This window comes from Sorex fumeus, unplaced genomic scaffold, assembly GCF_029834395.1.
Source record: "Sorex fumeus unplaced genomic scaffold, SorFum_2.1 ptg000044l, whole genome shotgun sequence".
Lineage (NCBI taxonomy): Eukaryota > Metazoa > Chordata > Mammalia > Eulipotyphla > Soricidae > Sorex > Sorex fumeus.
The window spans coordinates 57,996,803-58,068,891 of record NW_026606101.1 but is presented as its reverse complement, the minus strand read 5'-3'; the positions used below and the strand labels follow the sequence as shown (position 1 = coordinate 58,068,891).

At 36.7% G+C, this 72,089-nt stretch overlaps 1 protein-coding gene across 1 annotated transcript; it reads right to left on the bottom strand.

Moving 5' to 3' along the window:
* Positions 1-14,229: 14,229 nt before the first annotated feature.
* Positions 14,230-61,330, bottom strand: OSTN (osteocrin). Its single transcript, XM_056121823.1, has 5 exons — positions 61,132-61,330; positions 48,620-48,718; positions 46,067-46,281; positions 18,971-19,067; positions 14,230-16,585 (listed from the first exon to the last, which is right to left on the bottom strand). The coding sequence occupies exons 2-4, from the start codon at positions 48,716-48,718 to the stop codon at positions 18,983-18,985; spliced, it is 399 nt and encodes a 132-aa protein (XP_055977798.1). The 5' UTR covers positions 61,132-61,330; the 3' UTR covers positions 14,230-16,585; positions 18,971-18,982.
* Between the last annotated feature and the right edge of the window lie 10,759 nt (positions 61,331-72,089).

The following is a 72,089-nucleotide window of genomic DNA, read 5'->3' as shown; positions in this document are numbered from 1 at the left end:
TGTTACTGGTGCCCGCTTGAGCAAATGAATGAACAATGGGAGGAGAATGTACTGATACTTGAATAGATAATAATAGATAATTGGATTGGCACAATGAAGTTTGTGACACCCAGCACTGCTTAGGGCTTATTCCTGACTCTGTGCTCGGGCATGACTCCTGGCAGTGCGTAGGTTACTATATGTGATCTGAATATATTTTAAGATATATATGAATATATATATATATATATATATGAAGCAGTGTTTTAATTAAAAGTACTCTGTGATTCTTTTATCTTTAAGTAAATTGATTCTAACCAACATTGTACTCAATTTTAAATTCATGAATTTCTAATTGTGTTACCCCTTTTTTATTTACATTCCCCATGATTAAAGTTTGGGAATGTGAGTGTTAATATAGAGTAAATCACATAATCTATACACATTTCCAAGTACTTTTGGGGAAAAGGAAAATGAGATTTCCATACAATAAGATTATTAGTGAATTGCTTATTAAATGAGTGGCTCAGAGAACACATTGAAACTTGTACTTCTTCAACAAATTTATGCTAATAAGGTATAAAGGCTTATACTTAGTACTTTCAGGAAGATGATATTAATGCCTATCTTCTCCTTAATTGCATTTACCTGACTTCTAACATATTTACAGTATTAATTTTCAACAATAGCACAGCGGTAGGGCGTTTGCCTTACAAGCGGCCAACATGGCCGACCCGAGTTTGATTCCTCCACCCATCTCAGAGAGCCTGGCAAGCTACTGAGAGTATTTCGTCCGCACGTCAGAGCCTGGCAAGCTACCCGTAACGTATTCGATATGCCAAACACAGTAACAACAAGTCTCATGATGGAGACGTTACTGGGCCTGCTTGAGCAAATCGATGAACAATGGGAGAACCGTGATGATGATGATGAATTTTCAACAAAACAGTTTAGTCTGTGACATCTATAAATAGATATAGTGATAAAACTTGAGGAAATAAGTTTCTGTTCTTATAATATTGTAAATTACATTGACATTTCTTTAAAACATTAAATTTATTTTATAGAAAAATAACTCATAGAATTTCAAGATTAATCCTAAAATTACTGGATCTAGACTTAAATTTGATTGGTTATTTTATTTTTCAATATTTTGTGAAGTATCATTCTCTAATATCCCCATGACCTTGAAATTCTGGTGATATCTGTTACCTAGTTGATCTCTTCATTAGGAAGAAGGAGATATCTTTTTGCATTTGTCTTACATCTTGGGGAACTGACAGAATGTTACAAATTTTGTTTATGTGACATTGGGTCGAAAAAGGATCAAGTTTCTCCCATTGGGATCTAAGTGAAGTTTATTAGACCATGTTGCCTCAGACGCGGTTTTAAAAGTCAATGAAAATTACAGCAGGTTTGTGGCAGTTGAAATAAATTGCACAAACCCTTGTTACTTATTTATGGCAATTTTACATTGAAAACAAATTGTTTCAGGCATCTAAATACAAGCATGTGAATCAAAAATTCTGGATTTTTTCCAGGGGACTGGATAAAAGTTGCTTTTGGTCAGTCAAAATCATTGAATTTGGCAGGCCACTTTTGCTCTTTCTAGGAGAAAAAATAATGCGAATATGTAGCAAAACCATTCACTGAGACTTTGCATAATCCAGACATTAGTTCTTGGTATTTTTTTTTTCTGATTTCATGTGTCAACAAAATACAGAACAATCCATCTTAAAAACACCTTTCTGGATTAATAAAATAAATTTCATTAAATTTATTTATTCCACATGTGATAATATGGGCTAGAGCGATAGCACAGCGGTAGGGCGTTTGCCTTGCACACAGCCAACATGGCCGACATGAGTTTGATTCCTCCACCCCTCTCGGAGAGCCCGGCAAGCTACTGACAGCATATTAAAAAGGTTTAATGCTGAAATGTTCTTACTTAGCTCTCTATTATTTTATGATATAAATTGTGTGACATAGGGTTGATAAAAGCTTACCTCCAGCTACACTTTTTTATCTTGAAATAATGTTTCATAATGAATGCAGAGGATTTGGCTGAATTAAGCAAATAAAAAAGTGTGACATTTTAGTTTTAGAATATATATTTTTCTGCTAACATGAAGTTCAAAGTTGGGGTCATCATTCATCTTATATGTGAAACAATATCTGAGACAAATGGGACAGTCTGCCAACTTTCATTAGTCTGGGGTTATAGACTAACATGGCTAATTGGATAAGCCTGAAATGGCAAATTGCTATCATACACAGTGAAAAAACAAATATGACCAGAAAGACTATGGGAATTTTATTTTTGCTAAAAAAAATTCTTATGTATAAAAGTTTTACATTTGAATGCGACAGAAAAAAACAACTCAAAGATTTAGTATCTCAAGTATTATGAGTCACTATTTTCTGTATATTTGCGAAAATAGTCTCTCTCAAGTTCAAGGATTTACCCAGGTAATCCTTGATGGTGTGTGGGGATCTCCAGAGCTGTATCCTTTGATATTTGGGGGACCATTAGGTGCCGTGGATGGAACCAGAACTGACAGCAAGCAATCCTGTATACCTTTTGGGCCTCATGAAATAATTTTCTATTTATTGGTTATTTCTTACTGTAAAAATTATTAAAACTGCATTTTAAAATTCTTTGACAAAACTCTCTCTCTTTCTTTCCCCCCCATCCTCCGTGATTGTGTGTGTGTGTGTGAGAGAGTCTGCTGAGGATCACAAAGTGTCTCACAGGTCTGAGGCAAATTATCTATCTCTGAGCTATATCCTTGGTTCAAAGAAAACTTTTCTGCACGTTCCTATAAAAGTTGATAGTATTAAAAGTTAGAGATCAGAGTCTCTGGTGGCACCAGAGAGATAGCCAAGGGTCAAGGTGTTTGTCTTGCATAAGGCGGTCCCTGGTTTAATCCCTGCAACACTTGCATTCTCCATCTCCCATCTCCAACATTTCCACTGAGACAGAGTCAAGAATAAGTTCTAAGTACTGCTGGGTGAAGCTCAAACACCTCAAAACCCAACCTCTCCATGAAAAGAAAAAAAGAATCTCAGAGGGCAAAGTACACAAATATAATTACTAAAATAAATAAATAAGAAGATGTAATGAGTTTGTTTTAAAAATGTTTCACTTATGAATGCTGAGGACTTGACTGAACTGAGCAAATAAAAAAAACTTAGATCCCCATTTTCTTTGTTGCCTTCCTTTTAGTCTTATAAAACTCAATAGAAAGAAGGCAATGAATCTGTTTCTCTTATTATAGTTCTCTCTGAAACAAGTATTCATTATCATCCAGACATAAAAATATAGCTTTTGGGGGTAAAACATTTTAATTATTCTAATTAAAATTGTAATAAACTCCAACAATAAATTATATTCTTGCATAAGTGTGTCGAGATTTTCTTGCAAAAGTTTCCCAAAAGATGATCAAGAGGAGGTGAGTGGGGAGTTCACCCATGGCAAGACTTCATCAACCTCGCAGGCAGTTTGGTGCTGGGTCTGGAGGATGCAGCACTACTGCTGTTCAGTTTTCTCCGAACTCAGGACCCACCAACACAACGTTTGTGCAAGAATTTTCCAGGGCCATAGCCAAAAATTCTTGTAAGGTCATACACTCTTAAGATCCTATTTACTCTTTGGTCCTTTGCAAAATTATGCCTTTCTCATTAAATGATTTCTAAGGGTCTTTTTACAATTGATGTTAAACAAAGGTTCATTTCTACTCTATTAAGTTTTGTTATTATTTAAAAGAAAAAAAGATTCTCTCTCCGGAGGGATCCCACGCCCGCCGGGTCGGGGCACAGCAGCTTCAGCAGTGTTTATGGGGGGGCGTTCATGTCCTGCGCGCAGGTCAGTGACTTGAACCTGGGATTTGGCTTTCCCCGTGAACGTGCCCCAGGCGTCCTCTAGGACCCCGAAAAGCTCACCATCCCTGAACCTCTTACTATTCGTCCCCAACACTGTACCGGTCTATATCCAACCCCAGGTTGGACCCCCCCACACACACAGACACTAGGTACCTGTAGGGGGCATGGCATCTATAGAAGTGAGCAGTGGGCATGGCCTAATTTTGGGTTGGTGAAGGCTCACGCAGCCACAGGTAGTTCAACCATACCCAGCAATCTTGTGTAACATCTCAGTGTCCATACCATGACACCAACATGAAGAAACAACGCAAATCCCCACCACAAGGGGAGGACAACAAAAAGAGTCCAGAAGCCTCAGTAGGTGCTACTCACCTACACTCTGAGAAAGAATTCAGATATGAAGTAATGAAGATGTTCAATGAACTCAATGAAACGGTGAGACAGATATCCAGTAAATTAAAGGAGGACATGAGAAAAACAATCAAGAAATTACAGGAAGAAATGAGAGGAGAAATAAAAAAAGCTATGTACAAAATTGTCAAGAATAAAAGATTTGGTAGTTGAAATGAAAAACTCAGTCTGTGCCCTCAACAGTAGAATGGACACAGCTGAAGACAGAATCAGTGAGCTGGAAGATGAGCTGCACCAAGCCTACAGGCAACAACAAACAATGTCAAAGGACCTCAAAATAGCTCTAGAACGAATCAGAGTCCTAGGAGATGATTCCAAGAGGAACTACATTAGGATCAATGGGAAACAATCCAAAGGAAAAAGCCACAGTTAAACAAATCAATGCTGAAAAGTTCCCAGAGCTGGACAATGCAGACATTCAGATTCAAGGAGCCCGAAGGGTGCCAGCTAAAAAAGACCCAAACAAAAACACTCCAAGAAATATCATAGTTAGAATGATGGATGCCGTGGATAGAGACACAATACTGCAAGCAGCAAGGTCAAAGAAGGAAATCACATACAAAGGAACACCCCTTAGATTCACAGCAGACCTATCAGAGAAAACCCTCTAAGTCCGAAAGTAATGGTGGGACATAGTGAAAAAATTCATTGTAATGAACGCTTCACCAAGAATATCTGCCTAAACTTTCACTCAAACTTGAAGGAAAGGTACACTATTTTCTGGATAAACGGCAGTTCAGGAACTTCATAGACTCCAAACCAAACCTAAAAAGAAGGGCTAAAGAGGCTACTATAAGACAAGACAAAACCTACAAGCACAACAAACCCTTACAAAAAGATGACACAAAACCCCATAAAAATAATCTCTCTCAACGTCAATGGCCTAAATTCACCAATTAAGAGACCGAGTGGCAAAATGGATTCAGAGACAGAACCCAACATTTCGCTGCCTACAAGAAACTCATCTCAACCATCAGAGAAAACACAGACTCAAAGTTAAAGAATGGAAAACAATCTTGAAAACAAACAGCTCCCTCAAAAAAGCTGGGGTGGCCATACTAGAATACGACAACATAAATTTCAGGTTGAAAAAGATTAGAAGACCACTTTCTATTCATCAAGGGATATGTACAACAGCAAGAAATTATACTCTCAAATGTATATGCATCTAATGAGGGAGCAGCTAAATACTTAAAACAACTGCTAACATATTTTAAGGAGGACATTGCTAGCAACACAATAGTAGCCTAAGACTTCAACATCACCTTATCACCACTGGATAGATTAACAAGAACAAAACTCAGCAAGAAAACATTGGCTTTGAAGGAAGAAATAGAAGACGGAGAGCTTATAGACCTATACAGGGTTTTACACCCCATAAAAGAAAGAATGCACATTCTTCTCCAGTGCACACAGAACATTTTCAAAAATAGACCATGTGTTAGGCCACAAAACATGCCTCAATTGAATCAGGAAGATAGAAATATTATCACAATCTTTTTAGACCATGATGCGAAGAAGATAGAAGTGAATCACACATGGCACAGAGAATCAAATCAAACACCTGGAAATTAAACAACTCAATGTTGAACAATGAGTGGGAAGAAAGTCAAGGACGAAATCAAAAGATTCCTGGAAATAAATGAGAATGAAGACACCAGCTACCAGAACCTATGGGATGAAGCTAAAGCTGTGTTAAGGGGAAAATTTATAGCTCTGCAAGCATTTATCAGGAAGGAAGAAAGGGCCCACATAAACAACTTGACTTCACAGCTCAAGATCTTAGAAAAGGATCAACAAAAGGAACCCAAATCGGGCAGAAGAAAAAAGATCATAAAACTTAGAGCAGATATCAATGACATGGAAACCAAAAAAAAAAAAGAAATCCAACAGATCAATGAAACCAAGAGATGGTTCTTTGAGAAAATAAACAAGATAGATAAACCACTAGCAAGACTCACAAAGAAAGAGAGAGAGAGAGAGAACCGTAATAAACCGAATCAGAAATGAGAAGGGGGATATCACAACAGAAACCAAAGAAATCCAAAAGATCATCAGAGACTACTTTGAAAGTCTGTATGCCACAAAACAAGAGAACCTAGAAGAAATGGATAAATTCCTGGATTCTTATCATCTCCCATGACTGAATTAAGAAGATATAGAGTACCTGAATAGACCTATTAACATCAAGGAAATTGAGACTGTAATCAAAAGTCTTCCCAAAAACAAAAGCCCAGGTCCAGATAGATTCACTAGCGAATTTTTTTCAAACATTTAAACTTCCTACTGCCAGTTCTTCTCAAGCTTTTTCAGGAAATTGAAAAAACAGAAACTCTCCCAAACAGTTTCTATGAAGCCCATATCTCTCTAATACCAAAAGGAAACAAAGACACCACAAGAAAAGAAAACTACAGGCCAATATCCCTGATGAACACGGATGCGAAGATTCTCAACAAAATACTAGCAAATAGAATTCAACTACTCATCAAAAAGATCATACAGCATGACCAAGTGGGATTCATCCCAGGGATGCAAGGATGGTTTAACACTTGAAAATCAATCAACATAATTCGTCATATCAACAAAAGAAAAGATAAAAATCATACAATCATATCAATAGATGCAGAGAAAGCATTTGACAAGATCCAATATCCAATACCCATTATGATGAAAACCCTCACCAAAATGGGTATAGAGAAGACTTTACTCTATATAGATAAAGCCATCTACCACAAGCCTACAGCAAGCATCATCCCAAATGGGAAAAAATGGAGAGACTTCCCTCTAAAATCAGGGACGAAACAAGGATACACACTCTCTCCACTGCTGTTCAATATAATACTGAAAGTACTTGCAATAGTGGTTAGGCAAGAAAAAGATATTAAGGGCATTCCAGTAGGAAAGGAAGAAATAAAGTTCTCACTATTCACAAATGATATGATACTATACTTAGAGAACCCTAAAACCTCTACCAAGAAACTCTTAGAAACAATAGACTTGTATAGTAAAGTTGCATGGCTTTCCTATACACAAATAGTAAGAGAGAGGAAAGTGACATGAAAAAACAATCCCATTCACAATTGTGCCCCAGAAAATCAAGTACCTTGGAATCAGCTTAACTAAGGAAGTAAAGGACCTGTACAAATAAAACTACAAAACGCTACTTTAGGAAGTAAAAGTGGACACGAGAAAATGGAAAAATGTCCCCTGCTCATGGATTGGGAGAATTAACATTGTCAAAATGGCAATACTTCCCAAAGCACTGTACAAATTCAATGTGATCTCTTATGTTACACATTCTTCAAAGAAATGGAGCAAACACTCCTTAAATTCTTATGGAACAATAAGCCGCCACGAATAGCTAAAGCAATTCTTGGGAAAAAGAAAATGGGAGGAATCAACCTTCCTAACTTCAAACTCTACTACAAAGCAGTAATAATTAAAGCAGCGTGGTACTGGAACAAAGGCAGAACTGCAGACCAATGGAACAAGGTTGAATATACTGACATCTCCCCCCAAGCATATGATCATCTAATCTTTGATAAGGGAGCAAGAAATGTGAAGTGGAGCAAGGAAAGCCTCTTTAACAAATTGTGCTGGCAAAACTGGATGGCTACATGCAAAAAAATATGGCTCAGATCTCTGCCTAACATCATGTACAAAAGTAAGATCAAAATGGATTAAAGACCTCAACATCAGACCGGAATCTATAAGGTACATTGAAGACAAGGTTGGCAAAACCCTCCACGACATTGAATCTTACGGTATCTTCAAAGATGACACGCCACTGGCCAAGCAATTGAAAACAAAGATGGACAAATGGAACTATCTTAAACTAAGAAGCTTGTGCACCTCAAAAGAAACAGTGACCAAAATACAAGACAGTCTACAGAATGGGAAAGAATATTTGTCAATACCCATCTGAGAAGGGATTGATATCAAAGATATACAAAGTACGGTTGAATTCCACAGGAAGAAAACTTCCAACCCCATCAAAAAATGGGGTGACGAAATGAATAGAAATTTTCTCACAGAAGAAATCCGAATGGCTAAAAGGCACAAGAGAAAATGCTCTACATCACTAATCATCAGGGAGATGCAAATCAAAGCAACAATGAGATATCATCTCACACCACATAGACTGACCCACATCCAAAAGAACAAAATCAACTGGTGTTGGCGTGGATACGGCGAGATAGGGACCCTCCTTCATTGCTGGTGGGAATGCCGACTGGTTTAGTCCTTTTGGAAAACAGTAGGGATGATTCTCAAAAAATTAGAAATTGAACCCCCCTTTGACCCAGCAATACCACTTCTGGGAATATGTCCCAGAGAGGCAAAAAAGTATAGTTGAAGTGACATCTGCACTTGTTTGTTCATTGCAGCACTGTTTACAATAGCCAGAATCTGGAAAAAACCAAGTGCCCCAGAACAGATGACTGGTTAAATAAACTTTGGTACATCTACATAATGGAGTACTATGTAGCTGTTAGAAAGAAGTAATGAAATTTATGTACAATTGGCACTACATGGAAAGTATCATGCTAAGTGAAATGACTCACAAAGAAAGGGACAGACATAGAAAGGTTGCATTCATCTGGGGAATATAAAGTAACAAAATAAGAGACTAACACCCTAGAATAGCTGATTAAGTACCCGGATGTTCACTCCATGGCTTGGAGGCTACCTGCATATGCTAGGGGAAAAGGCAGCTCAGATTGAGAAGGGAGTACCAAGTAAAGGGTTTAGGGAGGATCCTCCCAGGATGGGAGATGCATGCTGAAAGTAGACTATAGACCGAACATGATTGACACTCAATGCCTCTTTTGCAAACCAAAAGGAGGGAGAGAACAAAAGGGAATGCCCTGCCAAGGAGGTGGGGTGGTATGTTTGGGTGGGAGGGATACTGGGATCATTGGTGGTGGAGAATGGGCACTGATGCAGGGATGGGTACTCGATCATTGTATAACTGAAACCCAAGCACAAAAACTTGTAAGTCCACAACTGTACCTCATGGTGTTTCACTAATAAAAAGTAAAAAAAAGAAAAAATAAAATTAAAAAATTGCCCTAAAAATCAAAGATTATTTCTATGTCTATAAAGTAAATGAAACGAACAATTGAGCAATATTTACTTTTTTCCCTCACAGCCAGAATTTCTTTTTGTCGTTAGCCACTTAATTGACTTTATCAATTTGTTTTCGGTCACAGGGAGAGATTCTGTTGAAAAGAAGGTTCTAATTATGTCCATTTATGTTTTTCTCCACTGGAAATCAGGATATTCTCACTTTCAAACTTCAGAGTGATTAATATTGCCTGTCCACGTTGTATTTTGTTAGTACAAGAAGAATAGGAGAGGAAGGGATGATCCTATAAAATTATATGACAAGAGCTTAATTCTAATTCTTCTCAAAATCGTACTTAGCTTATAATGTATTAGTTATTATTTTCATCCCACTGTTTGATAAGATGCTTCTGTTGAATCTCCATGTTTTATTTTCTGAGTAGCCTACTGTTTTGATTTCTAGCTCAACATCAAATTACTTTGAAAACTTGTGCAAAATTTCTGTGTTTAAAGTGATGAGAGTGTAGGGTTCCTAGTTAATGAGTAAGTTGTAGGGAAATTTTATAAAGTAGAAAAAACGTCAATATAAAAAGAGTAGAAAACATTTCACCTCTTACAAAGATTTCTTTTTATGGTTTGAAGACAATTTCTACGAAAAATAGTAACGATTCCTCTTAAAATGTGTATATGAATGGAAATCTCCATATAAAATCATTTTCTTTTACAAATAGCTTTGAATATACATGCCATGTTTAAAACATAGAAGAAAACTGAATACACACAGTTGACAAAAGAAATAAATAAATTTAATTTCCATTGCCCAGTGAAAATTTATACTCTCTGTATTTTCCTCTCTCCACAATCTTTGAGCATTTTCTACATTCAGATAAAATAAATCGCACATCTCGATTGAATTATACAAGTCTATACCCCATTTTTTGGTGAATAGACATATACACTGAATAACCTATAAACCTGATTTAATTAGAAATACTTTCAGTGACACAACTTAAAAGTGGAGGTTTTATTACACAGAGTTTATCATTGCAGAAAATAAAATATTTCTGGACTAAGATGATGCCTCTCTTGAAGCACTGCTACAGACTCTACTGAACACATTTTTCTCTAACATTGCTGAATAAAGAAAAAGAACAGACTCATTTATAAAAATAATAGAAACTGTTCTTTCTTTGCTAAATGTTAATTTATAGTCACTGTCACTGTCATTGTCCTCCCGTTGTTCATCGATTTGCTCGAGTAGGCCCAGTAACGTCTCCATTGTGACAATTGTTACTGTGTTTGGTGTATCGAATACATCACGGGGAGCTTGCCAGGCTTTGCCCAGCGGGTGAGATATTCTTGGTAGCTTGCCAGGCTCTCCGAGAGGGGCGGAGCAATCGAACTTGGGTTGGCCATGTTGGCCACTTGCAAGGCAAACAGCCTACCACTATGCTATCGCTCCAGTAGATGAAACAATAATTATTCCATTCTGTAGTACAATGGAATTGAAAGAGCTATGCTTGGAATATCACGTTTCACTCAAATGAGAGAAAGAATGCGGAGTTCCAACATCCGTCGACGATCAAGAAACAGGGATGCTGTCTCGTTTGCCAAGGTGTCAAAAATCAGATGGGCTGGTCACGTAATGAGATTTAAAGACGATTGCTGGACTAGAGCTGTTACCGACTGGATCCCACGGGATGTCAAAAGACCGCGTGGCCGCCCACCTACCAGATGGTCAGACTTCTTCATCAAGATTATGAACGATGGGTTTGAGGCTCTTCATGTTCCCAGAGCGAACAGATGCCATTGGGCTACACTGGCACGCGACAGGGAAAAATGGAGATGTTACTGGTGCCCACTTGAACAAATCGACGACTAACGGGAAGTTAAGTGATTAAGTGATTAAGTGTAGTACACAGTTTAGTATTATTCTTATTTTATATCTATGTTACAAGTAATGTAATAATTAAAATATCATTTCTTTGGTTAGATTAGTGGGTTCTAAGGAAAGTGCCTCCCATAGAGGGAGACTGGGGGTAGGGGTTGGGAAGTTGAAGGATGATAGTGGGGAAACGGGTGACATTGGTGGTGGGATGGAAGGAGGAGCGCTAAATCATTGTATGACTGAAACCCAATTATGAGCAGATTTATAATGGTCTACCTCACAGATACCCAAATAAAAAAATTAGAAAAAAATGTGGAGTTCATGCCCAATTCAATCAGCTTAAGCAATGGCTGATTAAGTAGCAATACTCCTACACTAAAAAAAAATAGTGAGCTCTACTGGGATTTCTAAATATGTGTGTAAGTATATACATAACATACTATAACAAACAAACACTGTCCTCCCATTGTTCATCGATTTGCTCGAGCGAGCCCAGTAACGCCTCCATTTTTTGAGACTTGTTGCTACTGTGTTTGACATATTGAATACGTCACGGGTAGCTTGCCAGGCTTTGCTGTGCAGGTGAGATACTCTCCATAGCTTGCCGGACTCTCTGAAAGGGGTGGAGGAATTGAACCCAGCTCGGATGGGCTGGCTGCGTGCAAGGCAAATACCCTACCACTGTGCTATTGCTCCTTATAATTTACTTATTGTAGTTTGGGTCCCATGATTTCCTTAGCGTTGGGTCTAGTGGTTTAATATTATAAATTGCAGTACCTTAATACATTTTATATGTATCAATGTATTATATGTATATGTATATTTATGCGTGTATATGAATATGAAAAAGTCCTTCCTTTTTTTTACATGTAGGGAAATACTTTCTATATAATATTCAAATGGATGCTCTAAAGTAAATTTAATATTACTTGCAGTATATATTTTCATATGTCAAATATGCCTGAACTGGCTAGTAAATTGGAAGAACTTAAATTGAGGAAAGTCAACCAGCTGAGGATGGGAATTACTTATCAATGAATCATTTAAGACAATTTCTTTTGAGAAATTTTAAAAATCAAAACTAGAATGCAAAACACTTATCTTGCTAGAAAAATAGTGAAGTAATTCACTAGGAAAAAATATTCAAATTATATTAAAAAGTGTAAATGAAACCAGATCAAATCTATTGCTTGAGTGATACTTAAGAAATAAGAGGTTGAATTTTTGGGTTGGAGTGATAGCACAGCGGGTAGGGCGTTTGTCTTGCACGCGGCAGACATGGTCGACTCAAATGGTCCCTCTTGGAGAGCCTGGCAAGCTACCAAGATTATCCTGCCCACATGCCAAAGCCTGGCTAGCTACCCATGATGTATTCGATATGATGAAGACAGTAACAAGTCTCACAATGCTACTGGGCCTGCTCGAGCAAAATTGATAAATCGATGAACAGGAGTACAGAGACAGTGACAGTGAATTTTTTGGTATACATCTTATCATTTCAAAATACTTTTATAAGGAAGGGCAGCCAGAAAGGACAAATATTCCAGGAAATCAAAACATTAAAATAATTCCTTTGATGGGCAGGGTGGGTGCCTTGCATTCTGTTTGTTCCCACCCTCCCCCTACCTGTGCGGCAGATGATTCCCACCTCACTCTGTTTCTACCCTGATTACATTCAATATTTTGACACCAGACCCCCCATTATTATTCGGGATTTTACACCAACACTCAGATCTGCTGAAAAGCCAACAGTAGACAATTTGTTTTCTATTTCTAGTTACGAATAACATATGATGTCGTGTGGCTGCAGCAGTGGCCACTTGATTTTGAAATTCGGAAATTTTAACAACTAAATCTGGAGGGATATCTGCCCAAACCTGCTGAGTTCCAAGATTTGTTCCTGAGTCTCTTGGATCATGGCTGTTAAGCAGCTTGCTCAGGAGCCAGAAAGGCCATTCGTGGGTGGTGACTTGGGGTCTTGTTGGGTTGGGGAGGAAAGGGCCGACTCCATGCCCATCCTGTGAGGCCCTGCGTGTCTCATCACTGAGGGCCCAAGCTTGACTGTCCAATGGCCTCTAGCAAATGGTGGCCACATAGCCGCCAAGGGGGAGCAGGTGGAAGGACAGCACTGTTTCCTCCCTGGGGTGGCCTGGCGACAGTAACCTACTGCGGGGTCCGGTCGCATTTCTGCCAAAAGCCGCTGGGTTTTGAGATTTGTTTCTGAGTCTTTGGGACCATGGCCGTTTAGCAGTACAATTAGGAACCAGAGAGGCTATGCCTCCAAATTATATAGCTGAGCCGGAAGTGATTTGTGGGTGTGTCTCTGTGTCTCCCACATACCTAACTTTCAGCAATTTACTTTTCTTGGTAAAACTTTGCACCAAGTTTTTGGGATCTTGCCAAAGGCAGAGAAGCAATTTTGGAGTTTCTGGAAGTCAGAAGGCACCATCAGGCTGCTGATGCACTTGCCTCACAGGTAAAGATTGACCTGCTGATGGCACCATACCCTCTAGAAAAATGTTTCTTTAGATGTTTTTTGTTTGTTTGTTTCTTTTACAACATCAGAAGTAATTTGAGACCCTCATCAGTAAAATTAGACCCAGTGTTGTTAAAAACAACAAAACTAAACAAAACATAGTCTTATTGGCTTTTCCTTCATCCATGCCTCTAGTCCCAATACATGCATCAAACTGCTCTGATTTTCATCTGATTTACATCTGAATAAGCTAATTTCATTAACTCAAACCTTGCCCTTGAAGTTGTTTTTTTTTTTCTGTCACCTATGGTGACAGAAATATAGTCAATGAAGCCTTATAAATAAACTAGGATAATGAAGGGGATCAGGTAAGTCTATTTACATTCCTTTATTTTACAATAATAAGAATATGGCTTATTCATCTAGAATTAATTTTATTACCTTTAAAGAAAACATATTTTATAGAATGAACAATTTTGCTTAAAATAGAAAAGTTAAGAAGATACATAAAATTGAGTAATAGGCTTACAGTGTTCTCTGGCTCTTGAAGAAGTTCTCCCACACATAATTGTTTGTAAACACACGTATAACATTATCATAAAGGAAGACAAAATCTATTATTTTCATCATCTCATATTTATTAACTTTGAAACAGTTGATCAATATTTAAGCATTTTAAATCTTAGGAAAAGGGATGAAGGTCACTAAAAAACCAACAAACAACTTGATACTTGATTCTTGAAGACTATACTATCTATTGATAATTTTGATAAATTTAATTTGCTAAAACTGTGTAGATTAAAGGCATTTATTGCTAGACAATTATAGTAGAATTAAGATTTAAGATGTATCCAATATGACCCCTTATGAAATACCACTTAGTTGCAAACAGAACTCAGAAATTCATATTATTATTTGGCATATGAAGCTTCACGTAGGAGCAAAAGAAATAGACAATTTAATTTTGATTTTGAAACTAATTTAAAAGTAACATCAACTTGATAACTCCTCAATAAAATATAGTTGAATGAAATAATGTACAATGAATTGAGCAAATAAATGAGATGATTCATCATATTCTTAACAGTCATTATGTCTTAATTTATAGCTATGTAAAAAGAACGTCCTACTTTAAGCTAGTATATTGATAACTTATTTTATATTCTATATAAGTTGTGGTGAAATTGAAATATGAAATGAAGTAATTATTAGTGGATAAATATTTTCTTCATGGAAACCTTACATAATATTATCTTATGGAACAAATGAATTACTCAATATATTATTTCTTAATTGAAATAAATGTCATACCATAATTTTGAATTTAAAACAATAAAAATTTTATGAAAATTTGCTTTTATAAATATTTGTCATGATAAATTTTATGCTAAATTATGTTAAAATATTTTTAACCAAAACTTAAAGCAGTGACTACTAGTGGAATTAGAAACTAAGATTAAGTACAACTCATTCATTTACTCTTATTATAATAAGAATATTCCATCTCATAACACTTCTCTTTCTTTATGCTAAAATAAACCTCTTCTCTGCTGGCCAAATTTTCCACCTCCTACACAGCAAATCTACTTGGCAGAGAGTACTTGAGTTTAGAAGTTACAGGAGTGTTTTTCCAGAGGCCTTATAAATTTCTGTTAACTCATGCTAAATTTTAAGTCCAGGAATAACTTATCTTTTGTTTTGAAGACAAATTCAATATACACAGTAGACCTGCGTGCCTAAAGTTCAGAAATGTCTTTCAACAGCTATTGTTGAAAAACACTCTTTTAAGTTCTAAACTCAAGTACCTCTGTTTGAAACATGAACAAAACAGATCTTATACTTTGATGAGTAAATTAAAAATAATTTAAATAATTTCAAATAAACCACTTTCTAAATGCACTATTGTCTAATGTCTTATTAAACACAGTATGTAAACATTACACTATTTTTTTTTTGCGAATCATTAACAGGAAAAGGTTGAGCCTGTTTTAAAAATTGTTTTTGTTTGACACCAGACTGTGCTAGTGGTTAACTACTTTACCTTGATTGCCAGTTACTTTCATCTTTTAATTGTGTGTATAGTTATTATTCTCACAATCAGCCACTGTTCAAAATTATCCACCAGTTGTAATTTAACAGAGTGGAAAGTTAGGGCCCACAAAATTCCCAGCCTTGACAAATGAATAATAATTTTCATTTACTGGTTCTAATTCTTTATGTTCTGACTTGCAGGTGTTTTTCGCAGTTCTTTCAGAAAGTAAAATTTATGAGTCTGGTAACTGTATTTTCCTTAGATCAGAAAGCTCCCCCAACCCCATTTTTAATCTCATTCTGTATTTGAGGCTGTTCTTTTTTAGTTGAGTCAGACTGAAATTTGAATATGCCCAGAGAAGTCGAATTTCATAATCATTGCCTAAGAAGTCACAGACAATGGACATGAGAGAAGTAAAAATGTTCAGGAGAATATATAAAGCATCATTTTCCCTTATATCCTCAATAATGAACAAATAGTATCAGAATAATGGATCATATAACATTTTACAGAGACATATTCATCTTCAGATATTATTCTTCAATTACATAAGCATAAACGGTAAATTTATATTGGAGGAACTTTATTGTACAGTATTTTTGATTATTTTTCAGAAAGAAATAGGGGGAATTAACCACTTCCTGAGTAACTAAAGTATGTATTTTAATAGCCCATGGATTAAAATGATCTATATAATTTAATTAAGTCATAACAATACTGTGATATAATGGCTTGAAGGTCAAGCTTTGGGAGAAATTTGCAGAAAGTCAGTTCCTTAGAAGTTTATTCATTAGAAGTGTGTGACTTCACTGAAGTATCTTCCATATTGCTATGACATCTCACTCAAGGAAGTCTGTAAAATAAAAGTTGAAATTTTTCAGATTAATGAGATATCTGTATATACATGGGGAAATCCGTAAAATTTGGTTAAAACAGTTCAAAGCTGAATTATATGATTAATCATTATAGCTTTTATATATGTGGCATATTTTTGTAAATATAATAGTGAAAAATGATAATTTCTGATCAAAATCTCTCAAACAGATAATTTTAAACATAGACACTTGTGCTCAGTCATGGTTCCTTTGGGAGTGACACCTTTTATACTCTATTTCTTTTTCAGCATTTAATTTTGGTTTAAAAGACATTGCCATGAAAAAAATAAAGAACAGCTTATTACTACTTTATTGTTAGTAGTTACAATAACATGTTGATAGTTTCTTTTTTGCTTGCTTGAAATGTTCAACTTTATATTAATTTTTAAGCATATTTCTTTTAATTGAAAGTTATTTCATATTTATTTGAACAATGATGTAATGGTATATCACTATCTAAAATAAAAATTATCAGTATAATTTAGTAACACTTGCCTTAAATTATTAAAGGAAAGTTCTTTTTTTTTTTTTTGCTTTTTGGGTCACACCCAGCGATGCTCAGGGGTTATTCCTGGCTCTGCAATCAGGAATTACTCCTGGTGGTGCTTGGGGGACTATATGGGATGCCGGGGATTAATTGAACCCAGGTTGGCCACATGCAAGGCAAACGCCCTACCCTCTGTGCTATTACTCTGGCCCCTAAAGGAAAGTTCTTATTGCATGTGGCAGCAAGGAGTAGGACAAATAATGATCATATTCCTATCAAATTTCATCCGATAGGCATCCTGATTTCAATGAAAAAGACCTAGAACTGTCTTGATTCGTCTAGAGAAGTTATGAAATCTTAAACAAACACAAATATGATTATTTAGACCCGAGGCCTAAAAGAGTATTCTTAGCTTTGATACAATATACTAAATATTTGAGTTGATATAAGCTGCTAATTACTAATTGTTTTAGAATATTTGAAAGGAAGAAAAATGGCTTAAAATAAGAGAGTTAGTTCTAATAAGATGCTTCTGGGATTTCTGCATAATTTTTGTGAGGATTACTTTGAGAGAAACATAAAACAGTTTTCTCTTTTGTAGCCTAAAATTGTCAAAGCAGGTCTAGGTTGTCTTATCTGTTCAGAAAGAAGAATACTCCTAAAAATGTTTATTTTGAGAAAATAGATAGTCTGAGTTTTATATTCACAAACTTTTAGTCTTTAAAAAAAATAAATAAATAAAAATAAAAGATGTGACTGAATATACTTTATTAAATAAATACAAGGATTCAAAGCTTTCTTATTTGAATTCTACTTGCATCACACTAGCTAAGTTGCATTGTGAGAAGCTTACTTAAAATACTTGCATCATCATCTTAATAATAAGTGTTCACAATGAACAGGCACTATTCTGAGTACTTAATATTTATCGATTCATTTAGTCTTCAGGAAAACGCTACATGATAAAAATGAATATGATTCTGATTGTAGGGGAGAGGGTTTCAGAACATAAGGAAAGGTCCATTCTAATAGATGATCTTGTATTTGGCCCACATATACTAGCCTCTCCTGCAATCACTCTTATCCCTTAACTGTATTGCTTTTCAAAATGTTGAAGATAGTAATGGTACCTACTTTATGGGAAAAGATGATTAAATAAATCAATGTATGTATACTTGTAAGTATTGAACTGAGCAGAGAGTAAAATTTTAGAATTGTAATATGAACTACAATCTATTGCATGTATTATTTATTTGATATGTCCTTGACTTCTAAAAACCATTTAATTTTAATATACTATCACTATTCAATTGTCCAAATGTATACATATGATGTAGAGAAATAATCTCTCTAGATACAAATAAATTAATATATGGGGGATGGGATTAGAGTTTGGATTAGGTGGTTTAACTCTATAAATAATATATTTTGCTACACCATTAATTTTCCTATGCTTCATGTTATAGTTTTAGGAATGTAGTAGCAACAAACAGTATATATATATATATATTGCTAAAATGTGTCTTTTTAACAATAGAGGATTGCTCCACATTTATGTATATTTCTGAATGTAATTTATTATGTCAGTTCAAACTTTAATTATGCCTTTATGTTAATATTCAAAATTACATACAAGTCTGTAAGAACAGACAAATCATTTTTTTGGTTTTAGCATGATAGGACATATATGTGCTACTTTAATGCAATTTTAATTTTTATCAATATGCTACTTGAATATAGAAATATTCCAAAACGTTGATTTATAAACTAGCCAATAAAAGTGGAATTGATAAGTCAAGAAAAATCAATTAATTCTTAGTGGTAAAATGTTAATAAAAAGCCTGCTTATATTCTGACTTACTCAAATTGTACTCACTAATGAAATCAATTAGCCTCTGGAATTTGAAAGCCGGTTTCCACCAATCCGATCCATGGGAATACCAAATCGCCTTTTTGGATGATTTACTACTTTCCTGAAACAAACCAAGATGAAAATTTTAAACCTAAAGTCCAAGTTATTAACATTTCTTTTTTCCTTTTATTTCAGGCAATTTAAGGCTTTCTTCAAAATTTGGGATAAACATGAAAGTTACAATTTCTTAGCATCCACTTTGTATCTGACACTACTTCTAATCTTGTCATTGTCTGTCCAAGTAAATATTACCTACACTTTACATCAGAGGAAAAGAAGGAAATTAACTTGTTTAATAACAAATATCTCCAGTGAGAAGACAGGTATTATAAGCATAGCAATCTGCTGAAAGTGTTAATTTCTGGTAATTCCTTTGTCCTCTACAGATTTTGGTGTACTCCTTTATTATTGAGGAAGACTGTACTAGGTCACAGGATTTTCCCAGTGTCTGTCTCAGAGCTGGGAAGGGAACTGCATATTGACGCCAAAACTGAAAGGAAATCATGACCATATCTTCACTCAGATTTTACTTATAGAATTTTTTTACAGTGTGGTATATATACATGTCTATATATGCACATGTATATATATATATATATTCCTATGTATATGTATGCATTTCTGTGTGTCAAATATTATTTGGGAGAAAAAAGTTTCACCCATAAAATGGAGTTTAAATAATATTATAGGAGAACTTTCAACTTGTATGTTTATTCTCTGGAAAGGAAGTCACATTTTATTTTGATATAGGTCAATTTGTTTTGTTTTGCTCTTGTTCCCTTTTCAATGGACTTGAGTCTCCAGTTAGGAGCCTCCAATTAGGTCTAGAAATGACTTGTCATATTAATATATGTGTTTATTTGCGGGCATTTCTATTTTATTCTACTAGTCCCTATGAGTATTTTTTTGGTTGTTCAAATAACTTAATTTCAAATAAGTGAGTTTGGTTGGGGGAGGCATAGGAGTTGGTATGTAATGGTGTTCAGGGACTCTTCCTGGCTCTTTGCTCAGGGGTCATTATTGGAGATATTTTGGGAAGCTTATGTAGTGCCAGTGATTGAAAATGAGTTGACTATATGCTACGCAAGTGCCTTATACTGCATCTGCAACAAACTCTAAAATCATTATTGTTATCTACAGCATGTTGAAGTTAAGAAGGGAAATGCCTCTATTTTCTTTACTCTAAGATTGATTCACTCTCGGTCTCTGTTTCTGTGTGTGTGTGTTTGTGTGTGTGTGTGTGGCTGTGTTGTGTGTGTTTCCAAACAAATAGCAAAATTTTTTGTTCAATTTTCTTGAAAAACACTTCAGGTATTTTGTTAGGAATTTCAGTGAATCTGTAGATTGTTTAGATAAGGTAATCATTTTAATAAAAATCATTTTACTTTTTTCATTCCAAGAACACGGGGTGATTTTTTTTTATTTCTTTGAATTTTCTGTTTGCGTACAAATGTCAAGGATACTTTCAAATTATTCATCAGACAAAGGATTTAGAATCTGAAATATATAAATAATGCATACAATCTCACAATGAAAAAAGTGAGCAATCCAGTCAAAAATGGGCAAAAACCTCAACACATTTCTTCAAAGAAAACTTACAGATGGCCAACACACATGATAAAAATATTCAACACAACTCATTAAGGATATGCAAATAAAAACCATAAACCTTACACCAATGAGAATGGTCTAAATGAACAAAATTGAATACAAATGTCAGCATGAACGTGAGAAAATGGAACCTGCTATAGTGCTTGTAGAAATAGAAATTGAGACAGCTTTAAAAGAAATAGTATGGAATTTTCTTAAAAAGTTTAATAAAGGAAACAGTTTTTGTATAGCAGTGTCTTTTCTTGCATTTATCCAAAGCCTATAAAAAGATAGAAAAGGTTAGTCATGATATTTACATACAAGTGGTACTACATGGATAGTATCATGCTAAGCGAAATGAGTCAGAAAGAAAGGGACAGACATAGAAAGATTGCATTCATCTGGGGAACATAAACTAACAAAATAGGAGACTAACATCCAAGAATAGCCGAGATAGGTACCAGGAGGTTTACTCCATGAATTGGAGGACAGCCGGAAACACTAGGGGAAAAGGCAGCTCAGATAGAGAAGGGAGCACCAAATAAAGGGTGTTGGGAGGATCCTCCCAGGATGAGAGATGCATGCTGAAAGTAGACTACAGACCGAATATGATTGCCAGGAGAGAGAGAACAAAAGGGAATGCCCTGCCACAGAGGTAGGTTGGGATGGGGGGTATGGGGGGTTGGAAGGATACTGGGATCAGTGGTGGTGGAGAATGGGCACTGGTGGAGGGATGGGTACCTGATCATTGTATAGTTGAATCTCAAGCACAAAAATTTATAAGTCTACAACTGTACCTCATGGTGTTTCACTAATAAAAATTTTTAAAAAATGTATTTGCAGATCAGAGAGACTTGGGAAAGATACTTGCCTTATAGTCAGCTGACCCAGATTCTATGTGTGGCACCACTACTGGTCCCTCAAGCATCACCCAAGAATGATTACTGAATGCAGAGCCAGAAGCAAGTCCTGTGCACCATTGAGTGTGTCCCAAAATCAAATCAAATCAAATCAAAACAAAATATACTTTTGTACCTATGTTTGTAATAGAAATATCCATAATTGTCAAAATATGGAATTAATTTAAATACCCAATGTCAGATACCTGGATTAAGAAGCTATGATATATAAACTCCATGAAATAGCCCTCTCCCATTAACAAAGAGGAAATTGTGCCTCTGAACATAAAGCCAAGAGGAGCTCCTGGCACCAGGTTTGGGTTTTGGTCCCCAAACAGAACAAAATGAAAAAGATAATAGGAGTTGAATGAATGAGCTGAATGAGATGAATGAATGAATGAATGAATGAGAAGGTGAGCACAGCAATATGAGAAGAATTTAACCTACCATTGCTGATCTGCAAGTTAAAAATGAGGTCACGGGTCAGGGAGAGTGATGATGTAAAAATTGATCACTTGATCACCTGACATCCCGTTACTCATTAATTTGCTCAAGCGGGCGCCAGTAACATCTGCATTCGTCCCTGTCGCGTGCTAATGTAGTCCAATGGCGTCTGCTCTTTCGAGGAACATGAAGAGCCTCAAACCGATTGTTTAGGGTCTTGACGAAGAAGTCTGACCATCTCATAGGTGGACGGCCACACGATCTTCTGACATCCCATGGAATCCAGTCGGTAACGGCTCTAGTCCAGTGGCCGTCTCCAAATTGCATTACTTGTTTGGCCCATCTGATTTTGGATGCCTTGGCAAACGAGGCAGCGTCCTGATTCTCGATCGTTGACGGAGGTCAGAACTCCAGATTCCTTCTCTCACTTGAGTGAAGCGTGATACTCCAAGCACAGATCTTTTGATCCCTCTTTGGGAGACCTGAATAGTGTTCTCATCCTGTTTTTGTAGGGCCCAGGTCTCTGAGGTGTATATTAGTGCAGGGAGAGCAGTGGACTCAAAAAGATGTGCCTGGAATCGGGATTTCTTCATCCTCTTAGCTATTTCTTCAACACTCTTGAAGGCATTCCACGCCTCTCTTTTCCTACTGCGCAACCGAGGTGCCAGGGAGTTCGTCATATTGACTTCTCGACCTGGGTACACATAACTGCTGCACTCGGAGATATTCGTTCCATTGTCCATGAATGGAATGTCAGGAATGAGTCTGTTTCTCATGAACATTGTCTTGGTCAGATTTAGCTGCCGTCTGACCTTTCCACACTCACGGTCGAAGCCGGCCAGCATTTGTGCTGCTTGGCTAATGTTTGGTGTTATTAGAATGATGTCATCAGCAAAGTGGAGGTGGTATAGTTGCCAAATGACTACCTTCACTCCCATTCCTTCCCATTGCAGTCATAGCATGATATTCTCAAGGGTGGCACTGAAGAGTTTCGGTGAAATGGTGTCACCCTGCTGAACCTCACTCTTGACATGGATGATCACTTCCTCGTAGAATGTTAAGATCCTGGTGGTGAATCCGTAATACAGCTCACAGAGGATCCTGATGTACTGAGTTTGAATGCCCTATCTGGCTAGGGCTTCAATGACTGCTTTAGTCTCAACATAATCAATGACCTAAAAGTTACCCAAAGAAAACATGGCCTTCAGTCCTACAACAAAGCAGATCTGAATTTCTGTAACAACCTGAATGATCAGGAAGAGATTTCCCTCACAAGCATTCTAGAGTCTTAAAAAAAAAAGGAAAGATCATGTTAACATCTTTTCCTGGCAGACCAGGAAAAACTAAAGAGCGGAATAGCATAAAGCAGAAAATTTGGGTAGAGGGAATGCACTAGCTATGTTGAGGCCTTCTCGCTCTGTGCTTAGTGATAGCTCCTGGTGAGGCTTGGGGGACCATATGTAGTACCAAGAATTAAATCTAGGTAGGCAGCAACCAAAGAAGTGCCCTAGCAATGCCCTACCCACTGTACTATCTTTCCAGCCCACAGAGGAGACATTTTAGAAGTGCTCTAGTGACTAGAGATCAATCATATGACAAAATGTTAAATAGTGGCTGATGACACACACACACACATACACACACACACACACACACATACATATATATATATATATGTCTAGCCTGCAGAATTATATGATAATTTTGGCCTAATTTTGTAGTGAATATGTACTAATTTTGTACTAATATCAGAAGTATATAGAAGTTTGTTGTAACAGGAATTAAAAAAAAGACAGTATATTTGTCCGTACAATTTAGAGTAATGTCTAGATTCAATGTGGTTAATATCTTTAAAATAGTAAATTGGTGGATTTTTAATTCTTTGCACCAAAGTTTCTTCACTGCTGCCACTTCAGGAAAAGGATATGACAGAAACAATCTCAGAATCTATACAATGCTCAGAGGAAGTCCCAGACCATTAGTAAGAGGAAGTGAGAAACCAACCCCTCCAGGTCTTTAAATAGACAGATGAAAAGTGCAAGAAAATGGCAACGTGGCCTAATATTATACATGTATACTGAGCTCGCAATGTCTCTGTGAATCAATGGTTTCTGGAAAAAAATCTTTTCATGCTTTAAGAAGGTATATGATGACTTTATATGTCATTGTAAATGTAAATAGATGCATAAATGTAAACAAAGATATATGATGATTTTATATCACTTGATCACTTGACATCCCGTTACTCATGGAGTTGCTCGAGTGGGCACCAGTAACATCTCCATTCGTTCCTGTCATGTGCTAGTGTGGTCCAACGGCGTCTGCTTGTTCGAGGAACACGAAAAGCCTCAAACCGATTTTTCAGGGTCTTGACGAAGAAGTCTGGCCATCTCATAGGTGGGTGGCCATGCGATCTTTTGACATCCCCTGGAATCCACTCAGTAACGGCTCTGGTCCAGCAGTTGTCTCTAAATCTCATTACGAGAACAGCCCATCTGATTGTTAATGCCTTGGCAAATAAGACAGTGTCCCTGATTCTTTACCGTCATTCTTTCTCTCATTTGAGTGAAGCGTGATACTCCAAGAATAGCTCTTTCGATTCCTCTTTGGGAGACCCGAATAGCGTTCTTATCTTGTTTGCGTAGGGCCCAGGTCTCTAAGGCGTATGTTAATGCAGGAAGAACAGTAGAATCGAAGAGATGTGCTTGGAGCTGGAGGTTCTTCACCCTCTTAGCTATTTCTTCGAGGCTCTTGAAGGCGTTCCATGCTGCTCTCTTCTTCCTGCGCAACTCAGGTGCCAGGTCATTCGTCATGTTGACTTCTCGACCTAGGTACACATAACTGCTGCATTCAGAGATGTTTGTTCCCTTGAGAGCGAATGGAACATCAGGAACGAGACTGTTTCTCATAAACATTGTTTTTGTGAGATTCAGACGGTAAATACAATGGGTCTCATGGTTTTATATGTTCTGTATAAATGTAAACATCAGTCCATACAACTGATGTGTTTTTTTTTCACAAAATTAGAAAATAAAACAAATAAAATAGCACATCGTTGTTTTTCTTGGTTACCGTTGAATTTTCTTAAGCAAGTGAGTGGCAGCTATAGTACGATTTAGCTCAATGTATTATCTACTTTTTTTCCTTCTCTTTTTCCCTGAACTTTTGACCAGAGTTTACTCAAAAACTATTAAAACCAAGAAGATGGAGGACTTGGGATTGACTTAATTCTTCTGTTTACTGATAAGGTGTGTTTTTGTGTGTTGCAGATCAAAACAAAAGTTTCTTTTCTTGATGATAAAAAAGATTGAGAAATAGGAGAAGTAGTAAAAAGGGTCAGGCATAGGCCTTGCATGCAGTCAGCCCCTGTTGGATCCCTGACTCCATCACAGGTGTGACTCTGAAAGCCCCTGAGCATTGCTGAGTGGCCCAAACAACCCCCAGGCACCAGCAGTTCTGGATCCTTGACCTTCACTTTGAAATATAACCTGATTAGCAAAGAACTGCTGGGACCGAAGGGTTCCCAAATCCCTTGAACACCACTTGGGAGACAGTCCCCTTCTTCAAAAATTAGGATGATTCCAACTCTACTTATTTTCCAGAGAATCGAGTAGAAGCTTTCAACATACTTATTTTTAAGTAACTTTGGTTCTTTTTATGCATAACCATACATATTTGTTCTAGGAATGGGTGATAAAAAGCGAATAAGCCATGCATTTGTGTTGTTATAGCTCATATTTTGCTTGAAAAGAAATGCAGTTGTGAGATTGTGTACAGAAAAGCACTTTACATATTTCACTTTTTCTAGTATTCTGTCCAATCACTCTAGTCCGCTGGTTTCCAAATGATCTGTAGCTTTTTTTTCCTAAGAGTAAAGGCCTTTTCAAAGAGACTTAAATATAAAATGTTAAGCGAAATATTGTTTCAGGGGAAAAAAAACACCCCTGAAAGAGCTGCCAGAGATTCACAAAGGACTTTGGAGTAGTTTGAAAATGACTAGTTAAATGGATAGAGACCTTGGTCATCAAAGACTTTTATTCTAACTCTAGACCCATAGTTAATTGATATATTTTCTTAAATATGATATTACTTGTAACTGCTCATATGTATCTTGAAATCAAGTAAGAGAAAGATACAAGGGTTGGAGAGATAGTAACAGTGGGTGGGGCATTTGCCTTGTATGCAGCCAACCAGGGCCTAATCCCCAACACTTCATATGGTTCCTCGTTCCCTGTTTTGGGGATCAGGGAATGATCTGTGAGCACAGACCCAGGAAAAAATCCTAAGCACATCCTGGTGTGGCCCAAGAAACAATCTCCTAAAGAAGTGTACAAAACTTGAAAAAAATCAACTCACTATTTAAAATTTTACAACTAATATAAACATTACATTCATCATTTAATAATTCAAATAAATTTTTAAAATATGGTGCAGAAGTGAAATATTTCTATATCTTTATCTATCTATCTATCTATCTATCTATCTCTATATATCTATATCTCTATCTACTTAGAACTGAAATGGAAAAATTATTTGGACACTGTATGAAAGATTTGTTTGTATGAACTGCTATGTACACTACAACACACAGGTATAACAGGAATAACTGTAAAGTGTAAATATTAGTATTAAAAATTTGTCTTAGGACCAGAATGAAAAACTGTACTTCATGACTAATAGTCCCTCTGGTGACAAAACAATGGTATGACATGGCTTATATTTTATACCAATTCAAAACACTCCACCTTTTCAACACATATATTCTGATAGTTTATGGACACAGAGTATTAATTAAGTACAAGAACAATGAAGTATTTATATTTCACATTGAAACATAGACTTTCTATGCCAAATAGGGTTTTTTTTTAAATTTCTTTTTAATTTTGGATCCACATCTGGCTGTGCTGGGGCTCCTTGTTCTAGACTCAGATATAACTCACAGTGGGATTGGGAATGATATGGGGTCGTATGGTGCTGGGGATTTAACTGGCATTGGTTATGTGCAACACAAGTGCCTTACCCCCCTGTATTATCTCTTTGGTCCCCAAATAGGTTTATATAGGTACACCTCTCTTGGCTCCCTTCTATTATTTATAATACCTCTTCCACCACAAACAGATACTCTAATAGATGTCCTTTCAGACATTTAACATTTGTTAAAATCATATGGCTATACTTTTTCAATTTCTTAATTCTGTTAATTGGTTTTCTCAAGCAGATCAATCTGAGACTGTGATTCCTTGATAAACCAGTTACAAGAACAATGATAGGCCCAAATGAAGACCCCCCCCAAGACTAGATGACAGTTTATTTATTTTTATAATTAATCTTTTAAATGATAGTTTAGGTAACATGGTCATAGTAGCATGAAAGTTTATGCTTTTTCATGTACAAAGCTACTCCACCTTCACTACCACCAAATGCTCAAGACCCTCCACCATTGCCCCTTTTAATTTCCCTTCTCTCCTCCCAGTTTCATAATCTGTATTTTGTAGTCTGAGGCTAGGACTTTGTCATTTTTTAGTAAAGTCTATTCCCTTAGTTTGTCTCTATACCACAGCTGAGTGAAATAATCTGGTATTTTTTTCAAATCTAGTTTAACAGCAGTATCAATCTCTCCCTTTAATGGAATTTGAAATCAATCTGGTCTGCATTAGTGAAGTAATCTACAGAAGATCCTTCTGCCCCCTCCCCTAGACCCCTTTCCTCTGATGCGAGGAAACTACCTGAAGTGGTCCTTCTTTTCTTTTGTTACTGATCTTACCCCACCCTCTTTATTTTTTTAATTTAATTTTATTTTTATAAAGTTGTTGTTCACAATAATTCATTACATCTAATATTTGAACACCAATCCCACCACCATTCCACCTTCCCACCTCCATATTTTGAAGGTTTCCATCCCAAATCCTAAACCATGTCCCCCAAAGCAGAATTGAAACAATTAATTTTGAATTGCTTGTAATGAATAAAAAAATAGGCCCTCCCGTTGATCGTCGATTTGCTCGAGCGGGCCCAGTAAAGTCTCCACTGGAGACTTTGTTGTTACTGTGTCTGGCATATCGAATACTCTCGGTAGCTTGCCGGGCTCTCCGAGAGGGGTGGAGGAATCGAAATCGGGTCGGCCATGTTGGCCGCTTGTAAGGCAAACGCCCTACCCGCTGTGCTATCGCTTCTGGAGCTATAGCACAGTGGTAGGGCATTTGCTTTGCACGCAGCCAACATGGCCGACCCGAGTTCGATTCCTCCGCCCCTCTCGGAGTGCCCGGCAAGCTACCAAGAGTAACTCGGCCGCACGGCAGAGCCTGGCAAGCTCCCCGTGACGTATTCGATATGCCAAACACAATAACAACAAAGTCTCCAATGGAGACATTACTGCTTATAATGAATAATCTACTAAAAATAGTCCAATAAACTTTCCTTAGAGGAAAGTGTGTGAAGATTGTTGCATTTTATCTGGAACCATTAAGCACTTGTATAGAGATTACTAACATGTTTATTAAACCCCATCAAATGTTGTGTGCTACTCTTGGTACATCAGTTCCCCACCATCTTTTAAACCTTCCATTTTGCCATCATGTGTGAGTGTGTGTGTGTGTGTGTGTGTGTGTGTGTTGTGTATGTGTGTGTTGGGGCACGGGGTCAGTGAGAAAAAGGGATCAATCCCAGGATCTCCTGAGAAGCATTCTTTACTCACTGAGCTATGGCCCCTGCCTCAGTTTGTCTAGTTCTCGTAAAAGCTTTCTCTCTACTCCACAAAGTGCTGCCTGGGTCATGAACTGTTCAATAAAGTCATTTAGGTCTTTAGAATTAATTCATTTGGGATTTTATAATTGTAAACATGATAATGGTTCAAGAGAATTCTTTTAAAAGATTTTTGTAAGAATTTTCTAAGGATTTCTATATTCATTAAGGAAGACTTCCATAATATTTCTCATTTACTTCATGTTGGTTTTGGTACTCAGATAATGCTATTCTCATGAAATGTATTGATTTGCTGCTTCTTTTGTTGTTCATTTGATTTCGTCATCAACTATAAATCCTTTTTGATAACAAAGTTTTATAATTCTTAGTAAAAGCTTAATTTGAGGATGAGTTCTTTATTAAATGTAGTAGTTGTCTTATTTGTATACATCAAATAATGTAATAGTTTATTATTTCTCTTGGGGCAAAGTTTTAAACTTTGATATAAAAGTAAGGAGAAAAGGCAAAAGGACAGTTACATTCTGAGATCTGGGATGATAAGAGGCAAACAATAAAGTGTAGTTATTTGGAAGAATCACTCAAGATAATTTCAAACCATTTCCTATCATCATCCAGGCTTTTCTACTAGTATGAAGAAAGCATACAGCTAGTGCTCTGCTTTCTGAATCATTCTCCTGTGTTTCTCACCCTGATATCAAGCACATTTTGAACTATACCCTTTGAACAGCACATGTAAGAGTCGGAAGGAGAGCAAATATCATGAAATGCCTAGCTTGGTATACATTTGGGACATTTCTTTGTAATGGACTAGAGAAGAAAATGAAATTTTAGGGTTTTTGTCTCTAATCTTTAGGCAGTTCATCAAGAAGGTCAATTATGTATGACAAAATGAAACAGAAATTGCTTTTTCCAGTTTTACCTCAAACTTTTTTTTTTTTTGCTTTTTTGGGTCACACCCAGTGATGCTCAGGGGTTACTCCTGCGTCTGCACTGAGGAATTACTCTTGGTGGTTCCTGTGGGTTTATATGGGATGCCTGGGATTGCTCGGTCTGCTGCATGCAAGGCAAATGCCCTACTAGCTGTACTATCACTGTGGCCTCTTACCTTGAACTTTATGCTTGGTTTAATATTGAAAGTCTTGTCACTAGCAAGTGTCTCTCAAACTAATGTCCACATTGGACGTGATCTATAACATTTCTGTTTCTGATCAAGTACCTTTATTGCATAGACTATTAATTTTTTTCAAAAGCAGCGGATTTGTGTGGAAATGATCAGACTTGGAGTTAAACACCTTGTCATAGCTAAGAAATTTCAGGGAAATATTTGTATCTCTCTGAAAGCATCAACTAAACAGGAGTGATAATTTCTTTTTAGTGTGTTACCCGAACTAAAACAAAATTATCAGGTTGGAAAAATATTTCTTCTTTCTTTTCATCAGCATCATCCAGAGGGTTTGTTTTTATATTTTTTTCTATCACTGATTTTATCTTTTCATCTCAGCCCTTGCATAATCTTTAGCACTCTTACTCCTCAAGTCTGTCTTCAGATATGATACAGTATGAGATATATATATATATATATATATATGTGTGTGTGTGTGTGTGTGTGTGTGTAGTGCCTTTCGTATCATTTGTGTTATTTCAGAATATAGTTTATTCTGGGGGGTACTTCTTAAATTAATACTGACCAGGGTCCACTTGTGTCTCCTATAATTTAGCCAATTTAGGAGCCCCAGTATCACAGTATTTTAACACTTTCCAGAAACATGATAAATGGTAACCAAAGCTTAAGCAATGTTCAAGTATGTAAGTTAAAAATGGTCAGGTAGAGTGTATTCCTCTGGATCCCCATGGTTGTGGGAATATCTAAAATGGTTTCCTCTGAGTTTGGTTATGACCCATAACAACAAAGGAAAAGAAAATGAAGGAACCACAGATAAAGTTAGCAGCTAGTTACCTTTTACTCTAGTGTATCAGATTTATACAATATTTGCAACTAGGTTGCTACAAACGGGTATTTCCAAATTTATCTTCATAAAAGGATAGGATTAATGTGGGGCTCTGTAAAGGTAAATTATTCTGGAGGAAGAGAAACTCTCACTGGGAAAAGATGGCATTTCTTCTTCACTTTCCTAGTGTGGGGAATTTTCAGGAAAATCTATCAGATATATCCCCATCAAAGATGGGAGACCTGTTAGAACAGCATCTATGATATTTAAAGGGCACAAAACAACTGTGAGAACTGGCTAGACATAAGAGCAAAGAAATGGCTGTACAAGAAAAAGTTTTACTTTCAGTGACCAGAGTCAAGGATGAGGCGGTTTTTTTTTTTTTTTTTTTTTTTTTTTTTTTTTTTTTTTTGTGAAGAGCAAGCATGTGGTTAGGGTGGCCAAGGTTAATTACAAAAGGGACATTTCCTGAAAGACTTTCTGTCAGGAGTTGATGAATGAGGTGACCTCAGCAGATGTTGGTGGCAGTGTCAAATGAGGATGCTGAGAGGAAGAGATGAAGACGAGTATCAAAACCGACCTGCCAGATGAGAAGCATTGCTGGAGGCAAGGACAGAGCATTAATTGGCAAAGGTAGGGAATGAATGACTGTACAGACACAGGTGTGGAAGGAGTCATTTTTGTGACTTTTCTGAAACCAAAGAGCAGTGAAGCCAGGTCATGATAGTATCAATCAAATAAGACAGTTCTTTTCCTTTTTGTATTTCAGCCCTAGTACCGGAGAAGGCAACCAACTGTGGTGGAGGAATTGTGAGTTTCAGTTGATTAGAATTCCCTTCCAAGTGCAGTTTTCCTAAGTTGAGAAAAGGGGAACTTCTGATAATATTCAGAGTTCAGGAGGGATATTCGGAACATTGCTGGTGGAGAATGGGCACTGGTATCGAGGGATGGGTACTCGATCATTGTATGACTGAAACGTAATCACGAAAGTTTGTAAGTCTGTAACTGTATCTCACGGTGATTCATTTAAAAAAATAATGTTCAGAGTTCAAAGTAGGCTTATTGGGGGAGAGGGGAGAAAGATTGTACAGGGAATAAGGTGTTAGGCTTAAAAGTGGATCTACTCTCATTGGGTCCCTGACACCACATGTGTCCCTGAGCACAGCCAGGAGTGATCTCTAAGAACAGAGCCAGGACTAAGCTCTGAGCATGGCCCGTGTGGCTCCCAAACCAATGCAAAAGAAAAAGCTTATTTTGAGTCAGTCAAGATTGGTAGTACTATTGTACAAATTATATAGGTCCAGGGCAGCAAATATTTTGCTTCAGAACGGTGTTATTTAAATAGTCAATTGAAAGAAAAGGGCTCCACAGTACATACTTAAAAAAAAAATGTTATTCCTCTCCAGAGGCATTCAAACTTACTTACTAGAATTTGTTGTCTTCTAGGTCGTAAATAAAATTAAAAACAATCACTAAGATTGTTGATCACATTGCAAGAATAAAAATTCCTTCACTTATTTTTATTTAAAAATAATCATAAATGAGTAATAAAAATGATTATTCTATTTCTGGGGAGGCTTTAGACTCATCATTTGATGTTCAGAGGCTATTTCTGGTTCTCTGCTCAGGAGTGACTTTTGACACTACTCACGGGAACCATATGCAGGGATCAAAATGGGGTTGGCTGCAGTAAGGCAAGCACTGTAACTCCAATACTGTCTCTCTGACCCCTGCTTGCAAATTTTAATAAATATTCTTAAATTCATAATTCATTTTAGCAATAGACAGAACTACGCATTTCAAAAGTTGTTCTGTTACCAATTAATTTAGAGATATTTTGATCTTTTTTATCTTTGAACTTTTAGGAATTTTACTTATTTAAAATCAATAGTCTGGGTCGAAGCCATAGTAGAGTGGGTAGGGCAGTCTGCCTTGCATGCAGCTGACCTAGGTTCAATCCTCGGCATCCCGTATGGTCCCATGAGCACTGCCAGGAATAATTCCTGCGCCAGAGCCAGGAGTAACTCCTGAGCATTACAGGGTGTGACCCCAAACTAAAACAAACAAACGAACAAAAACAATAGCCAGAGAAGGGGTCCACAGGATTCACCAAGGTGCTAGCGTGGCCCATAACAAAAGCTTTTGAACTCAAAGATTAATTCGTAGATAAGATCTTTAGAGAGAGAATATGAAAAACAAATCTGTCTTATTGCTTTCTCATGGTTAGTAGTAAAAGAGTGACACTATTTCCTGAAGATAAAAATTGGTGGCACATACATGAAAACAATAACAGAGAAGTATTTGTGTATCAAATTGCACATTAGAGTAATAAGATATTTTCTGGTCTTGTAAAAAAATAAAGCAGAAAAGACATAAGCGATATTGAGATTCAGGCACCAAAGTTATTATCTCAGACAATGTAACAAAATAGTAACAAATACTTTCCATTTAACATAGCCTTTCTTGGAAAAATTACTCTAATTTTTAGGAGCCTTTTTTGAAGGGGCGGGGGTGGGGGGGTGGGTTCTGATCATTTTAAGCAAAAACCTTTATTTTTATTTGCATTCACATTTTGTTAGTTGCAAAACTCAACTACCGACACTTGGTACCCAAACTGTAAATACTTATCTTTCTATTGATTTTAATGAAGAGATAGCACAGCGGTAGGGCATTTGCCTTGCACGCAGCCAACATGGCCGACCCGAGTTCGATTCCTCCGCTCATCTCAGAGAGCCCGGCAAGCTACCGAGAGTATCTCGCCTGCATGGCAGAGCGTGGCAAGCCACCCGTGATGTATTCGATATGCCAAACACAGTAACAACAAAGTCTCCAATGGAGACGTTACTGGACCCGCTCGAGCAAATCGACGAACAACGGAAGGGCCTTTACCTTTACCTTAAATGATGCCAAAATATATTTGTAATAAGGGTTGTAGAGGTAGCTTAGTGAACTGGAGCATATGCTTTTCATATTAGAGACCTGGGTTCAATTCCTGCACAGCATGGAACCCTAAGCACAGTCAGCAGTGATTCTGAGCACTGAAGTAAGAGTAGTACCTGAGCACTGGCAAATATGGATAAAAAATAAAAATATTGATTACATGATAAAAAATATTGAACATTAATCTTGTTTATTATACCTTGAAAGAATTTAGAATACATTATTAATATTCAGGAACATATATGGAAATAATTTATGCAGTAGCTAAAAATCCAAATTTGATACTTTTAAAAATGAGAACAAGAATTTTTCATTAAAAATAAAACAAATAAAAAATAAAAGTATCTTTGGAGTTTAATTTAGGGAACTAAAACATTAAATAAAAACATAATTTTAATATATATAAAAATATGGAATACTCATAAACTTAGTAAAAAATATTAATATGTTAATACATATTCTAAATAAACTCCAAATTAAGCAGTTTGATACTTTTATTTGATACAAATTAAACAGGTTGTCTTCACTACTAAATTATGAATTTCAAAGAAACAAGTCTCTGTATTCCAATGATGGTCATGAAAGCAAGTTAATGATCTAGAACTTGGGACTTCTTAATTTTTCAAGCTTATAGGAAAACTTCCATATAGTTGCACAAATTTTGCTTGCACTTCTAACCTTCTAGAAAAATTGAAGATGAAGAAAATATTAGAGTAAAAGGGAAAAAGGAAAATGATTATTATTTAGCTCCTAAGATGATCATCAGTCTACAAAACTCATTTTATATTTCATATACTAAATGGGAGACTCCCATGTCCAATGTTTAGATTCTGCCTTCTGGAACTGTGAATTACCATGGATGGTCTTGGTCAACATGATGAACTCAGACAGTCTCTCACCCTGTTCGTTCCATTCTAGGCCATGGGTCCCGATGTGAAGTTCTTCAGCTGATCTTCTCGGTCCTATCTTGGCATTAAAATCACCCACAATGATCTTGTAGAAGGTGTGGTCTTCTTTATAGAACTTCTCCAGCTCCATGTAGAACTTCTCGATTTCTCTTTCATCATAATGAGATGTTGGTGCATAGACAACGAAGATAGAAACTGCAGGCAGTGAGCCACATCTATTCAAATGTAAACGTCCGATTCGGGTTGTTAGGCATTCAAATGAATCAATGCTGTTGGCCAAGTTTGTGTTGACAAGGACACCGACGCCTCCGACACCTCTTTTATCGCATGTTCCGAGGAACAATTCTTCTCCAGTGTCGAAAACGGCATGGTGAGATTCGTGCCTTCTTGTCTCGGTCAGACCAATGATGTCGTACTTGATCATTTGCGCTTGTACCAACAGGTCCTCGATGGATGCATCTGATGCTAGCGTATGTGCATTGAAAGTACAGACGATCATTTTTGTCTTCCTTCATTGTGGCAGCTTAGTTCGGCCTTGAGATTTTGTCGGCCTCTCCTTTCTCATCCTTCTCAGTGCTGCCATGTTGGTGAAGCCTTCAGGGTCAGGTGAATGAGACCAGTTGTAGTTACTGGTTTTGGCATATCGAATACACAATGGATAGCTTGCCAGGCTCTTCCGTGAGGGCGGAATACACTCGGTAGCTTGCCAGTCTTTCCGAGAGGGATAGAGGCTTTTGGGGCGACCTCTAATCACCCTTGTAGGTGTTACCATATTTGAACCCTATCAAATACGGTACGACAATTCCGGAAAGCAGGTCCGGAAAGCGTCCTGGAGTGTGGTGATGGCTGTGTAGTGGAGGCAGTGTCGATAGTGGAAGTCTGCCAGTGGGGTTTTTATCTGGGTAGGGTGGGTCTTCTGTGTGCAATCGGATCCCTGGGTGGTTGATGGAAGCAGACAGGGCAGGGTAGGGTGGGGCTCCTGATTAGAATCCCTTTGTCACCTGCGGTTGGTGGGCACAAGCAGAGAAACTCTGTCCCTGGGTCCGCCGAGCTGGATTCCAAGGTCTCAGAGAGTTCCGCTTATCTTGTTCTGTGGGTCGTCAGTTGTGCGTGAGTCTCGGCCAGAGCTGCCACGCGGGTCCAGAAAGCGTCCTGTGGTTGGTGGAGTCTCCCGGTGGACGATTCCACAATGAAATAGACCACATCATATTCAATCGATGGTTTTGCCTGACCGATGTCGCTGTTGTCCCAAAATTTCGAATGGGATCGGACCACCGTCTACTTCGTGCAAAATTCTACTTCACAGAGCGGGGAGAAAGGGCTGCAAAGTTCAAAAAGAGAACTCCCAGAACGACCACCAACTGGGAACTCTTTGGCACTATTGCGGCAACATGGTAAGATGCCATTGTTGACAACATTGACGAGGAATATGATCGACTGGTTCAGCACCTCCATGAATGTGCGAGGAACGCCAAGAGAGTGATAGCCACAAAAAAAACGCCTGTCTTCGAAACCTTTTGAGCTAATTCGCCAGCGTGATTTGGCGCATGCCTCAGGCAACCGCAAGCTAATGTCCGAGCTCGCAAAGCAGTGCAGAGATGCGATCAAGAAAGACCTCAAAGAGAGAAGAGCAGAAGTACTGGTAGATGCGGCAGAAGCTGGGAAAAGTATTTGTTACGCCCGCCTGTCCTTCGCCAACTACAAGACCAAGATGAGTGCCCTCCGATGTCCTGATGGATCCATCACATCCTCCAGAACGGCAATGGAGATTATCCATGACTTCTACTCAAATCTCTTCGATAGCCATGTCCACTTGCCGACATACCAAATTCCACAGGATGGATATGTCATTCCCAACGTTTTCCCTTCCGAAATCCGACACGCCATTTCGTCCGTAAAGAAACAAGCAGCACCCGGCCCAGACAAGGTCAGACCTGAACACCTGAAGAACCTGCCATCAGTACTCATCAATACACTGGCTCGGTTCTTCACTCGCTACCTGTCTGAATGCAAGATTCTGTCCCATTGGAAAACCAGCAGGACCGTACCACTGTTCAAGAAGGGAGACATCCATGACATTGGCAACTATCACCCGATCTGCCTATTGTCTGTCATCTACAAGTTGTTCACTCGAGTCATCCTACATAGGATTGGCAGAACACTAGATGAAGGACAACCATGCGAGCAAGCTGGATTCTGCAAAGGATTCAGCACCATCGACCATATCCACACAATAACCAAACTCATTGAGGTTTCTCGGGAGTTCAAGATGCCGCTCTGTTTAATGTTCATTGATTTAAAGAAGGCCTTTGATTCTGTTGAGACGGAAGCGGTCATTGAAGCCCTAGCCAATCAGGGCATTCAAGCCCAATACATCAAGATCCTCCATGAGCTGTATTGCGGATTCACTACCAGGATCTCACCATTCTACGAAGAAGTGATCATTGATGTCAGGAGAGGTGTTCGGCAGGGTGATACTATTTCACCGAAACTCTTCAGTGCCACCCTCGAGAACATCATGCGACGACTGGAATGGGAAGGAATGGCAGTGAAGATAGATGGTCGGCAATTACACCACCTCCGCTTTGCTGATGACATTGTTTTAATAACACCAAACATCAGCCAAGTGGCACAAATGCTGGCCGACTTTGACCGTGAGTGTGGAAAGGTAGGACTACAGCTGAATCTTACGAAGACAATGTTTATGAGAAACAGCCTCGTTCCTGATGCTCCATTCGCTCTCAATGGAACGACCATCTCCGAATGCAACAGCTATGTGTACCTAGGTCGAGAAGTCAACATGACAAATGACCTAGCACCTGAGCTGTGCAGGAGGAAGAGAGCGGCTTGGAACGCCTTCAAGAACGTCGAAGAAATAGCTAAGAGGACGAAGAACCTCCGGCTCTGGGCACATCTCTTTGATTCCACTGTTCTTCCTGCATTAACATATGCCTCAGAGATCTGGGCCCTACGCAAACAGGATGAGAATGCTATTCAGGTCTCCCAAAGAAGTATAGAAAGAGCTATGCTTGGAATATCACGTTTCACTCAAATGAGAGAAAAAATCCAGAGTTCTGACATCCGTCGACGATCAAGAATCAGGGACTCTGTCTCATTTGCCAAGGTGTCAAATATCAGATGGTCTGGTCACATCCATGAGATTTAAAGAGGACCGCTGGACTAGAACTGTTACTGACTGGATTCCATGGGATGTCAAAAGACCACGTGGCCGCCCATCTACCAGATGGTCAGACTTCTTCGTGAAGATCATGAACGATCAGTTTGAGGCTCTTCATGATCCCAGAAAGAACAGATGCCATTGGACTACACTAGCACGCGACAGGGACAAATGGAGACGTTACTGGCGCCCGCTCCAGCAAATCGATGACTAACGGGAAGTTAAGTGATTTTAAGCGATTAAGTGACACTAAATGGGAGCTTTATAATCTGGTTCCATATATATTGACTACAGTTTTAAGAGCTTTTAAAGGGGAACAATAGTAATAGTTGTTAATTACAGTATCCTATGTCATCTCAATTCTCCTTTCCAATTTCACTTCTACTTCTCAGGTGACAGTTTATCCATATGCTGATTTTTAGCCCTTCCAAAACAGACCCTAAATTTTAAAAATTCCTTGTCACCACTTAACATGATTTCTTTGTAGCAGCATAGTTTTTCTTAATTTCTTAAGCCTTTTCAATGTGGTTACCAGTTACTGGGTTCAAATATGAATTTTTTTTAATTATTATTTTGAATTACTACTAAAATTTAGAAGTAATTTTTCACTTTCTGTAAAATTACTGAGAAAAACACACATCTTCAGATACTAACCTTTTCTATTTATTACACTAACTTCTTATATGATTAATTTATATGTCAAAATGTTTTATTCTAGCCTCCATATCTCATGATATATAGTGTTATTTTACTAGTCTTGCCATAAGATACATTTGTTTACTCTTTTCTAAGATTAAGTCTCCTATTGAATACAAAGCTTGGTTATTAAAATTTCCATGAATTTTTATATATAAAATATATAGTATATTTTATTGAAAATATAATTAAAATATCATTTTGTTTTTACTTTTATTTTCCTTCTTGTGATCTTCACAGAAATTGATGAGTAATGTCTAGATCCTTAACTTCATTTTAGTTTTCAGAACAGAAATATTATATCATTCTTTTTTTTATGTAGGAGTACTGTTATTTATTCAGCCACTGATTAACTGATTGAATTAGGCAGGAACTCCACCTTACCTTTTTTTTTCATAATTTAATTTATTTATTTTTCTCTTATATTTATTGAATCACTGTGGGAAAAGTTACTAAGCTTTCAGGTTTAAGTCTCGGTCATACAATGATCAAACACCTCTCCCTTCACCAGTATTCATTTTTCACCACCAAGAACCCCAATATACCTCCCCTCCCACCTCTCCCAATGCCTGTGATGTAGATGATTTCCACTTAACTCTTCTCTACATTGAGTACATTCATTATTTCGGCAAAAGCTACACCATTATTGTTTAGAATTCCTCCCCAAAAATCAGAATTGCTGGAAAGACATTGTGAAATACTTTGTTTTCCATAGCTGGTTATGAGAACCATATAATCTTGCGTGGCTGCAATAGCGGCCTTGCGACTTTGGATTTCTGCGAAAAGCCAGATAATTACGAGATTGGTTTCTGTGCGTCTGGTGTTACGGCTGTGCTGGAGAGCCACTCGTGGGGGGCAACTCGTGACCTCAGTAGGGCCTGAAGGACGAGCTGGTACCACCTCCCTTCCCATAAGACTGCAGTTTTCCCATCACCACCGGCTCATACCTGGCTTTCCTATAAGCTCTGAGGTGGCGGCCACCTTGCTGCTGGAGGGGGTGGGGCAAAAAGGAGGAAGGAAGTAACACCCTTTCCCTCCTGGGGCATGGTGTTGTAGTTTAATGCATGGTCCATTCACTTTTCTGCTGCAAGCTGCCAGGCTCTGGATTAAGTCCTTTTGCCTCTGGAGCCATGGCCGTGCTAGAGAGCCACTCATGGGGGGCAACTCGTGACCTTGGTAAGGCGTGAAGGAAGAGCTGGTACTGCGCCCCTTCCCATGAGACAGAAGTTGCCCTGTCACTGCTGGCTTATACCTGGCTTTTTTTCTGCCAAAAGCTGCTGGGTTTCAATATTTGTTTCTGAGTCTCTGGGATCATTAGTTTGATCAGGAGCCAGAGAGGCCATTTGTAGGTGGTGACTCAGGGTCTCTCTGGGATGGGGAGGAAAGGGCCAGTTCCACCCCCATCTAGTGAGGCCCCACATGTCTCGTCACTGCAGGCCCAAACCTGACTGTCCAGTGACCTCTGGAGTATGGTGGTCACCGGGCCACCAAGGGGAACAGGCCAAGGCACAAAACCTATTCCCACCTGGAGTGGCCCAGCGCCAGTAACCTACTGCAGAAACAGGATGCACTTCTGCCAAAAGCCTATGGGTTCCTAGATTCGTTTCTGAGTTTCTGGGATCATGGCCATTAAGCAGTTTGATCAGGAACCAGAGAGGCCATGCCTCCATTTATATAGCTGAGCCGGAGGTGATTCCATTTATATAGCTGAGCCGGAGGTGATTTGTGGGTGTGTCTCACACATACCTAACTTTTGGCCATTTACTTTCTTGGTAAACTTTGCACCACATTTTTGGGGTCTGGTCAAAGGCACAGCGGCAATTTTGGGGTATCTGAAACTCTGATAGTGCCAACAGGCTGCTGATGCACTCGCCTCATAGGTACAGATTGACCTGCTGTGGCACCATACCCCCATATTCTATCATTCTTTTAAAAAATTCATTGACTGAAAAATTTACGAAGTGGAACATTCTATTATGTCTTTATGACTTTAACTGTAATCATTCTATAGAAAAAGATCACACCTAATTCAATATTAGGTTTCTGGTGGTAAAAATAAGGAAGTTAGGTTTAATGTTTTCTTAAACTACTATCTTTCAGAACAATAAATTGATTATTAAAATTTTGATCACTTGACTTCCCATTAATCATCGATTTGCTCGAGTGAGCGCCAGTAACATTTCTACTTGTCCCTGTCGCGTGCTAGTGTAGTCCAATGGCATCTGTTCCTTCTAGGAATACAAAGAGCCTCAAACTGATCATTCCTGATCTTGATGAAGAAGTCTGACCTTCTGGTAGGTGGGTGGCCACGTGGTCTTTTGACGTCCCATAGAATCCAGTCAGTAATGGCTCTAGTCCAGCAGTCATCTCTAAATCTCATTACATGTCCAGCCCATCTGATTTTTGACGCTTTGGCAAATGAGATAGCGTCCCTGATTCTTGACCGTTGACGGAGGTGGGAACTCCGGATTCTTTCTCTCATTTGAGTGAAGCGTGATACTCCAAGCATAGCTCTTTTAATTCCTCTTTGGGAGACCTAATAGCATTCTCATCCTGTTCGCGTAGGGCCCAGGTCTCTGAGGCATATGTTAATGCAGGAAGAACAGTGGAATCAAAGAGATGTGCCCAGACCCAGAGATTCTTCCTCCTGTTAGCTATTTCTTTGACACTCTTGAGGGGTTCCAAGCTGCTCTCTTCCTCCTGCGCAGCTCAGATGCCAGGTCTTTCATCATGTTGACTTCTCAACCTAGGTACACATAACTGTTGTATTCGGAGATGGTCGTTCCATTGAGAGAGAATGGAGCATCAGGAACGAGGCTGTTTCTCATAAACATTGTCTGTAGTCCGACCTTTCCACACTCACGGTCGAAGTCGGCCAGCATTTGTGCCGCTTGGCTGATGTTTGGTGTTATTAGAACAATGTCATCAGCAAAGCGGAGGTGGTGTAGTTGCCGACCATCTATCCTCACTCCTATTCCTTCCCATTCCAGTTGTCGCATGATGTTCTTGAGGGTGGCACTGAAGAGTTTCAGTGAGATGGTATCACCCTACCGAACCCCTCTCTTGACATCAATGATTACTTCTTTGTAGAATGGTGAGATCCTGGTAGTGAATCTGTAATACAGCTCACGGAGGATCCTGATGTATTGAGTTTGAATGCCCTGATTGGCTAGGGCTTCAATGACCGCTTCCGTCTAAACAGAATCAAAGGCCTTCTTTAAATCAATGAACGTTAGACAGAGCGGCATCTTGAACTCCTGAGAAACCTCAATGAACTTGGTTATCATGTGGATATGGTCGATGGTGCTGAATCCTTTTCGGAATCCGGCTTGCTCGCATGGTTGTCCTTCATCTAGTGTTCTGCCAATCCTATTCAGGATGACTCAAGTGAACAGATTGTAGATGACAGACAATCGGCAGATTGGGCGATAATAGCCAATGTCTTGTATGTCTCCCTTCTTGTACAGTATTTCAGTCCTGCTGGTTTTCCATTGGGGCAAAACCTTGCATTCAGACAGGTAGCGTGTGAATAGCCAAGCCAGTGTATTGATGAGTACTGATAGCAGATTCTTCAGGTGTTCGGGTCTGACCTTGTCTGGGCTGGGTGCTGTTAGTTTCTTTACCGATGAAATGACATGTTGGATTTCGGAAGGGAGAACATTGGAAACGACATATCCATCCTGTGGAATTTGGTATGTGGGTAGGTGGACATGGCTATCCAAGAGATCTGAGTAGAAGTCATGGATAATCTTCTCCATTGCCCTTCTGGAAGATGTGATAGATCCATCAGAACGTCGGAGGGCAGTCATCTTGGTCTAGTAGTTGGCGAAGGACATTACGAATGCTTTTCCCAGCTTCTGCTGCATCTACCAGCACTTCTGCTCTTTTCTCTTTGAGATCTTTCTTGATCGCACCTCTGCCTGCCTTGCAAGCTCTAATGTTCACTTGCAGTTGCCTGAGGCATGCACCAAACCACGTTGGCGAATAAGCTCAAGAGTTTTCAAAGACAGGCGTTTTTTTTTGTGGCTATTTTTCTCTTGGCATTCCTCACACAATCATGGAGGTGCTGAACCAGTCGATCGTATTCCTCATCAGTGTTGTCAACAATAGCATCTTCCCATGTTGTCACAATAGTGCCAAAGAGCTCCCAGTTGGTTGTCATTCTGGGAGTTCTCTTCTTAAACTTTGCAGCTCTTTCTCCCTGCTCTGTGAAGTAGAATTTTGCACGACGGAGACGGTGGTCCGATCCCATTTGGAATTAACAGCGACATCTATCAGGCAAAACGGTCGATTGAATATGATGTGGTCTATTTCGTTGTGGAATTGTCCACCAGGAGACTCCCATGTTCAACGTTTAGATTCGGCCTTCTGGAATCTTGAGTTACCATGGATGGTCTTGGTTGACATGATAAACTCAAACAGTCTCTCAACCTGTTTGTTCCATTCTAGGCCATGGGTCCCGATGTGGAGTTCTTCGGCTGATCTTTTCGGTCCAAACTTGGCTTTAAAATCACCGACAATGATCTTGTAGAAGGTGTGGTCTTCTATATAGAACTTCTCCAGCTCCATGTAGAACTTCTAAATTTCTCCTTCATCATAATTGGATGTTAGTGTGTAGACAACGAAGATAGAAACTGCTGGCAGTGAGCCACATCTATTCAAATTGCTGTTTAAAATAACATTTTTTTTGTTTTAAACAGACATCATAGTCTGTGCTTAATGATTTTAGTGATGCCCAAATTGTTATACTTTTGTCAATTTCAAGCTCTTTAATTGTTTTCTTGAACTCTTTGAACTTGCCTTAGCTGTAGAAAGTTTCCTGCTTAAACTTATGTCTTAAGTTTTTGTCTTTTGCCCCAACCACATTCTTCAGTAACACAGTTCCATTAGGTTAGAAATGATAAAGATTAAAGACAATAGGACACTAAGTATACTTATTGCCTATAAATCAGTGATTATATTCATTATACAAACTGAATCATGAACTTGTGCTACTAGTTGTTCAGGAATATGAGTTCACCCTAATATAAATGGCTCATGGATATCTTTAAATGATGAGATGTTTAAGACCAGAAATTTTTAAATTTTATTTAACGTATACAATTTTTATTTTATTTACATCATTTGCTATGAAATTCAGTCTTCTTAGCACCAGGGGTGACAATTATGATGCCAAGTAGATATTTATGAGCTTTTCTTACAATAGATAATCAATGATCTCAGAATTGCAGCACTAAAACTATTATCAGCAACATATGTCTTAAAATAAATTTTAAAGCTTTTGCCCCTCTGGAATTTTTCTTAAATATTTCACTAGGAGGTATAGTCATGGCATTGTCATCTCTATGGTATGAAAGTTGTGAGATGGGTTTGGGGGTGGAAAGGCTACTGGGATCATTGATGGTGGAGAATGGGCACTGGTGGAGGGATGGGTACTCAATCATTGTATAACTGAAACCCAAGCACAAAAGTGTATGAGTCTACAACTGTACCTCAAGCTGTTTCACTAATAATAAAAAAAAGTAGAAAGAAGAGAAGAGAAAAAAATAAAGTTGGAAGCAAAAAGCAAACATTATGTGGTAATGAAAACAGATTGAAGTTCTACTGCTGTGAGCTAAGGAAAGCCAAAGTTTATTGGTAACTTCCAGAGTAGTGATGAGGTGAGTGATATCCTGTTGTAGGATTCAGAGGCAGCATACTCTGCGGTGGGGCTCAGGGTATCATATGGGATGTCAGGAATGGAGCCAACTGGGTCATGTGTAAGGCAAGTGTCCTACCCACTGTACAATGGCTCCAGTCCTCTGCTGAGAACTTAATCTCAATATCTAATCTTCAGAAATATGACAAAACAAATTCTTTATTGTTTTAAACCACAGAGTTTGTGGTACCTTTTCCCCATAATCCCAGAAAACAAACACATTCCTTCAGACTATTTAACCAGTTTTCACAATCAGATAAAAATCAAGTTTTTATAATAAATCCATGTTTCATGTATGTCCATATTTATTTATTATCTTCTATGAATCTATTTGTATGGTCATACATAGAAACATTAGGATATATTTAGGATATATTGACATTAGGGCATTTGCCTTGGATGCTGCCGGCCCCGTTGACCTGGGTTCGATTCCTCCGCCCCTCTTGCAGAGCCCAGCAAGCTACTGAGAGTATCTCGCCTGCACAGCAAAGCCTGGCAAGTTCCCCGTGACGTATTTGATATACCAAACACAGTAACAATAAGTCTCAAAATGGAGACATTACTGGACCCGCTTGAGCAAATTGATGAACAATGGGAGGACATTGACATCTACCCAGAATCTCATTAATGTAAAACGTGTACTCTATAACCGAGTCATCTATATATTTTTTAGAAAGTTTGGTATCTAGGGTAAAAATCAAAATGGTATTCTGGAGACCTTACACTAAATAGAAAACTCAGTTTTTCGGAGCATTTATCTTACAGCACATCTATTCCACCTGCCTTCCAAATTCTATATTGTTCTATAAAATTATTTTATATCTGCACACAACGGGATGTCCTCAAGAAGATTTATGATAAAATATTAATGAATACCATACTTGCCATTTTCTCCTTAATAATAAAATTTTATTGTTAAATTCATGGGCTCACCAAGCCTGCCCGGAGGGGGAAGGGCGTTGACCAGCCCGCCCGCTCCTCTCTGGAAAGAAAGATGGCGGCCGCACGGTAGCCTTGTGGAAAGCAGGTTTGAGCCGGGCTCGGGGGAGTGGCGGGGACCTCATGGGAAGGGGGGCTTTGTGGGCCGTCCCCCACGCCCCACCGAGGTCGCCAGCTGCCCCCCACGAGCGGCTCTCCGGCACGGCCACGGCCCCGGAGGCACAAGGACTTAGCACAGAGAACCAGCCGCTTGGAGCAGAAAAGCAAATGGACTTGTGTTGATCCGCGCCACCAAGCCTGCCCGGAGGGGGAAGGGCGTTGACCAGCCCGCCCGCTCCTCTCTGGAAAGAAAGATGGCGGCCGCACGGGAGCCTTGTGGAAAGCAGGTTTGAGCCGGGCTCGGGGGAGCGGCGGGGACCTCATGGGAAGGGGGGCTTTGTGGGCCGTCTCCCATTCCCCACCGAGGTCGCCAGCTGCCCCCCACGAGCGGCTCTCCAGCACGGCCACGACTCCAGGGCACAGAAACCAATCTCTTAACTAGCTAACTTTTAATAGAAATTCTTCCAGGGTCAATAAGTAAAATAGTAGAAATTCAAAACCGCGCGGCCGCTATTGCGGCCGCGCGACATCATTCTATTCTTAAACCAAGTTGTAGAAAGCAAATCATTTCACAACGCTGTTTCAGCATGTCTGATTGTGGGGGGTGGGTGGTAAACTCTAAACAATAATTGTGCATCTTCTATCGAAATAATCTATCTAGTCAAAGTAGATAGAGTATTAACTAGAACTCATCTGCCTCACAAGAATTGGGAGGGGTGGGAGGTGGGGGTCTATTGGGGTTCGGGGTTAAAAATGAGTATTGGTAAAGGGAAATGTGTTCGGTATCTACATGACTGAGACCTAAACCCGAAAGCTCTGTAACTTTTCCCACAGTGATTCAATAAATAAATAAATTATAAAAAAAAAATAAATTCATGGGCTCGTTGACATACTGCAAAATCAGTTCAGCTACTACAATGTTTTCATTATTTTTATATGTGGACTTCTCTTTTTTTTTTTTGACCCCAAAGTAAAAGAGTTAGAAAACAAAGTATTTTTTCCCCACACATTCACTTACCTCTGTTTACCTTTATGTTCTATAGATCCAGCAGAAAGTCTGTCCAGGGGTGAACCAAAACCAGAAAAGCTCCTTTTCTTCTTTGTTTCAATCACGTCATTTTCCAGAGACACAAGTTCATCAAGAAGCAAGAGTTTTGCTGCCAGATCAGTGGCTGATTTCTCTTCACTGACTGTGGGTGGTGACTGAACATCTGTGACTCCAGAATTAAAGGCCTTTTGGGAAGGAAAGTCCATTTCATTCATCAAAAAATAACAAACTTGGAAACCTCAAGTTTTTACAATTGTCTGCATTTGACTTTTGCTACCTTAATTTGAGTTGTTTGTCATGAAACTTGATCTTTTGTGCTCCAAGAGAGAATGAGCTTTAGGGGCCAAAGAGACACAGGTGAAATACATCAAAAATAAGTTAAAATAAAACGAAATATGCACATGCGTATATGTACACAAGCATACACACAGAGGATGTCCACACTCCAGATCTGGCACTAAAATAAAACATAAAAATTAAAGATTCTTTCAGATCCTATCCTAGCAAAAACTGCTCCTTTCCTTTTTCTTTATCATAATTCTTTCATCATTGCATTCATCACATATTCCTTCCATCAATAGGCTACCAATATATTTATAATTTGCTGATTATTATAAATGATCATTATATTTCTATTATCAGTATTTGGTTTCTATTATCATGATCAGTATATTTAAATTATTATAGTTATTAAAGATATGATAGTTTATTTATTATTACTGCTGCTTTTAGATTGTACCTTGAGAGGATACCTGTCTAATATTTTATTTACTCTATGTGATGCCTAGCCCAGTATTTTTTTCTCATAGTAATTAATACATTTCTAATACAAAATTGGGCTGGAGTGATAGCACAGCGGGTAGGGCATTTGCCTTCCATGCGGCCAACCTGACAAAATCATTAGATTCTGACAATAAAAAAGATTAAACATCATGCCATTTTACTTTTATGTGCACTTGTTGTTTACTGAATCACAACAGTAGGTTTCCATTGTGCATCAGGTTCTACATGAGACATAAAGAATCAATGACAACTAAAATATAGTGTTTGCTCTCAGGGCATTTTTTTCTTCACTCATGTAATTTATTAGCAAATATTAATGAGTTTCTACAGTAAAAACTATCCCAATGATTTTATTCTTTGATTTAAAAGGTTTTTCTTTGGGGCCAGAATTATAGCATAGCGGGTAGGGTGTTTGCCTTGCACACGGCTGGCCTGTGTTAGATCCCCAGCATCCCATATGGTCCCCCAAGCACCACCAGAAGTAATTTCTGACTGCAGAGCCAGGAATAACCCCTGAGAATTGCTGGGTGTGACCCAAAAAGCAAAAATAAAAAAGTTCTTTTTTTGTTACTTGTTTGTCATCTATGTTTCCAATTTGCAGTTCATTCAAGTCATAAAAGGTGGGTATCTACATGGCTTGCTCCTTTCTTGGGTACCATTGTAACATTTTTCAAATGGTGGGGCCAGAGAGATAGTACATGGACACCAGTTCTAAAGTGTGTGCCTTAAAGGTGACTGAGCCAGCTCCAAGCTCCATCTCTACATGATATTCCAAACATCGCGGAGTGTTAACCCGAGTGCCACCAGATGGCCCTGGGTAATCCCCAGCACAGCATCCTCTCTGCCTTCCCTTTGAACCTCAGGTCTTGTGGGCTGAGTATCCAAACACCCCCTTGGCACCCAACCCTCCGTCCCATTAGGAAAGAAAAATGCTCTTAGTAAATTTTTGTTGGTCCTTCAGGAGATACTACTTTTGCAAGAGCCTGAGAATATTCTCCCAAGTGACAAATGTTAGTTCTTAGAATTTCTTCCCTCTCTCCCTTGAATCACATGCCCCCCATGTTCTTATCTTAGCTAGTCTCTTTCTTCATGTCCTTTCTTTTTTCCTCAATGCTTTTACTTCATCCTATTTATGTCCTTATTTTATTCTAGTAGAACAAAATAATGGCATTCTCCAAAACTTTTTTTTTTTATTATTGAGTGAAATACTTTTAGTCTGATACATAACCTCAAAGTGGTGGACTCTTCTTTTTCCTAAAACTGTCAAGTTGATTTACATCTGTGCTTCCTGGAAAATCTTTTGCCCCATTCTTTTGAAATTCCCATAAATAATGGTTTATGTAAAGTCCTCTGTACTGCTTGGTGTACATAATTATTTATTTATTTTTTAAAATGAGGACCACAGGGATGGGAGAGACAGTATAGTGGGTAAGGTGCTATTTATTTGATTTTGTGTTGTCACCATTTCTCCCTATTTATCATCTGCTCTTAATACTGACACTTGTAGAAATGACTTATGCTCATTGGTCAGGGGTCAAATAAATAGTCCAGAGGTTTAAGGGCACTTTCATGTACATGTTGGACCCAGGTTCTCTCGCACTCTATATGGCTCCCCAACCCCCTCCAGAAATGATTGGAACCGAGAGCAGAGCAAGAAAGAAGTCTCGGGCACTGTGGATTCCCCCCAAAAAAGCACCCCCCCGAAAAAAACAGTCATTCCCTTAAGCTAGTTCTCATTACCTCTGTCGTTATATCCATGGAGAGGACTTTTCCTGAGCTCCACACTATCAGTGTCACAGCCAGGATGAAATGTGCATTGGCCAATCTCCAGTCCATCATCTAAGGGGAATACATGTAGGGTTAACATTTGGCACAATTAGTTTGAGCATACAAACACTGAAAACAATAAAAGCTTCTACAAAGCTAATTAGAGGAAAATGACTAAATCATCCAGCTTCCGGAGTGCATCTCTGCTCAACTTCTATAATATGTAATAGAAGTTACCCACGTCCCCAAATGAATTCTGTTGGTGAATCATTTCCATGAATTTGTGTGTTTATAGGTTGGAGTTGTAGATAAAGGTTCTGTGGCTGTAATCATAATATAATTCCAAGTAACACAGATCTGAGAAATCTAGTTTGTGTAAGTTTATTTATTTTCTAACCTGGGGATATAATATCATGAACCTAAAGGAAAATGTATGAAGTTGCTCAGGTTAGGAGAGAACTTGAGGGTTCTTTGGTGAACCAGAGAAAATAGACCTTATCTAAAAACATCTAAAATTTCAAAATTAATCACAGATTTAAAGCAAGTAGTTCTATGACCTTGTGTTATTATATACGGATTCATTTTATGTTTTCTTTTTAAGATAAGCTTCCTGAATGCTTGGAAGTCTCTTAGATACAGGTTTTACAGTTAAGCACTTGGATCCAGCCATGTAGCACTAGGAGCTGCCAGGACCACCAGGGCCGTTTTGTCCAGCAGTGCTAGGAAGGCAAGATGGTGCACGCTGTGCTAGGGATCAAACTCAAGACCCTGTGCATGCACTCCATACCTTTGTCCTGTCTCTCAGGGTTAAGGGTCTGACAGACTTTTAACATTTTCAAATAAAAAGTTTCTGTTTAATGTAGAACATACTAAAATATTAAAAAATGGAATATCTTTGACTTTCACAAAATAATTGCTTTAGAATAGTTAAGTTACTGTAATAATAAAATTTAAAATAATGAAGACAAGAGTAAAAATGAGCTGTAGTTATGAATGACATTTCATAGAACCGATATTAAACTGACAACTGTGCATGCAACCTATTTAATGAAAATAAAGATAAATACACCACCTTGAATATGTACATTTGGAAAAAAAACTTGCAATTAACATCGTGTTAGAATGATGTCATAGACAGAAAACATATGATACTGAGTAGAGTTGGAAGTGGACCCATATTCTGAAAGGTTAAAATAAAAACATCTTACTTTTTTTAAAATAAGGAGACAGCATCTGAATAATTTTAAATCATTCATAATTTCATTGTTTATCAGTTGAAATATATTTCTACTATGAATATAAAAGTAAATTATTTAAATATATGTGGTGCATATTTATATGTATAGATTTCAAAGAAATGTTATGGGTTAGATAAGGAGAACTTGCAGAACAATACATATGGCACAGCACCAATTATCTAAATCAAAAATACACAAAGCAATTCCATGTACTTTGAAAATTATGCATTTAAATGACTATGAACAAATGGAACTTAATTCATGACTAAGATTGCCTATGGAGAAGGAAAAAGGAAAATAAGATTATAGAGAAAATCAAATAGACTCAATTTTTATTTTAAAATTTAAAGCAAACATATAAAATTACATTTATCAATAAAATGTGTCATTTTTATATTTATAATATAGTAATATGATACAATGGAAAAATACTAAGAATTGAACAGTTACCAGCAAAATTCATAGATTAATATTGCCCTTCCTTTCCCTCCCCTCCCTTCCCCTTTCCTTCCTCTCTTGTCCCCTCCCCTCCCCTTCCCCTCCCTTCCCTTTCACTTCCTTCCTCTTTTCCCCTTCCCTTCCCTTCTTTGCAGCATCTGACAGTGTTAAGTGATTACTTCTGGCTCTGTGCTTAGGGATCATTTCTGAAAGAGCACAGGTTGAGCATAGGTCGAACCCTTTGATTCTAGGATTCCTTCTGTCCCAGGGTCTGCATCCATTGCTGGGGATTGAATTGAGGTCAATTGCATGCAGTGCAAATGTCTTAACCCCTGTACTACCTCTCTGGTACACATTGTCTTTTTTTAAAAATTTTTATTAGTGAGACACCATAAGGTACAGTTGTAGACTTACAAATTTTGTGCCTAGGTTTCAATTATACAATGATCAAATACCCATCCCTCTACCAGTGCCCATTTCCCACCACTACGGATCCCACTATCCCTCCCACCCCTCATCCCCTCCATCCCACCCTGCCTCTGTACACATTGTCTTTTCTTTAGAAATACAGCCACTGATACACGTTTATTTTCTTCTAATTTTGCTGTTGCTTCTGATTTTCAACATGATAGAGGATATATTAAGAAAATGTATTTTTGAGTCATCATATTTCTAGCATATCTTTTTATAAAAATAGCCCTATCATTCAATCAAAGGTAAACTACAATTGTGGTGTTTTTCTTTCTTATTTTTATCACATTCAAAACAGTTTACAAAATGTGAAATTGTCCAATTTATAGATCTTTCCATCTGGATTTCCCTTAGTTATTTTTATGCACATTTTACTAACCAGGTTTCTCTTCATCTCTGCAGTCTCATAAACGAAACAGGATGATGGGCGTTTAAAATATTGATGATTATGTCTGAGACATGTATTTTTGTGCTTGGGTGTATATAGGAAAAAGTCATAATGTATCATCTTACAGATAACCACATCCTGAATATTTGGATTAAGGAGATGTAAAAATAAATGCTGAGTTTAAATACACATGTTTAATGGTTGAAAGCCATGCTTGTAGTCAGTTAACTAAAAGGCCAAGTTCCTAAATCTGGCATTTGGTACACTAATGAAAACAAACACTCTGGCACCTGCTACACAAAAGACATTTGATTAACTAGTTGAAACTTGATTGCTACAAAATTAGAAACAGAGGAAACTATAGGGAGGGAAGGAAAAGACTGGGTTCAGCTCCATTTCCCTATTTTGTTGATAGTGGATAAATATAGCCTGTGATTTAAATCTGCTCTGCCCCATGTATATTCTAGATCACAGAAGGAACACTAAGGCTGATCCTCGTATGAAAAGACCAAAAGAAGATTTGTCATTTTTTTGTTTATTAATAATTTTTAGGGCTGGAGCGATAGCACAGCGGGTTGAGTGTTTGCCTTGCACATGGCCGATCCGGGTTCGATTTCTCCGCCCCTCTGGGTGAGCCCAGCAAACTACCGAGAGAGAGAATATCACCCCCACGGCAAAGCCTGGCAAGCTACCCATGACGTATTTGATATGCCAAACACAGTAACAACAAGTTCTCACAATTTGTTATGAGATGTTACTGGTGCCCGCTCAAGCAATTCGATGAGTAATGGGAGGACAGTGCAGTGCTACAGTGCATTGATAATTTTTACTGGATGATGTTTGAGTAACACTTCTCTGGAGAGCGAAAAACTTCAAGAGACAGAGGTCATAAAATTTGCCTCATAAAAACATTTGGGCTACTCTTCATTCCTTTTGATTTTGAGCCAAATTCAACAATATCCCAGGCTTACTCCTGGCTTTGCACGAGGGATCATTCCTGAAAGTGCTTGGGGTACCATATGAGGTATCAGGGATCAAACCTCATATGTTGCAAACTCCCTGTCCACTGTACTATCTCTCCAGTACCCTTTTAACTCATTTTTATCCCCCTGATATGTATGTATGTGTGTCTGTTTATATTTTTACTTGTAACATACTACATCACGTATAATGTGATCTCTTAATCTTTGTTTCTAAGACATTTCACATGTAAGTCTTCACTATACCTTGAAAGAGTACATCTTCCAAATTCTAACTGAAGTGGTAGAAGAAGGTCTGTATGAAATTTTTCATTTGTTTGTGATATAATATATTTAGAATACTGAATGCACGTCCAGGGATATGGTGGTCTTACCTTATATGTGTGAGACTGTGGGTTAGATTCTTGACAAAACACACACACACACACACACACACCCCTTCCAAACAAATAAATAAAAACAAAACCAAATTTATAGAACACTAAGAGTACATAGTGACATATATAAACATTTATTTAGTAGTAAAGAAACTGGGTTAATATTTAGACTATCTGCTGGGATAGAGGATAAACTACTTAGGGGATTCTATTAATCTTTCTCTTAACTGACACTAGTAGGACTAACCATTACAAATTCACAAAATCACTAGTTGAGCTCCATCTTGATAGCTTTGGAAACTATTTATTTGTCCTGATTTCTTGATAGGAAATACTCAAAACACAGTCTATCCTTCCCTACTTCTCAACAAAAGCCTAAAAGATAGAATTTTCATTAAAGGATTTATTTAAAATACACAATTTGTAAACTAGTTTGATTTTTATATTTTGCACTTTATTCCCACTTCTACAGTGCACAGATATGCTAATGAAATTTAATAGAGCATGTTGTAAGTGATATGTTTGAAATCATTCGAGGTGCCAACCAATAATGCTGTTCACAGTTTTCTTTCTGGAAAACCAGGTAAGCAATGAACTAAATTATCTTTATTTATACTACTCCACAACTTATTTACATATGCATTTTTGATAATAGAGAAAACTTTCAGGAATAGGAGATAATAGAATGACTAACAGAATGTTTTTATGTTAAAAGACGTCCTAAAGGGATAACATTTAATACAAAAGCCCAAATGACTTAATATAAGAGAGACCTGATTCAGAAATTAGATCAAATAATTAGGAGTTTGTCTAATCTGATCCCTAATCTTTATGGTAATTCATTATAAGGGTGTTGGTGAACCTGTCTGTTTGGGTGGAAATGCAATTCAGGTAGAAATGTAGATAGTGTTAATAGCTATATGTGTAGCTACAAAAGTGTTTCTTGGGTCACTTAGAGGAGTCCATGTAGAAAACTAATCACATCTAGTTTGTAAACTAAATGTGCTTTACTTGAGACTTAAATATTTTAACTAAAAAGATAAATCTTCTGAGTTTTAATTTTAAGATGTTTTTTATGATAAGAGATTCCATTTTTAAAATGAATTTTAAGAAACAAAGTGCAGCCAATTAAATTATGGCATGCTTTCAGGCTCTAAACTGCAGGACTGACTTTAATCTCAGTGATTGCAAGTGTATCTGAATGGTTTTACTTTCAAATAAACTTTTAAAAATTTATTTACAGTTTGTTTTGGGGCAATACAAAATGGTACCCCATATGATCCTCTGAGTAGCAGCAGGAGTAATTCCTGAGTGCAGAGCCAGGAGTAACCCCTGAGCATCACTGGATGTGACCCAAAAAGACAAAAGCCAAAAAAAAAACCCAAACAAACAAAAAACTAGAGTTGGAGTTTATTCTCGTTCTCCAATATTATTGCCATTATTATTGTAATAACTTTTTTGCTAGGTAAATTTTTATGGGTGAAATGCTATAATTATGTATAATGCAGAAAAAGAAAGCTTTGTGGAGGAGAACAGGTCAGTGTCAGCATACAGAGAAGTCTGGTTCCAGATTGATTTGAGAGTTTGTATACTTGATCATCTATCTCTATGATTTCCACATCCATGGATTCAACTCTCAGTGGAAAAATCTGTATGATAAGGCTAGGTTTATAATGATTGTGTCTGCATTGAACATGTACAGACTTTTCATTATTGTCATTATTTTCTAAATAGTACATTATAATTATATTGTCTTGGGCTGGAGCAATAGCACAATGGGTGGTGCATTTGCCTTGCATGTGGCTGACCCAGGTTCGATTCCTCCATCCCTCTCAGAGCCTGGCAAGCTACTGAGAGTATCCTGCTTGCACAGCAGATCCTGACAAGCTCCCCATGGCACATTTTTGGCAGATATGCCAAAAACAGTAGCAACAAGTCTCACGATGGATATGTTATTGGGGCCTGCTTGAGCAAATTGATGAACAATGGGAGGACAGTGCTACCTAATGGTACCCAGGGTTTATTGCTGGTTCTGAGCTCAAGGATCACCCCAAAAATGCTTGGGGATTGAACCTGGGTTGGCAGCATGCAAGACAAACAGCCTACAATCGTACAGTCTTCCAAATTCACAAATATTTGCTTTTTTAAAAGTATGAAGTTTCTCTTTTTTTTTACCATATTTATTTCTGCTCAATGCTCCCATATTTTCAGAACAAAATAAATTTCTTTCATTCTTTCTCTGAACACCAAACAGAAAACTTAGCTTCATGCTCTGGATTTGGAAACTTTACACAGGATTGATCGCAGAGCACAGAGCCAGGAATAAGCCCTAAACATTGCTGAGGGTGGCCAACCAACAACATCAACAAAAAAACTGTAAAAATTTGCAATTTTAACATAAAAATGGGGGAACAAGTTTTGGGGGGGGGCGATACTCAGGAAATCTGGAGACTCCATAGATGATTCTCTGCCAACCAGGCAGGTGGTTGAATGCAAGGGCCCAAGGATTCAATATTTCTTGGGTCCAGTGGTGCCAGAGATACCTGGGACACACCATTGATGCTGGGGAAATACAAATTTTTGTACATATTAAATTACTATCAATATTAACATTATATATGCAAAGATTAATTTTACATAATGTGTATATGGGCTGGAGCGATAGCACAGCGGGTAGGGCGTTCGCCTTACAAGCGGCCAACAAGGCCGACCTGAGTTCGATTCCTCCGCCCCTCTCGGAGAGCCCGGCAAGCTACCGAGAGTATTCGATATGCCAGACACAGTAACAACAAAGTCTCCAATGGAGACGTTACTGGGCCCGCTCGAGCAAATCGACGATCAACGGGAGGGCCTTTACCTTTACCTTTACCTTAATGTGTATATATTATTTCAAATGTCTTATGAAGGTAAATAAAAGAATTTTTAAAAACTCCTTTAGCTAAATTAACTATTTAACAGCATCAGCATAAATATTTCCAAGGAAATCTGAAAAAATACTGGGAATAAGATCTGAAGGATAGGATTTAGTGTCCTCTTACTGCTACTTACAGAGTTTGAACAAAAATGTGCTTAATTGTCTAATAAGGCCCATCTGATGAATCTCCAAAAGTTTAATTAAATTTTTGTAGCTACTTGAAAATAATTTAATTAATTTATAATTATTGCAAGTTGGTAACAATTTGCTTTCAGACTCCTACATTATTACGATATATGTGTTTCTATGTAAAAACATGTTTCAATGGAAACTCAAAATTGTGCCTGAAACATTTTGTAAATTATAAAATAATGTGGAAAATTAATTACAAGGAATAAAAGGGATTATTACTTAGATGAAGGTAGATCATTGAAGCCAGGTTTTATCCAGAAACATAAAGTTCACATTCAACAACCATGTAAGGAATTTGGGCCATTCACTGAAAAAAATCTGCAAAGCTCATTGCAAACAGTAGAGGAGCTGCTTTATCATTTGACACCATAAAGATTTTTTTTAAGTGACAACGCTAAACAGGGTGTTAAAGAAGGCTGTTTTTTCCCTCTGCCTTTCTAGAAGTCTATCTCTTTGATAAATAAAGCAACCAGGTGATGGAGATAATGATCCAGAAATCAGAGACAGAACAAATTGACTTTCAAATTGACACTGCAATTCCACATATATTTGTGGAATTAGTTATTATTTTAAATTATTTTAACGTCATCCTCACAAAAAATGTATGTGAGACATAACCATCATGTAGAGATGTTTATTAAATATTATCTCTATAAATCTTTCTATTTTCAGAAAATTGTGATAGGCATTTTGCTTTATGGTTTGAGTGTGATTTAAAAAGAAAGAGTCCAACTGACACTGAGAATCAGGAATGTGTTATTTTCCTTTCTTATAGCTCTTTAACTGGCAATAGTAAAATTTCCAAAGTCACAAAGCCAGCTAGAGGAGCCAGACAACTGACATTTCTGACTTAGTTTCATGCTTCTTCAAGTATAACCTATTTGTAGAAATATGAAACATCTTTCATCTCAAAACAAGTTGCTTATAAAATAAAATATTTGTTTGGGATATTCTTAATGTGATAAATGCCTGCATTTAAAAAGAATTTTCCCTGAAAAGTAAAAAATCAGGTAGAATTTAGTAATGTATATGTTAACTGATTTTATGCTATTTAGCACCATTTCCAGTCTGTTCAAGAACTATTATTGCCCCAGATCTCAGTTTTATTGTTAAAAAACTTTTTAAAATTTCATTTACACTTCTCACTGGTACTTCTGATCTCTTTCTTGAAAGAAATTTAAGAAGCAGAAGCCTACAATGGAACTTTGAGTGATGAGCCCATTATTCTAAAATCCTTATACAGTAGTTTAAATAATAATTTTTGTTAGTGAAATCTTCTGAGTGCGGAGACTATGCCATGTTTGCCACTAGCAAAATGCCTAATATAGAGCTAATATTATATCTTTGTGAATGAATGAAACACCTTCATGAATGTGGTAAGCAGAAGTGACAAGCACATACTAATATCCTTGTTACATTGATCTAGAAAACAGGACCTAAAGAAGAAAAGTTGTTTTCCCAAGTTTAGATACTCACAGAACTATATTATGAACTCTCATACTACATTTCTGATATGTTCAGTAATGTTTTAAAACATTAATAATTGGACTAATATAAGGAAAAGGTACCAATGATCCTTGACATTTATTTCAGTAGAGTTAAAATTTTCTCTTTACTAAACATTAATTTTGCTTTCATTCCCAAACCACTATACATGTGTTGATAGAAAACTTTGACTGCAAATAATCAAAAAAATTTTTTCATGATAGTAGACAATTTTACTACTGGAATTTGTTCTTTAATTCTGAACATTTAAAAACACAAATAAGGAAAAACTGTTATAACTACTTGTGAATATATATACTGCTTGATCATTGTATACATAAGCCATTTTTATCAGACATAAAAGGGTGTCAAAGAGTAAAATTGGTCAGTGTGTATACATATGCATAATTATTGCATGCCATGAATTATTAGAGAGGTCATTTGCCCTTAAATTACATAGATGTTGGTATGATACTCGACCATGCACACTACTTAGGCTCTCTGTTTTAACAGTTTCATCTGGAAAAAAACCAATATTCACTTTGTAGGTTTACTATAAGATTTCACAAGAAAACTGGTAAGGTGGCTGACATATATTAGTTAGCAAATAATAGTTATCATGATACTGCTTTCTAAATATTTTTTAAAATTATTTATTACACATGTCTTGTTCTTTCATTTCAAGAATCTGGAATTTCTTTCATTTAATTTCAAGAATCTGGATTTTTTTCATTTCATTTCAAGAATCTGGAATTATGGCAGAATGATATAAAATAAAATGTTAAAATAAAATAGAAAAAAAGATATTCCATAGGGAAAGGCAATCTTACTGGAGACTTCTAAGTAAGAACCACTCTAATTAATGTCTGATGTTATAGAATATTATGCATTATATGCCAAAAACAGTAACAACAACTCTCACACTGGAGACATTACTGATGCCCGCTGGAGCAAATCAATGAACAATGGGAGGACAGTACTACAGTGCTTTAATTATTTTCAGCCATAATGTTTCTACAAAAATAGTAGTGTAGAACTGTAAAGACATAATAAGAGTGGGAAAAAAGGGAACAAGTCTAAGTTGTATTCAAAATATATCACTATGAATTTGAATGCTGTAGCACTGTAGCATGGTCATCTCGTTGTTCATGGATTTGCTTGAGCGGGCATCAGTAACGTCTCCATTTGTCCCTTTTGCATACTAGTGTAGCCCAATGGCATATGCTTGCTCCAGGAACATGGAGTGAGACTTGTTACTGTTTTCGGCATATTGAATATGCCACAGGTAGCTTGCCAGGCTCTGCCATGTGGGTGGGATACTCACTTTAGCTCTGAGAGGGATGGAGGAATCGAACCTGGGTTGACTGCATTCAAGGCAAATGCCCTACCTGCTGTGCTATCACTCCAGCCTTTGAATGCTGTATTAAAATATAACTCTTCTTCAAGATCTAATTATAGAACAAAAATCAACCCTTCATTGGATTTTAATATAACTTTATAGTATATATTTTGTTTTATATTTACATCAACATCATACTTTGAAAGGCCACAAGTTATTTATTAAATTTATGGTTTTCACATGGTTCTTTCAATATTGTCAATTTAGTATGATGTCATGTGCTTTTTGGGAATCAAGGGCCTTATTCCAAGAACTAGAACTCATGAAAAAAGGACAACAGCTGGAAAAGGATGGATGGTGGGGGGAAGCGGAAGAATGAACTCTTCCCAATCTTAGAGCTTTTGACTGGAAGAATCTGAAGTTGCTGGGAAATCCAACCAGTGCTGTAGGAACACCGGAAAGCTCATATAGAGGTCCAGGGGAAGGTCCACGGAAAACCACAGTTATAATTTAGAAGATTCATCAACCAAGTTGTCAAAGGAAACTGAATGCTAGTTTAAAAGTGTACTTTCCATGTGTTTAGAGACTCCTGTGTCACAGAAACAAAATTTTACAAAGGGAGAGGACACTCATTGGAATTTGTCGAGTGTAAGAATCTCAATGAATTAAGAGACAGGTTCAAAGATTCTTGTTCAAGGAAGAAACAAAGGTGAGATATAAAACAGATCAAGAGGAGGCTTGGTAGACGTTTTGTTCCTCAAGAAAGCAGGTGCTTAGTTCTGAGACTTGATCTTAAGGAACACCCATAAATGGAGAAAAGGTTAAGTTGGGCAACTGCCAACTCAAGCCATGCAAAACTTCCAGGCAGTTATTGCCCAGTGATGCTAACATTGCTCCAGTGAGATACCAGGAGAATTATTTGGAGATAAGAGAGAAGATCATCTAAAACTGTCTAATCAGATCCTCAGGCACTTGGGTGTTATTCAGCTTGTATAGGATGTGCCTACCATAGTGAATCCTCATGTCTCCAGTTTTGTTGAGTGGAACAAGGAGACACAGAAAGAATGGAATAAATTTCCAAGATCACTAAACTGTTGATGTCAAGATCAAAATTAGAAATTTGTTTTCCTGACTATAGCATTTGTTCTGTCAATTGCACTGTTGAATGTAATTAAAAGTTGTCTACTGGCAAAAGGTAAGAGTAAATGCAATATTGGCAAGAAAATTAGAAGATATCTAAATATTAGTGCCAAGATTCAAGTGGTCCCAAGTTGTAATTGTATAAAATAGAAAAAGCTGACTGACATGGGAACTTTACCCAGTCTACTGTCAGTGTTCCTGGAACTAATAATTACTTACACTCTTTTAATAAAAATAGAATATCTAAGTGTTCTCTATGCTTAGGGCTTGTTTAAAGTTATGCTGCTATATTATGACAAAATTAGAACAATATTTTAGGATTTGAGTTTTCTTTTTCTGAGACAATGTAATACATAAAATAACATAAATCATACACTTAAACCATGGAAAATATTTGAAAAAGATGTTGAAACTACAGCTTAAGTTCCACAAACATGGTCCACTATCTGTTTTCCACCCATGATTCATTATATAGGTAAAAGTTAAAGTCTCAGAATAAGGGGGAGGAAGCAAATATCAACCTTAAATAACTTCTTTGATGAAGACACAGTGAAATTCATTTCTCAGAGAAAAACTGAAATCATATCTATAGAAGGGTCTCTTTATGAAAGTTTCTAGAGAGTGCTGGAGAAGAGTATCAGAGGAAAAAGAAGCCATAAAATGTGTCTGATGTTTTGAGGTGAACCATTAAATATGATCATTTTGATTGTATACTTTAGACAAGTACTCAAATTATGATTATTCTTCACAGAAATCAATCATTTGGTTTTTATAGGTTGTTACAATAGTGCACAGGTAAAATAGTCATTTTTAATCTATAGAATGTATTCATACCCATGAAAGGAAAAATATTTCGCATTACAATAATTGAATTAGTGCACATTAATATTTCCACAGTTAAAAACTTGAGACCAAAAATGTAAATTTGTTCTTAAACAGAACCCAATTGCATATTTTAGATGAACGCTAATACTTTTTAATAGAAAAGTAGCTTAAAATACTGAAGAATGAACATAGTTCAAAGCAAATCCAATTTGATTCTAATATCATTCTTGTGTATTTGAGTTTTATAAGAAGACTAAAGGGTAATCTAGAATTTAGTTGATTTAGGTCTGTTGCTTAAACTTTAATTTTAATAGAAGAGAAAAACACTACAACTTATGTTTTTAAAACACCACTTATGTTAAATGTCTATCAGTAAACATGTTTAATAAAACCAAGATTAAGATTATCAATATAAATATGAAATTATAATTTTTAAGTTTCTTTTCTTTTTGTCTTGAAATAAAAATTGAGAAAAAAACAAGATAATAAACATAAGATGTTTGAGAAAACAATGAACCCCAACCTAAGTTTGCATTACAAATATATCTTCATAAATTTTCTACTCACATTAAAGTGGAAAATATTATCCCTGAAATTTATAACTTTAACAAAATAATGCCAATGTTTGAAAAGAAAATATAAGAAGTAATTAAAAGCAAAAAGAAAACTCAAACCATCAGCTTTTATATTTAACTTACCTTGTGAAAATCAGAAGGCTCTAACTTGAGAGTTCTGTCTGTGCAGTTTCTCCCAAACAGCCCTGATGGTGAGTTTTCTCTCTGAGTTTTTATAGTCTCAGTTATACACCCCTTACTCCAATCCCTGCCTTTGCTTTCTCTTACATCATTTCTACAGATTTTCCACTGAACATTTCCCCAAGCTTCTCTTCAATCTCTCTCTCTCTCTCTCTCTCTCTCTCTGTCTCCCTCTTCCTCTCCCTCCCTCTCTCTCTCTCCTCCCTCTCCTTCTCCCTCTCCCTCTTCCTCCCTCTTCTGTTTTTTCTTTCCATATTTATTCTATCTATTGCTTTGATCATGGCATTTAAATAGCAACAGGAACTCAGACTCTGGAAAATTTAAGTATACATTTACTTTAAGTTCAGATTTAGACCCATCACCTCCTTCTGAGGTTTTTGTTCAACTTTGATTATTCCAAATCATATATAGGAAATAAAATTTGTCAAAGAAAAAGCCACCAGTGTATTTTAAAATGATAATAATAATAAGGAGAGCAACATCATAAATTCAGACTGATCTGCAATTATACATTTGAATCCTTAAATTATCAGATATAGAAATAGTGAATAATTTCAGTCTCAGTCAGGTGCATGAGCCTGTGTCAGTGAACTGACAGCTACTTCGTAATTAACATCGCTATACTGGGAAGGCTGTCACTAACAAATCTATAAATACTGAAATGTGACAAGTGGGCTATAAATGCAGACGTTGTAATCATTCTTATCTTGCTCTTGTTCTCTAGTGTTTTCATTTCCTTTAAGCAAAACATTCACAGAGACGCATTTTTGAAAGTCCAGAAGTCCTAAAGACAGCATGTTATATTGTTTGTTTCATTATTCGTTCATTTAATTCACCAGTGGCTCCCCATTTCACAGTAAAGGATACTGAGTTAAATAAGTGACCCGAAGAGATCACATATCCGGGAAGCCAGATTTCAAATACAGATCTTAATTCCGCATCTATTTCTTTTCCCACAATTTCATTTTTTTCTTACTATTAAAAAAGTTAAAAAGAGAAAATCCAAAACATATTATGTTTTTGCGCAAATAGAAATAAATGTGTCCTTTCTGGTTTTACTTCGAAAGCCATTTAAAATACTACTCACTATTGTAGGAACTATTACATGGCTAATTTGGATCTAGCAGGGGCAACTGACCAGAGCACGCTGAATTGGTGGGATAGTAAAATGCTTCATTTTTATGAATAGTTTCCAGGGATAACATATGTCTCAACAGGCTTGAAATTTGAGTAGCTGGCAGTGATAGTTCACAAGTCAAGATAAAAATACAGCCTATTTGTAGACCTTTGTTTAGACATTACTGCCATAAAACGATTATGTTAGCTTGAATTCACATGATGAAAACTCTCAATATAGATTTAACGGATGCATCATAATGCTTCTAGGAGCCAATATTCTTGACGTACCTTCTACCCTTATTTGAAATGCCTCCCTCAGCATGCTGACAAGTGATATCTGTGGCTGATTTATTCCAGATCTGTCCCTGCTTAGACAGTCCAAAGATTCCACCCTATTTGTGGATTTTGTTGACCTAATTCAAAAGTTTGACTTAACTGTTCTGCAGCAGTAGAAATAGCAACTGGAATAGTTTATTACAGGAACATAACTATGGTACATAAGCAAATTATACAAACTTCTATATATTATATATTCCTATTTAAGTTGCTTATGCATTTATACCAGATAGAAAAAAATTGTTAGCTCAAAAGAGTATGAATGGGAGCACTGAATAAACAAGGACAAAATAAAGATCTAGTATTTAATAAGAAAACATTAAAATGTGAAAGGAAGAAAATATTCATTAAATCTCAGTAGCATAGCATTAATTTCCATAACAATTATGCCTAGATGGTATAATTAAGTTACATATAACATTTAAAAAACCCTAACGCTCATACTGGTCAAGTGAATAACCCCAATCCTCACAGCTGAAATGTGATGACGCTGAGTTGAACCTTGCTATATTGCCTCAGTCAGAATTTTGGCAAACAAATATGGCACATGTAAATTGAGCAATTTGAGGATGATTTAATGTGGGCAGTATGAGAAGAGCCAGATTGATAGTGTTGAACAATGAACCAACAATAGCTAGATATTCCTAATCCTGATTGTCATAGATGATTATAGGTACAGAAACAAATTGATGGACCAGGTTGATGGTGTTGAACAATGTACCACTAGACATCCCTAATCCTGACCAGTCAAAGAGGATTATAGGAACAGAAACATACTGGATACTGGTAGAACAAAGAAGCCTGGCATACTAGTGAGTTATACCTGGGGCTAAGAAAAATATACAGATGGGATAACAGAAAATAAATAGAAATTTTACTTTCCTTCCTGGACACAGTTTCTTGTCACATTTTCTTCAGTCAAACTGAATAGAAAAGGAATTGAGATAGAAAGGGGTGATATGGAAAACCTAGTACATTGTTTTACCTAGAAATTGTGCATAGAAAATACAAATGGGTATCACCTTTCAGTCTATCCTTATCTCAAACTTCCTTACATTTTTGCTTACAAAGGCAGATTTACTGAGTTACTGTTATGCACAAGATCTACTCTTTTAAAGTAAACCATTTGACATATTTTGACACTTGTAGACAACATATATCTTTTATTACAGTCATTATACAGAACGTATGTAAAACCTTTTCTCCCCCAAATTTTCCTCACATCCCTTTATAGCCAATCCACTGCATCCCATTTCTTAGTAACCATACATCTGATTGGTTCTGTCCCTATAATTTTACCTTTTTTTGTTTTTAATTTCGGAAGGCTACAGGAAACTATACAATATCTGGCCTTTGGTGGCTGGCTTCTTTCAGTTAAAATAATACTTCTGAGATTTGTCCTCGGGTTAAATGCATCAGTACTTTTTAATAATAACCATATTCACAATAATAATGGATGTAGCATGATTTACTTATTTATTTATAAACTGATAAAAATTTGTATTGTTTCCAGTTGTGTGGATTATTAATAAATAGTTACTGATATGCTTATCTTTTAAGAATATGTTTTCACTTCTCCTGGGAAACTGCATTGATACAGGATTCTTAGATCATTAGTAAGTATATTTTTAAATCTATATGAAATTAACAAATTGATTTCCCAAGTGGATCTGTGACTTTTTATTTTCATCATGTTATTCAGCATCCTTGTTAGCATTTGATATTTATTACTATTTAAACTACTAATCCAATACATATATTGGTATTACTGTACTTTTATTTGGATTTTCAAAATGACTAATAATGTGGAGTATATTTTCATGTACTTATTTCTCATCCAGGTAATCTTCCTTAATGAAGGACACATTCAAATACTCCGCTTAATATTCCTTTGATATAGACTTACTTTCCTAACTGTATAAAGAAGTGCTGGAGATGTGGCTCCCTGGCAAATGGGATGACTTGTTTACATGAGACCTGGATTCAGTTCATAGAACTGCAAAAATATATAAAGAACCCTTAAGGAATCAATAAATTCAAAACACAAAATTGCTATTAAAAATGGATAGGGGATATGAAAAGACAGTTTTATAAAGATATCCATTGGACAAGGGATATAGGAAAAATAAAACTCATTATCACTAATATAATTCTAGTGGAATTATAGATAAAAATATTACAATAGAGGGATGCATAATTATAGATCAAAACTAAGATTGGGAAGAGATGTGGCAAAATAATCTTATTTCTATATTAGACTCTATATTAGAACAGGCAATAACTAATAGCAACCTAGTATAAAGGTTTCTCCAATAATTGAAAGTAAAAAAACCATGTGATCTAGTTATTCAACTTCAGAGTATCCACAGTAATGCAAGCACTAACTCTAAAGATGTATGTACCTTATTTGCATTGTAACATTATTTATAATGGCTAAAATATGAAAGAATGTCAGTGGGAATTAATAAATAAATAAATAAAAAAGCAAGAATAAAGAAGATATGACATCAAAAGATATTAATTTAAACATAATTTTCTCTGTTTAATGAGATTGTATTACTTTTAATTTAGTGATAAAGTGAATTATATTTGGCTTCCTGAGATTAAAATCCCACTTGACCATAAAATATGATAATATACTATCATATTTGATGGATTGATTAATAGAAATTTTTATTTATTAAAAATGTTATTTTTTGGTGCTATGGTTATGTGGGTTTTAACATACTCATTAAAATAAGTAAATAATTATATATTGTTTCAGAGTGATTTAGGCTGCTATAAAAAACACATTTGGCTTTGTGGCTCAAAGAATAGATATTAATTTCTCATATTTTGAAGATGAGAAGACCAATAAGGTCTATAAATGTATGTGTGGGCCCCTCTTTGCTTTATAAACAGTAGTTTCTTGCTGTATCTTTTTATCACAAAAAGAGAGAAGTAGCTCTTCGCAGTCTCTTTCACAAAGATTCTAATTACATTCATGAAAGTTGCAACCTTATAACCTAATTTTATCCTAAGGAAATGCCCTTCTTTGCCATTAAATTTGGGTTTGAGCTTCAACATGTGAATGGGAGAGTGAGTATAGTAAACACAGTCTATTATAATCTTAATTTTTGAAAGGCTTTATATGAAATTTTTATTGTTTCTTCCAAAAATGGTTCATAGAATTTTCAAGTATAATAATTGATGACATTAAATGTCTTTAAGGGAAAATTTTTTGTTTGATATTTGAAGTATCTTTGATAATATTCTCTGCTTCATTATTAATTCTGGTATTCTTTTCAGTTAAGATTTTTTTCTTGGTCCAGAATTTAATCAGTTTCTTTATTCGAAGAATCAGTATTTGCTTTCTGTGATTTTCTTAACTACATTCCTCATTATATCAATGTATTTCTACTGTGTTACTTTTCCTTCTTTTTAACTGGTTTGTGCTTAATTTTCTCATTTTAACATGATTCATAGATTATTTATTGTAGAAATTTCTTCTTTTCAATTGTAGTCATTGAGTGCTTTAAATTTTCCTTTAAGTACTGCCATAGTTATATCCTAAGTACTTTGATGTGCTATTTTTATTTTTTATTTGAATAAGAATATTTTCAGGGCAGGAGAGTTGGTATAGGAATTAAAGTGCTAGCCTTTTATTGGCCAACTGCAGTTCAATTCCTTGCACCTCATATGGTCTCCCAATCACCACCAGGAATTCCCTAAAAGTCAGTGGGTGTAGTTCAGAAACAAATTAACAAAACAATATTTTATAATTTTATTTTAATTTTTTTTACTTTTTGAACTATATGCCATTTGATTTCTGTATATTTTTCTAGTTTAATTGTTCAATAGAAATATAGCAAAATGGCCATTTACAAGGTATACTCACAATAATTTGTCACATTCCTAAGTGCAAATAGTGAATTAGAAGAGAAATTGATCAATGTCTACTCCATTCAAAAGAGTGTCTCCAAACATCAAGTACCTAGGAAATCAGATGTGAGAGACTTATACCATAAAATCTGTAAGTTTATTAAGAGATAAAAGATAACCTTAGGAAATGAAAAGGCATTTCATGTTAATAAGTTGGATAAACCAACACTGTTAAAATAATCATTGCACTTAAATTATTTATAGATTGAATGCAATCTTCATTGAAATTTATGTGATATTCTTCAAGGACAGAACAGTAACTTATAAAATTTGTATGGAATATGAAACACCCCAAATAACAAAACCACACTGTGAAATAAGACATTGGGAGGCATCTCATTACCAGACTTGAAATTATATTACAATGCTATAGTTATCTAGACAGCATGGCATTGAAGAAAATAGACTTTCTGACCAATGTATTAGAATTGAGTACCCAAAGAAAGATCCCCAGATTTGTGGTCAACTAATTTTCAACAAAGAAGCTGTGTACATAAAGTTAAGATAGCTTCTTTAACAAATGTTTCTGGGGAAACTGAATAACCACAAGTAAAAATATGAGCTGGGTTCATATCTTACACATTACACAAAAGTCAATACAAAGTGGATTAAAGATGTTGAGAGTTACCCAGAATCCATAAAATACACTAAGGAAAATATTGGCAGAATTTTCCAAGATTTGCACCTCAAAGATGTTATCAATGATACAATTCCATTAGTTAAGGCAGTAGAAACAAAAATATACAAATGAGACTGCATCAAATTAAAAAGTTCTGTGTGGAAAAAGACACAATTAAGACTGAAAGACCCAAATGAATGGAAAAACATATTTGCACTGAGCACATCATATAAAGATTTGCTATCCAAGATATATAACAACCTCTCAAAGATCTTCTACAGAAAACCCAAACTCTGTTAAGAAATAGGGAGAGAAAATGAACTGACAAGTCTGAAAAATACAATAAAAGGCCAATAGGCATATGAAAAAGTGCTCATCATCACTCACTATCGGAAAATATCAGAAAATCTGAATCAAGAAAACAATGAGATTACATCTCATACCACTGACAATGGCATTTATCGAACAAACAAATAAACAAACTGGGAACAATCTGTGTTGGTGGGGATGTATTTAAAAAGGAATTCTCATCCACTGCTGCTTAGAATGTTGTCTGGCTCAATCCCAATGGAAAATAGCATGGGGTTTCTCAGAAAAGTAAGAATAGAGTTGCCATATGATCTCAATTGCACTTCTTGGTATCCATGCCCCCCCCCCCAACCCATGGAACAAAAACACTCACCCAAAAGAACATATGCACATCATATTCGCCATTATTCATTGCAGCCCTTAGCACAATTGTTAGGTTAAGGAATCATCCTAGGTGGCCAATGACAGATGAGTTGGGTAATAAAAGTATACACACACACACACACGTACACGCATATATGAATCTATAGGCACATAATGGAATACTATAAAACTTCAAGAAAGGATGAAATAATACAATTTCTTCAACTTGGATAGAAGTAGAGGGTATCATGTTAAGCAAATAAAGTCAGAAGAAGAAAGATAAATACTGATGATCTCACTTATCTAAATATATATAGAATAACAAGGCAAGAGGTAGCAACATATAAAAGTTCTCATTTAGAAATAATTGAGGGTAGGGAAGGAAAGAAACTGAAGATGTTCAGTAAAAAGAGACAGACAGGAAGTGTCAGGGATAGGGCTCAGTGGTGTCAGACACACTGGAGGTATAGATGTGTAATATATATATATATGTATGTATATATATATGTATATATTTGAGTGACAAAACCAACACCACTGAAAGAATGAGAGCCAAACTAGAGACAGAAACCAGACTTAGAAATGTGCCAGTCAAGGTGGTAGGTCTGGGACTGATAGGGAAACAGGTAACACACAGGTAGAGAGAAGATTTGACACTGATGATGCAACAAGTATTGTAAAATTGTGTGCCTGAAACTTAACTATGAATATATTTGTAAATCATTGTACCTCAATACAATATATATACACACATATATATGCATATGCATATATACTCTTTTATTTTTGTTCTGTTGAGATTCTCAATTTTGATTGTAAACAATATAAGTGATTTTTTTTAGTAAAGTTCAGTTAGATTTAAAATATGTTTATATAACTGAGTAAGCTTTTTATGTGATCTAGTAACCTAGATCACTGATTTTGTTCAAATGTTCTAATTTACATTTCCAATGATTTCTGTTGACTTGTTCTCTAATTATTAAGAAAGGGATTGATTATGTCTCTAAGAACGCAGAATGTTCATTCTTGTATAAGTCATATCTTTTTACACCTTTTCTCTTTTTTCATTTATCTATTTAAACTATTTATTTTAAATTTTACCTGTCTAATATTAGTATGCTCATTAAAGTTTTCTTTCATTAATGGCGTGGTATAACCTTTCCCCAAATCCTTTTACCTTGTCAATCTATTCTTTTATATTTATTTTGCAAATTTCATGAATAATATTGTGACCCTGCTCTCTAAAAAACTATGTTCCAATGGGAATGGTGAAGTAGAAATTAAAATATATCCTTGATGGTCACCATACTATTCTGTGAGGTTCTCATACCTCTTTTTCTAAAGAACTTATTTGCATAGGTGTTTTATTTTCTAGTTGGTTACCTGATATGCTAAAAGTTATACAACAATAATTATACCAAGTATATTGCTTTCTTATGTTGAGTCAAAACTATTTGCCACAAATTTAAATTTTACAAAATTAAAGGAGTACAGTGGATAGTATATTCAGTTATTGATATGAGGCAGGTGCTATATTGTTTCCTTCAATAATTATTACACTGAACATTATTAATCACTGCAAGACATAAATATACTCAAATTTAACTTATAAAGAGAAATAAACATTATTGTTATTGTCATCATTTAGGAGAAGAAAACATTAAGACTTAGCTAAAGACAGTAAGTGGTAAAACAAGAATTAAATCAAAAGTTCCTGACCTTAAAGTTATTTTTTCCAGGAGAGAGCATAAGGAAAGTACTTCTACTTCCATAAACTATGCAATTGATTTTTCCACATTTGAGGCTATTGAAAGGGCCAACATGCCTAGTGCAACAGAATAGAATTATTCTGGGAAAACCGCCTTTGTGAACATGGCATCTCCCCATGTAAGGCAAGGCTTTGCCTCAAATCATAGTATTAATGCTTTTTAGAGAATGCTGTAAAATGCCTATTATCAAAAATCAAATCTTGAAAAATAAGTTTTGGAATATATTCAGAAGCAGGAAAATACAAATATGAGAGTTTTGATTTATATATGTTAGAGACTTCTTCGTAACCTCTTTTTAATGCTACTTTCTACTCAGTTGCACTCATGACACTGAGAAGACAAAACAGTAGCTCTGGCTACACTGGAATTTATATGTCTATTTAGGTCATCAAATTCCATCTTTGTGGGGAAGTGGTGCTCAGTAAATTATGCAACCTTTAACTGGTCTTTGTATGTCACTTTTAACAAACACAATCAAAGTTTGACTGCAGACAGCTGAACGCAAAGCTGTGAATTTTCTAATACTGGCCCCTGACATGAAACGTGATGGGAAAGGAAATTCAAAACTAAATAGAACTTCCAAATCATTCAGAAGTAATCCTTTGGCATATCAAAATAAATACATTTTGCTCAAATAACATATGGAGCAAAATTGGAACCATTCAAGTAAACAGAAAATGCCACTGCTAGGATTATTAAATTCTCTAGACATCTAGGAAAGCCAAGTTTTCATCTAAGTATATATAACTGGTGCAAATCGATGCTATAATATGGAAGCTTTAAAAGTTAACAATTTCCTTTTAAAACAGACAAGATATTCTAATAATGGAGGTGATAGTTCTATTCATGTTGGGCAAGTTATAGCATATTTGAAGACAGAAGTACACAAACTAGTGTCCCCAAATGAGGGCCCAGCAGAGGGTGCAGTCTGAAAGGCAGTTAATCTAAGAACTATTAAGAAACATGGACTTAATTTGAAAAGAAAGCATCTATGTAGAGATTTAAGAATTATCTTGAGTCAAAAGTTAGATAAGAAAAAGTATGAATTGTATAGAAAAAAGACTACTGCTCAACAAAGAATTGTATTTAGTGTATTTGACAATAGAAGTATTTTTATTTCTCTCAAGAGCAGTATTAGCCCCCACGTCTAAAGGTACTTAGCAAAATATGGATTAGCAAGGAATGCTGAAGAAGACATTGTGATTTCAAGAGGGACGTTAGTATAGGAAACTATTCATCTCTTTTTAATCTTTGTGAATCTATAAATAAAGTGAAAGTAGATATCAATTTAGATGGAAATAAAGACTAATTTATTTATGTATTCCTTATAAATTGATAAAAAATTGTCATATAAAGCTTAAAAATTTACATTATATTCTAGTGTGACTTCCAGACATTCTGGGAAATCAAAATACACTTTCATTTGATACTGCTCATTTTTGTCATGTTGCCAATAAATGTCCTACTTTTTAATAAGTGGATTGGTTGAGTAAATGCACATAGTGTATAGTTTTTTCATAACCCTTGTTGCTTCAGAATTAGTTTTTGCCTTTTAACTGTTTCCAAAACTGAATATACTTTTAAAATGTGAGGTATATGTACTTTTAAAATCACATGTGTAGATATGGTTTTAACTACAAGTCAGAAATGTTCTTTGTCAGACTCCATTCATATCTCCGATTATTAGCTCCACAAAATAAAACAATAGTAATTTGCTCAAGCCATTGATGTTTTTAGAATTATACATCCGTCACTGTCATCCTTTGTTCGTCAATTTACTCGAGTATGCGCCAGTAACATCTCTATTCCTCCCAGCCCTGAGATTTTAGCAGCCTCTCCTTACTTGTCTTTCCCAACGATTGGAGGCTCTTTCAAGGTCAGGGGAATAAGACCTGTTATAGTTACTGGTTTTGATATATTGTATACACCACAGGAAGCTTGCCAGGCTCTGCCCATGTGGGTGGGATACTCTCGGTAGCTTGCCAGGGTCTCTGAGAGGCATATATATATATATATATATATATATATATAAAATATATATATATTTCTCTCTATGACTTGTTGCCTACTGTCTGAACTCCATCAAACATGGTGTGGTAATTATGGAAAATGGGTAGGAAGTGTCTTAAGACGTGTCACAGTCTGGAAAGCAGCCTGGAGCATGATGGCGGTTGGGTAGTGGAAGTTGGCTGCCAGGGGTTGGGTCCCTTGGGGGGGGGGGAGGGCTCTCGCCCACCCCCCTCTGGGGTGTCCCAAATAAAAACAGCCTGGCGAGGAGTCTCAAATTATACATATTTTTATTAATTGTTTTTTACAAGAAACTTTAAAAAGCTTTTCCTCTAGTTTTTTTTCAGATAATGAACTCAAAATATGGAAGGAAGAGGGGATTCACTTTACAAGTTATTTGGAAGCATTCTTAAACTCTGAATTTAATTTCAAGTTTCAGTTTAAGAAGCCTATTAAGG

Excerpts from the sequence above, each read along its gene's own strand:
- OSTN (XM_056121823.1), bottom strand. The coding sequence starts at position 48,718 with ATGATGGACTGGAGATTGGCCAATGCACATTTCATCCTGGCTGTGACA. Across the intron at positions 46,282-48,619 it reads CCATGGATATAACGACAGAG|GCCTTTAATTCTGGAGTCAC; the intron begins GTAATGAGAACT and ends CCTTCCCAAAAG. Across the intron at positions 19,068-46,066 it reads GAACATAAAGGTAAACAGAG|GAAAGTAGTAAATCATCCAA; the intron begins GTAAGTGAATGT and ends GGTTTGTTTCAG.